The following is a 72089-nucleotide window of genomic DNA, read 5'->3' on the forward strand; positions in this document are numbered from 1 at the left end:
GCGGTGCGACAACTAGATTGGATGGTCTGGAGGGACGGGGCGGAGTCAGATCTTGTGTATGTCCTTATTAGGATAGGGCTGTGTGCTGATATGGGCATATGTAAGGTTTCATGTTACATTGTTAACTGGCAATTAGGTGACATTATGCATCTTAGGCGGTGTCGCGGGGTCACGCAAAAGTAATGTAACGAGTAGTGTAGTCTCTCCCCAGACTCAAATATGACGTTGAATCGCGCTGCGCTCCGCATACTACATAAGTGAGTCTGTGCCACTTCACAGCCACTGCTGGTTTTTGAAGGCGGGTTGAAATTGAACGAGCGACGGGTCGTAGCACCGCTGAGAGAGCGGTTCGAAAAATGGGCTGCGCCTCCCGCGTCGTCTGCTCGCAAAGTCGTTACTGATTGGGGGAGGACTGAATCCACCACTGGCCAATCACTGGCCAAGTGAACGGTTCCCTCCCATAACCAGCCGGCTGAGGGAAAGTGTCCCACTCTCATGGGTCTGGCGTTGAGACTACGAGTTCAGTAGTGTAACAAATTACTTTCTCCAGGGAGTCAAGTAAAATAAGGCATTACTTCTTTTTTTTAAGTAATGTGTAATGTATAATAATATTATAATGTAATTTATATATATATAATATAATGTGTGATTTTAATATACCGTAAATTCCGGACTATAAGACGCACCGGTGTATAAGCCGCGGGACCAAAATTGACTATTTTTTTCTTCTATAAGCCGCACCGGACTATAAGCCGCGGGTGTTTTGATGTTTAATTACCATATGAAAGGGTTCGTGCACAGAGAGGAATGTCGGGAAAGAGATCGCTGTTTGGGGAAGCTCCCATTTATTAACATTTCAACAAAACAAAACAAAAGTCAGGTCACTAATCCCCAGACAAAATCACACAACAATAGGCTACCGTATATGTGCAGCAAACCTGTAACCAGAGAAGTCAAGTCACTAATCCTCGTCTTCCTCTTCTTCCTGCGTACTGAAACCACCAAAGTCCTCATCTTCAGTGTCGGAAACGAACAGGTTCAGGGTGGCTTCGTCAACCACTCTCCTCTCTCCTTCAGGTGCCATGGCACGAGTCCGATACCTCACGAGTCCGACACCTCACGAGTCCGAAAAAAGAGGCTAACTTCCCCCAGACCCTAACCCAAAACCTAACCTCTCCCACCCCCACGCCTAAACCTAACATCCCCCAGACCCTAACCCAAAACCTAACCTCTCCCACCCCCACGCCTAAACCTAACCTCCCCCAGACCCTAACCCAAAACCATGAGGTGTCGGACTCGTGAGGTATCGGACTCGTGAGGTATCGGACTAGGGGGCAGTCCCCGTGGCGTCATCCTCTTCATCCCGCAGCAGTCCAGCGTTTTGGAACCCGTTGGTAATTGTGGATGTTTTCACACTCCTATAATATTCCGTGATCTTCCTTTGTGTGAATTCGCCGAAGTTTGTGATTTTCTCCTGATAGTCGGGAGGGAGTTGTTCAGTAGTTCTCCCCCGGACGGACAGTCCCTTTTGCCCAGGTTACGCGCGGCTGCTCTGTTTGATCGGCGGCTGCTCTCTTTTAATGCGAGATTGACTGCTTTCAACTTGAAAGCTGCCTCGTGTGAATTTCTGCGTACCTTCCCCATGGTAAGTGAGAGTGTTGCTTCTACTGCTCGTCTTGTTGTGAATATTCCTTGATCTTCCTTTGTGTGAATTCGCCGAAGTTTGTGATTTTCTCCTGGTAGTCGGGGGAGGGAGTTGTTGCCCGAGTGGCCGTTTGCTTACCGTAATTACCATATGTAAGTGGTCACGCACAGAGGGGATTGTCGGGAAGAGATGGCTGTTTGAGGAAGCTCCCATTTACCGTATTACAACATTTCAACAAAACAACATAACACAACACCACCGTTGTTTATTTTTACAGTGCACACAGTGTCCGCGGTGTGGTGAAAAGAGGGCAAGAGAGGAAATTAAAACAGAAGTGGATTTATAGTTAGAAAGAGTGCTAAAAAAGAGAGATTTTTTTTTTTTTTTTTTTTTTTTTCTGAAAAAATCCATAGATAAGACGCACCGTTATATAAGCCGCAGGGGCCAAAAAACGGGAAAAAAGCCGCGGCTTATAGTCCGGAATTTACGGTAATGTGTAATTATAATGTGTAATTTCTCCAGGGAGTAAAATAAAATAAGGTATTACTTCTTTTTTTTAAGTAATGTGTAATGTATAATAATATTACTTTTTTGAGTAACGACCCCAACACTGGTCATGACAAATAATAACCTTTAACCTTCTCAACAGGATGGAAAAATCAAAGTCACTGCAATACTATATATACCACACACACACACACACACACACACACACACACACACACACACACACACACACACGTAATATCCCAGTTAAATGATGCAGCTCTCTGTGCTTGGGGAGGTGATATATGGCACGGTATATGTCTGCATCCTACAGTACGTAACACCAACTGAACTAACTGCACACTTAAGGTGGAGACTGAGGGAACAGTCCTCACATTAAAAATGCAGCACGCTGTTTATCCAGGCATCTGGTGATGCAGGCAAGAACACAGACAGAGAGAGAGAGGCTATGTGAATAAGGTCAAGTGCACTCTGGGAAAAGCCTGTATGAATAGGGCTAACAGTCATTGTTGATGTGAATAGAGACATGGGGAGCGAGAGAGACAACTCACACTGTGCAGGATCCAATGTGAGAGAGAGACAGTTCACACTGTGAGGGATCCAATGTGAGAGAGAGACAGTTAACACTGTGCAAGATCCAATGTGAGAGAGACAGTTCACACTGTGCAGGATCCAATGTGAGAGACAGCTCACACTGTGCAGGATCCAATGTGAGAGAGAGACAGTTCACACTGTGCAGGATCCAATGTGAGAGAGACAGTTCACACTGTGCAGGATCCAATGTGAGAGAGAGAGAGACAGTTCACACTGTGCAGGATCCAATGTGAGAGAGAGACAGCTCACACTGTGCAGGATCCAATGTGAGAGAGAGAGAGACAGCTCACACTGTGCAGGATCCAATGTGAGAGAGACAGTTCACACTGTGCAGGATCCAATGTGAGAGAGAGACAGCTCACACTGTGCAGGATCCAATGTGAGAGAGAGAGAGACAGTTCACACTGTGCAGGATCCAATGTGAGAGAGAGACAGTTCACACTGTGCAGGATCCAATGTGAGAGAGAGACAGTTCACACTGTGCAGGATCCAATGTGAGAGAGAGACAGTTCACACTGTGCAGGATCCAATGTGAGAGAGAGACAGCTCACACTGTGCAGGATCCAATGTGAGAGAGAGACAGTTCACACTGTGCAGGATCCAATGTGAGAGAGAGAGACAGTTCACACTGTGCAGGATCCAATGTGAGAGAGAGAGACAGTTCACACTGTGCAGGATCCAATGTGAGAGAGAGACAGCTCACACTGTGCAGGATCCAATGTGAGAGAGAGAGAGACAGCTCACACTGTGCAGGATCCAATGTGAGAGAGAGAGAGACAGTTCACACTGTGCAGGATCCAATGTGAGAGAGAGACAGCTCACACTGTGCAGGATCCAATGTGAGAGAGAGAGAGACAGCTCACACTGTGCAGGATCCAATGTGAGAGAGACAGTTCACACTGTGCAGGATCCAATGTGAGAGAGAGACAGTTCACACTGTGCAGGATCCAATGTGAGAGAGAGACAGTTCACACTGTGCAGGATCCAATGTGAGAGAGAGACAGCTCACACTGTGCAGGATCCAATGTGAGAGAGAGAGACAGTTCACACTGTGCAGGATCCAATGTGAGAGAGAGAGAGACAGTTCACACTGTGCAGGATCCAATGTGAGAGAGAGACAGTTCACACTGTGCAGGATCCAATGTGAGAGAGAGAGACAGTTCACACTGTGCAGGATCCAATGTGAGAGAGAGACAGTTCACACTGTGCAGGATCCAATGTGAGAGAGAGAGACAGTTCACACTGTGCAGGATCCAATGTGAGAGAGAGACAGTTCACACTGTGCAGGATCCAATGTGAGAGAGAGACAGCTCACACTGTGCAGGATCCAATGTGAGAGAGAGACAGTTCACACTGTGCAGGATCCAATGTGAGAGAGAGACAGCTCACACTGTGCAGGATCCAATGTGAGAGAGAGACAGTTCACACTGTGCAGGATCCAATGTGAGAGAGAGAGACAGTTCACACTGTGCAGGATCCAATGTGAGAGAGAGAGACAGTTCACACTGTGCAGGATCCAATGTGAGAGAGAGACAGTTCACACTGTGCAGGATCCAATGTGAGAGAGAGAGAGACAGTTCACACTGTGCAGGATCCAATGTGAGAGAGAGACAGTTCACACTGTGCAGGATCCAATGTGAGAGAGAGACAGTTCACACTGTGCAGGATCCAATGTGAGAGAGAGACAGTTCACACTGTGCAGGATCCAATGTGAGAGAGAGACAGTTCACACTGTGCAGGATCCAATGTGAGAGAGAGAGAGACAGTTCACACTGTGCAGGATCCAATGTGAGAGAGACAGTTCACACTGTGCAGGATCCAATGTGAGAGAGAGACAGTTCACACTGTGCAGGATCCAATGTGAGAGAGAGACAGTTCACACTGTGCAGGATGCAATGTGAGAGAGAGACAGTTCACACTGTGCAGGATCCAATGTGAGAGAGAGACAGTTCACACTGTGCAGGATCCAATGTGAGAGAGAGACAGTTAACACTGTGCAGGATCCAATGTGAGAGAGAGACAGTTCACACTGTGCAGGATCCAATGTGAGAGAGAGACAGTTCACACTGTGCAGGATCCAATGTGAGAGAGAGACAGTTCACACTGTGCAGGATCCAATGTGAGAGAGAGACAGTTCACACTGTGCAGGATCCAATGTGAGAGAGAGAGACAGTTCACACTGTGCAGGATCCAATGTGAGAGAGAGACAGTTCACACTGTGCAGGATCCAATGTGAGAGAGAGAGACAGTTAACACTGTGCAGGATCCAATGTGAGAGAGAGACAGTTCACACTGCAGGATCCAATGTGAGAGAGAGACAGTTCACACTGTGCAGGATCCAATGTGAGAGAGAGACAGTTCACACTGCAGGATCCAATGTGAGAGAGAGAGACAGTTCACACTGTGCAGGATCCAATGTGAGAGAGAGAGACAGTTCACACTGTGCAGGATCCAATGTGAGAGAGAGAGAGACAGTTAACACTGTGCAGGATCCAATGTGAGAGAGAGACAGTTCACACTGCAGGATCCAATGTGAGAGAGAGACAGTTCACACTGTGCAGGATCCAATGTGAGAGAGAGACAGTTCACACTGTGCAGGATCCAATGTGAGAGAGAGAGACAGTTAACACTGTGCAGGATCCAATGTGAGAGAGAGACAGTTCACACTGTGCAGGATCCAATGTGAGAGAGAGACAGTTCACACTGTGCAGGATCCAATGTGAGAGAGAGACAGTTCACACTGTGCAGGATCCAATGTGAGAGAGAGACAGTTCACACTGTGCAGGATCCAACGTGAGAGAGAGACAGTTCACACTGTGCAGGATCCAACGTGAGAGAGAGACAGTTCACACTGTGCAGGATCCAATGTGAGAGAGAGACAGCTCACACTGTGCAGGATCCAATGTGAGAGAGAGAGACAGTTCACACTGTGCAGGATCCAATGTGAGAGAGAGAGAGACAGTTAACACTGTGCAGGATCCAATGTGAGAGAGAGACAGCTCACACTGTGCAGGATCCAATGTGAGAGAGAGACAGCTCACACTGTGCAGGATCCAATGTGAGAGAGAGAGACAGCTCACACTGTGCAGGATCCAATGTGAGAGAGAGACAGCTCACACTGTGCAGGATCCAATGTGAGAGAGAGACAGTTCACACTGTGCAGGATCCAATGTGAGAGAGAGAGACAGTTCACACTGTGCAGGATCCAATGTGAGAGAGAGACAGTTCACACTGTGCAGGATCCAATGTGAGAGAGAGAGACAGTTCACACTGTGCAGGATCCAATGTGAGAGAGAGACAGTTCACACTGTGCAGGATCCAATGTGAGAGAGAGACAGCTCACACTGTGCAGGATCCAATGTGAGAGAGAGACAGTTCACACTGTGCAGGATCCAATGTGAGAGAGAGACAGCTCACACTGTGCAGGATCCAATGTGAGAGAGAGACAGTTCACACTGTGCAGGATCCAATGTGAGAGAGAGAGACAGTTCACACTGTGCAGGATCCAATGTGAGAGAGAGAGACAGTTCACACTGTGCAGGATCCAATGTGAGAGAGAGACAGTTCACACTGTGCAGGATCCAATGTGAGAGAGAGAGAGACAGTTCACACTGTGCAGGATCCAATGTGAGAGAGAGACAGTTCACACTGTGCAGGATCCAATGTGAGAGAGAGACAGCTCACACTGTGCAGGATCCAATGTGAGAGAGAGACAGTTCACACTGTGCAGGATCCAATGTGAGAGAGAGACAGTTCACACTGTGCAGGATCCAATGTGAGAGAGAGAGAGACAGTTCACACTGTGCAGGATCCAATGTGAGAGAGACAGTTCACACTGTGCAGGATCCAATGTGAGAGAGAGACAGTTCACACTGTGCAGGATCCAATGTGAGAGAGAGACAGTTCACACTGTGCAGGATGCAATGTGAGAGAGAGACAGTTCACACTGTGCAGGATCCAATGTGAGAGAGAGACAGTTCACACTGTGCAGGATCCAATGTGAGAGAGAGACAGTTAACACTGTGCAGGATCCAATGTGAGAGAGAGACAGTTCACACTGTGCAGGATCCAATGTGAGAGAGAGACAGTTCACACTGTGCAGGATCCAATGTGAGAGAGAGACAGTTCACACTGTGCAGGATCCAATGTGAGAGAGAGACAGTTCACACTGTGCAGGATCCAATGTGAGAGAGAGAGACAGTTCACACTGTGCAGGATCCAATGTGAGAGAGAGACAGTTCACACTGTGCAGGATCCAATGTGAGAGAGAGAGACAGTTAACACTGTGCAGGATCCAATGTGAGAGAGAGACAGTTCACACTGTGCAGGATCCAATGTGAGAGAGAGAGACAGTTAACACTGTGCAGGATCCAATGTGAGAGAGAGAGACAGTTCACACTGCAGGATCCAATGTGAGAGAGAGAGACAGTTCACACTGTGCAGGATCCAATGTGAGAGAGAGACAGTTCACACTGTGCAGGATCCAATGTGAGAGAGAGAGACAGTTCACACTGTGCAGGATCCAACGTGAGAGAGAGACAGTTCACACTGTGCAGGATCCAACGTGAGAGAGAGACAGTTAACACTGTGCAGGATCCAATGTGAGAGAGAGACAGCTCACACTGTGCAGGATCCAATGTGAGAGAGAGACAGTTAACACTGTGCAGGATCCAATGTGAGAGAGAGACAGTTCACACTGTGCAGGATCCAATGTGAGAGAGAGACAGTTAACACTGTGCAGGATCCAATGTGAGAGAGAGACAGTTCACACTGTGCAGGATCCAATGTGAGAGAGAGAGACAGTTCACACTGTGCAGGATCCAATGTGAGAGAGAGAGACAGTTCACACTGTGCAGGATCCAATGTGAGAGAGAGAGAGTTCACACTGTGCAGGATCCAATGTGAGAGAGAGACAGCTCACACTGTGCAGGATCCAATGTGAGAGAGAGACAGCTCACACTGTCAGGCCAGCTGGGGACCGGTTGGTTCAGTGGATGTTGACGGCAGATGGGCCTGAAACATCCTCTCTGTGTGTGATGAAAGACAGAGCTGGGGTCGGGCCAGCCACAGCTCACTCCAGGGTCTGCTTTCTGGGACGCTGTGGTTTCTGTCGGCCGCCATGAAAGCCAAGTGGAGCAGAATGGCTTTCATCTGCATGAGTACAGTTCAAACTTGTCCTAGGGGCATTGGTGCAGTCAGAGCAGAGGCATAATGTATTAATTCTACATCATCAGTGATGATGTCATCAGTGATGTCACTTGGGCAATTGTAATATTATCATCATCAGTGTCTGTTACAAATCACTTACAACGAGCAATTGTGATGTCATCGGTGAAGATGTCATCAGTCAGGGTCATCAGTGATAATGTCATCGGAGTGACATCATCAGCTTATATGCTAAACTTTAAGCACTGATGATGTCAGACGGTAGACCTTATATGCTAAGCACTGATGATGCCATATACCTTATGCTAATGAGGTCGTAGACACTGATTACGTCACTTCACACACAGCCCTCCACATTATGCTAATGAGGCCATATACATTAGGACCGGTGACATCCAGCTACCGTTTGGGATGCCCTTCTTGGGAAGCCACTGCTCCCCAATGATGTCACTCAGTATCATGTCACTCCTGATCAGGTCATGGGTACATGATATCATTGCTCCCCAATGTTGTCCCTATGTGGTATGACATCAGTGCTCCTTGATGATTCATGATCATGTCATCAATGCAGAAACTCTGACCTCAGTATATATATGTATATATGTATATATGTGTGTGTGTGTGTGTATATATATAATATATATATATGTGTGTGTGTGTGTGTGTGTGTGTGTGTGTGTGTGTGTGTGTGTGTGTGTGTGTGTGTATATATCATCATCATCATCACTTTATTGTCAGACACAAGGTCCAATAAAAAACACACAATACATGTAAAACAAGGTAAACAACAAAATAAGAACACTAGCAAATCAACAATACTACAATAAGGCACTATATATATATATATATATATATATATATAGTGCCTTATTGTAGTCATCAATGCCTTACCTTATTGTATATAAGTATACAATAAGATATATACAATATACAATAAGTATATATAAGTATATATAATATATATATGTATATATATATATATATATATATATATATATATATATATATATATATATATATATATATATATAGATCAATGGGGGGGCGGGATTGAAGTCACACATAGCTGCATTTGTAACCAGCAGGGGGCACTGTTCTAACTTGACACCAATATTTACAGTCTATGCTTGACACAGCCAGATGGGTGCAACATTGGACAGGCGAAACAGAGTAGGGTACAGAAAAAATATAATAATAATAATAATAATATTAATAATAATAAAGAAAAAAATAATGGGGGGGGGGGGGGGGGGGGGGTTGTCCGCGCAGCCTGTTGCACACCGTTTCGAGAAAACATGACGTTCAACCACCGTTCAACACGGGAACCGTAGCCCACGGTGCACACCGTTTTGCAGATTGAAGGATTGAACACACCCCAGTCATGTGATACTATTATGTCACGTGATTTTATTTCCGTAAAGCCTGACCAAACTAAAGCAAGTATCGGCAGCGCTTTGGTTTAGATGCAACAAAGATTACCATTAGCTGTAGCAAACGCTCTCTGTAGTATAGCGAGTACGGCGCATACGTAACATTACAACACTGCCCTATGAGACCGTAGAAGAAGAAAGTCGGGGAGAAGTCGCCTGTGGAAGTCAGGTGACAGCGAGCTAAAAGCTAAAGCTAGCAAAGGATAGTGCAGAGCTGTGTGAAGACAGACAACAAGCTGTGTGTCTCCCAACATGGCTGCGTTCATCACAGCCAACTGGAACCCGCTGGGAGAGGCTTTCTACAGGAAGACAGAGCTGTACGAGATGGGCTGGAGCCTGCGCGACGGCCTGAGAGACAGCCTGGTGGCTGCCGCTCCCTACGGCGGGCCCATAGCTCTCCTCAGAGAGCCCCACAGACGCTCTCCCAGCTCCCGACCGCAGCTGGAGATCTACTCCGCGTCGGGAGTCAACGTGGCCGGCTTCCCGTGGAAGAGCGGCCCGGTGGTGCAGCTCGGCTGGACGGTGTGCGACGAGCTGCTGTGTGTCCAGGAGGACGGCTCGGTGCTCATCTACGACCTGTTCGGAGCCTTCAAGAGACACTTCAGCATGGGGCAGGAGGTGGTGCAGAGTCAGGTGCTGGAGGCCAAAGTCTTCCATTCGCCCTACGGCACTGGGGTTGCCATAGTGACGGGCTCCTCTCGCTTCACCCTGGCGACCAACATTGACGACCTGAAGCTGAGGAGGTTACCCGAGGTCCCGGGCCTGCAGGGGGCGCCCTCCTGCTGGACAATCCTGACGCGGGACAGGCAAACTAAAGTGCTGCTGGCCCACGGGGCTCAGCTCTACCTGCTGGACAACACCTCCTGCACCACCGTGTGTCCTCCAGGGCTCAGCCCTCAGAGCACTGTGCTGCACATGGCGGTGTCCTTCAGTTACAAATACCTGGCTCTGTTCACCCACACCGGACACCTGTGGACTGGCCCCGCCCACCTGCAGGTAGGCCTGCCCTGGACGATGTCCAAAATATATATCACAATATACTTCATATCGGTCAATAACCATATTTATTACGATATTATTAGTCAATTAGTGTGTTAACACTATACACCTTATAGTGTTGTTGACGCACATGGTGGTTCTCAAAGTGGAGTCCTTGAGTGGGTTCCAGGGGGTCCCATAGTCCCCAGCAAAAAGGGGAATAATTAGTTTGAGCTATAATTCCATTCACTATTTTGGTCATGGGTTTCATACACATGTAATAACACATCTAAAAGCAAAAATCTTATCAGATAGGGGCCACTGGGACAACATCTTATTAATGGGGTTCCGTGGTATAGTGTCAGTTTAGCGGCCCTTGATGTGAGAATCGCTGCTATAAAGGCCACTGGAAAACTGCCGAGAACACCCATGTATACATTCAGGCCGTGTCTCGTCAAAGACGCGTGGTCAATTGGTCAGCGTGGGTGAAAAAATAACAACGGCCCCCGCTTGGTTCCAGCCTTAAAACTCGTTATATAAAGATTTTTTCGAAATGTCTGTGGAGAAAATGAATGGTGAACTTATTTCCGGGGGGGGGGGGGGGGGGACATCACGTGACTGTTGAGCTGTATGCGGGGGTGTTGTCTACGTGCTATGCAGGTATACGCAGTATACACACTGCCAAATGACTCAGATTTGCGTATGCGCACTGGGAAATGCGCTATGATACGTATCGTTTTCAATTTCCATTCATAAAATTCACCCTGTGCGGCGCTCTGTGTGTTACCCTACGTTCACACACACAGCACCCAAGCCTTGCCTTTACCCACGCTTTTAAATAGGCGTCCTTTTTAGTCAATGAGGCTGTGTACACAGGGCGCCTCAACGTGAACCTTCCGTGTACCCACGCCTCCTCGCCTGCTGCGCCGATTTTTACGTGAGTTCTATTTTCAAGCCGACAAGGCGCGTGAAGGCAGAAACGCGAAAAGAAAAACGCGACAATATCCGTGGGAAATGGCAAAGTCAACTGAATTTCAAAATAAAATGGTGTTACAGCGTTGAGCAGAGAGAGAGAGAGAGAGAGAGAGAGATTGACGGGTGGCTATCACGTGGGGCTTTCTCCCCGTCGGCAAACAAATCTTCAGGAGACAGAATAGCGACCGAAGAAGCAAGATGAAGCTGATGGCTGAAGCTATTCTGTAAATTTGGGGAGGAACAACAACAAAAAATGGGTCGAATCTCCGCCCACTTCCGGCCGAAACCACGGCCCACGGGGGGGGGGGGGGGGGGGGTCAGAGTCAGAGTATACCCTCTGAAAAAAGGTAGACTACACCACTGGCTCTATGGATATCTGCACCTACAAAGATGTCTGAAAAATGAATGTGCCAAGTGGATTATAGGCCCAATTCCAATCCGCCCCCTTACTGACTCAAGCCCTTAGAGGCACGTTCACGTGAAGGGAGTGAGGGCTTAGGGATGTCCCACGCTGAAATCGCAAAGTGAATGAGGGCTCAGAGTGAGCCCTTTCTGCCCCCTTACCGTAAGGGTGCAGCTGTGGCCACTTACGGAAAGGGAATTGCCCACAATGCATAGCGTTGTGACGTATAAAACGGGAAGGCTGCAAATATCTGTCAAAAAAATAAAAGAACACACGTGCGAAACGAACGCGGTGTTTGCGAGTGCGCTGGAATGCCTTAATTGACAATGAAACATTACATTAATAGGGATTTCAGAGTAGACAAAAATATTATATCAGAGGAATGCAAGGAGTTATTTTACACAATCCGAGTATAATCATCGATCATTTCTTTTACAATTGCAATCCACAACTTTTTTGATGAATGAGAAATAGTTTTACCAAATCTGTATTGTACAGTATTGACATTGTGTATAATGTTGGGTGACATGTCATTATTAGGCTTATTTTAATTATAATTACACATGTTGCAGATTGCAGATGTTGCAGTATACGGTACATTTATTTTTAAATTACCTGTTGTCCACTATGTAGAGCCAGAGCCTGGATGAGAACAGACTCATCAGGGAGTCTATCCCTCAAACGCCTTAGGTGTCTTGACAATAAACAATATATAGCGAGCCCCAAACCTGCCAGAGTCAACATCATCTTGTCAAGTGCAAAGGGCTCTGCTGTCCCAATCCTCCTATTTATCCAATGTGGATCCCTTCCACACTTGATGACTCAACCACTTTCAGATGGCGGCCATTAGAGGGAGTGAGGGAACAGGGCTTGAGTGTTTAGGGGGCGGATTGGAATTGGGCCATATTCTGCTTGAATGCATTGTACTGACCTGGAATGAAAGGGCGCCACCTGCTGTAAATAAACAGCACCTGCTGTAAATAAACAGCACCTGCTGTAAATAAACAGCACCTGCTGTAAATAAACAGCAGCACCTGCTGTAAATAAACAGCACCTGCTGTAAATAAAGGATACTAGAAATATCGTGCGCTCATTTCTAGCTTTGTGCACTTGCGTACTTTGCATCCTCACCCCCCCCCCCCCCAGCCCAACACCCAACAATTGTAAATGTATAAAACAATTTTGTTGTTATTGTCCACCCCTACTACCTGCAGGACAAACTGTGTGAAGTCGACACCAACATCAGGACGCCTCCCAAACAGATGGTGTGGTGCCGCAGGCCAAAGAGTCAGCAGCCGTCCGTGGTGTTGATGTGGGACCGACTCCTCCTGGTGGCCGGGGTGTGCAACGACACCATCCAGTTTCCCCTGGAGGAGCAGTGCGTGTGCGTCGGGGAGCTGGACGGCGTGCGGGTCATCACCCCGTCCCGTCAGGAGCTGCTCCAGGAGGTCCCTCTGGTCTGTCAGGACATCTTCAAGATCGCCTCCATGGCTCCCGGAGCTCTGCTGCTGGAGGCCCACAGGGAGTACGAGAAGTCCAGCCAGAAGGCGGACGAGTACCTGAGGGAGATCAAGGAGCAGAGCATGCTGGGAGAAGCCGTCAGACAGTGTGTGGAGGCGGCGGGGCACGAGTACGACGCGCACACGCAGAAAGCTCTGATGAGGGCGGCGTCGTTCGGAAAGTGCTTCCTGACGGACTTCAGTCCGGACCCGTTTGTGTCGATGTGCAGGGAGCTGAGGGTGCTGAACGCCGTGCGGGAGGCGGGCGTGGGCCTGCCGCTCACGCACACACAGTTCAAACAGATGACGGTGCAGGTGCTGATCGACAGGCTGGTCTACAGGCAGCTGTATCCGCTGGCCATCGAGATCTGTCGCTACCTGAAGACTCCGGACTACCAGGGGGTCAGCCGCGTCCTCAAACACTGGGCCTCCTGCAAGGTGCAGCAGAAGGACCTCTCGGACGACGCCATCTCCAGAGCCGTGTGCCTGAAGGTCGGCGACTCGGCCGGGGTCTCGTACTCGCACATCGCGGCCCGAGCGTACGAGTGCGGACGCACCGAGCTGGCGATCAAGCTGCTGGACTACGAGGCTCGCTCCGGAGAGCAGGTTCCCCTGTTGCTGAAGATGAAGCGGAGCCAGCTGGCCCTGAGCAAGGCGGTGGAGAGCGGGGACACCGACCTGGTGTACACGGTGGTCAGCTATCTGAAGAGCGAGATGAACAGGGGAGATTTCTTCATGACACTGAGGAACCAGCCGGTCGCCCTGAGCCTCTACAGACAGTTCTGCAAGCTGCAGGAACAGGAGACTCTGAAGGACCTGTACAACCAAGACGATGACCACCAGGAGCTCGCCAACTACTACGTCGCTGCCAGTTACCGAGAGAAGAGGCTGGAGAGCCGCTTGTCCCTCCTGCAGAGTGCCGTCGACGAGTACAACAAGGCCAAGAACGAGTTCGCTGCCAAGGCCACAGAGGAGGAGATGCGCCTCCTCCGCTTCCAGCGGAAGTTAGACGATGAGAAAGGGGCGGGGCTCCTGGGACTGTCTCTCCAGGCGACCATGGAGGCTCTGCTGGCGCTCGGCCTCCACAAACAAGCGGAGCAGCTCTACAGAGACTTCCGGGTTCCCGACAAGAGGTACTGGTGGCTGAAGTTGAAGTCGCTGGCGGAGAAGGAGGAGTGGGAGGAGCTTGAGAAGTTCTCCAAGAGCAAGAAGTCTCCTATTGGCTACCTGCCCTTTGTGGAAGTGTGTGTGAAGCGCCATAATAAATACGAAGCCAAGAAGTATGTCGGCAAGGTAAGGCTGGACGATATGGCCACAATCTATATCACGATATACTTCTATATCACGATATACTTCTATATCACGAATTCGCGATATACTGCTATATCACGATATACTTCTATATCACGATAGACTGCTATATCACGAATTCACGGTATACTGCTATACCACAATATACTTCTATATCACGATATACTGCTATATCACGATATACTTCTATATCACAATATACTTCTATATCACGATATACTGCTATATCACGATTAGGGATGCATCGATTATTTTTTTTGATGTACGATTATAGTCTGAGAAAAAACCACGATTATCACGGTTTCACGATTATTTATGGACGTATAAAAATCACATGAGCATTCTTTGAACAGAGGTTTTATTGTATTGTCCATGCATTGTTTAAAGGTTGCTGTCTTTTGAAAGGTAAATAAAGGCAAATATTTGTCCAAAATGATAAATAAAATAAACAAAGTCTGACTGTAATATTTATGACAGTAGATCTCTTTGGAACAAAACATAGTCAGGCAGGTGTATTATTTTTCTACATTTCTTTTGGATCACCTGAGTAGAGAACTTGTAAAACCTGGTGGAAAAACAGATCTAACTTATCTTTTAGTGTAAATGTTGATTAACTTTTAGTGACCTCCTATGAGAAATATAACGAATGTGGGTAATACACTTGAGTGTTATCATCAACTGTGTCATCCTCATCCATGCCTATTAGTTTGATTATTATTCATTTTTAATCATCTAACGTTATGCAGGTGTTGTAGAAGGTTGGAGGTGTTGGAGCCCTTAGCTGCGACTGCGACTTCGGCAGGTTTTGCAGATTGGGGAGCCGTCATCTTTAACAACACCCTGGGTGTCCTTTTTGTAACCGAAATGCTGCCATACCGATTACTTTAGACATGTTTTGGGGGGGAAGAGATCATCTCTTTGAGTTGCTTGTGGTCTCTCAGGCTCTGCCATTACGTTAGCTGTAATGCTAGCGTAGGCAAGGGAGGCAAGGGAGTTATCTAACGCTAGTTAGATAACTAACTAGCGTTACGTCGTTACATCGATGGCCGTTCAGTAAACAAATTAAGAGGCCACGGAGACCACAGTTCGTGTCAGGCGACTGTCGCATCGCGCACGTCTCTGAAAAGTTTATGTTTGGCTGACGTCCATGGCTATGCTATTGGGAGCATAGCAGACTGGTGGGAGAGCTGTGTTTTGTGCACCCGCTAAAATAGTCCGTGCGGAAACGAAGCGAGAGGCCGGTTCCTCTCGTTCCAGCGCTGTCTGCGCCGCATGGGAGTTTAAACTGACGGACTTATTTTGACAACAAAACACCCGGTGTTACGGAGCCTCTGCGGTTATATAACCGTGACGTTTGAAATCGCGGTTAATAGTCAAACCGGTTAACCCCTGCATCCCTAATCACGATATACTTCTATATCACGGTGTCAGTGACTGATGCTGTAAATGATGTATATTGAAAATATCAGAAATGTATTAACAATCAATAATCAACCATATTGTGATTGATAATAATATTGATTTATTTGTCCACCACCATTCCAAGGTCACACCGGAGCAGAAGGTCAAGGCCCACCTGGCTGTCGGTGATCTAGAGGGAGCGGCCGATGCGGCGATAGAGAGGAGGAGTGAAGGAGAAATGGGGGCGGTGCTTTCCCGTTGCTCCGCCTCCGACCGCCTTCTGATTGACAAGCTGAACCGGGCCAGAGCCACCGCCGCCAAGAAGTGATCAGACACCCCCACCCACCAACACACACACACACACACACACACACACACACACACACACACACACACACACACACACACACACACACACACACACACGCTGAATCCAAATGTCCACCCTCCGGACTTGTGAACTGAGCCAGGGGGTTCCCCAGTTCCGCCAGTTGCCAGCTAAATAGTCTTAAAGTCGAGCTGAACCCAAAAATGACTTCTCTTTTCTTTTAGTTCAAATACCTGGGTATGCAGTGCACCTATTTAATAATGTATGCCAAGAAAATCACAAAAATCGAATTTCGTTAGTTTTTCACACTTTTTCACATCAAAAGTTCATTTTTCAAGATTTCATTCATAACAGTAATCTACAGTTCAACCAATCGTATCACGACATGGCAGCTGTCAATCAAATCTTCATTTCAGGATCATTTTCTCTTCCAAATGAAGGGGAAAATGGCGCCTAGTGCCTGTCATCTGGCAGAATGTCTAGCCCATAAACTAACTTGACCAATTATGCAAACTAAATCAAACTGTAATGTCTAAGAATGCAAAGAAATGTAAGTGGCTCGTTAAAACTTGCATTCCAGGAATATTATTGACTGCAAAAGCGACAGTGGCGCGCGCCTCAGAGAGCCTGGTTGTCAGGGGTCGCACCTCGGAGATTCCAGGCCGACGGGCTGCACTCTCCGCTCGGCAACACGAAGGCAGCTGGCTGCCTGCGGCTCGCTGAGCTCCACTCAGCCACTAACCTCGCGCGTCAGCTGCTGCTGGAACCTCATTTGACGCTCCAAAATTCGGAGTACGGGCGTCAAGGCAGTTAGAACGCGCGTCAGACCGCTCTGGGTGCATGTTGGGCCGTTTAAAACAATGGGTGGACTTCAAAACGCGAGCGTCTGGGGCTTTAGATTGAAACATTTTGGGGAGTTGGGGCCAGTTAGTATCAAGCTGTTTTAACTGAACACGAGGATGTGTGACAGTAGAAGTCAAACTCCTGCTTTAGGGCTTATATAAGTAGTATTGTCTTGGCTGAACATCTTTCCAATCAAAGTTATATTCCCCTTTTATTTTACTTTTGTTCATGCCTACAAAGCAAATATGACTTTGTACTCGAGTGCTCCCCTGGAAGTGATGTTGGTATAGACGGGCCATATAGTGACCTGTATGCAGAATATATATATGTAGGGAGACGTTTATTCCTTCATCATTGTAAAGCCACAGCACAGTAAAGAGGATGTGGTGTTTGTGGTGCCTCATCATAGCCTCTTAGTGTTGCTCTCAAAGTGCACCAGATTGATGCATTTGACTTGAACATGTACAGAATGTTCTTCCGGTGGGGCATGCTCCCAGACCCGCCTAGAAGGTCCATCGCTTAGCCCGGCTATTTATTTTTCCTATCTGGCTGGCTACTCAGAAGTTTGGGGAACCCCCCCCCCCCCCCCCTGACTGAGCTCTCGTGGACTTCACTCATACTCACTGTGACGTTATATAGACAGGTCTTTACTTCTATACAACGTATATTAGGCTATACACACATTTAAATACAGAAATGTTTTCAAATAAGGACCGGACTATAATGGCTAAATTGTGCATTTCTTACATCACCCACAAAGTCTGCAATTGCAGTGGAGTCTGGATATTTGGATTCAGCCACTCTCACACCACAGATCAAAAGTCCCCCTCAGTTTGTTATAAACGTCACAGGAAACACACTGATGCATGTGATCATAAATCCAGGGTTTCCACAGGTCCTTGCAAGTTTTTGAAAATAGACATCGGTCATTGAATGTGAGCTTCTGTAAAACCTGCCAGTTCTCATAGAAATTTGCACTGCTGTGTAACGGTAATTAACTTTGATCTATGTCTCAAAACTAGGCTGTGTTGGGTCCTTGAATTAGAGGACCTGGAATGTCCTAGAAAATCCCTGAATTTGATGTAATCAATGTATCCATATTTCCTTCTCGTATTAATCTGTGATTGTAAATATTGACGCGTTAATAAAAAGTCTCTAAACAAATTGTATTCCCTAAATCGCGAGGCAAACAGAGCAGCTGAAAATGAGAAATTGGAATGTTTTTTATTTTGTGCAATTAAAACCATTTTTCTTGTTTTCACTGATCCTATGATTCTGATTTTAACTGATCCTAACATATAAACGGGTTAAACACGCCAAGAAAGACAAAATGGTTTGATTTCTTTATTGAGGGGGTGACTGTAGAAAAGGAGCAAGCTCTGTAATAAGCACCTTAATACAAGTAATAAAATGAATCGATGCATCTGTGGGTTCTCACAGGACTGGCTGTGTAGAACATCGAGGGAGAAGGGCTCGGACAGGGAGAAGCATTCAATTCACAGAAACCAAGCAATAGACATTTCTCAATTTGGGAACCTCATTTAAATAATAAAAAAAAAAAAAATAGAACCTGGGATTTTGTCAGTGGACATACATTAGCAATGTATCATAAGCGGGGGGAAAAACGAGGAATTCTACAAATGCCGTTACCTGGAATGAGACAAAACTCTTTTTAAATACGGGGTGCAGCTGTCTAAGGCATCTTTAATTCAATAGAAAAGAGATCGTCTAGAAGTCTTGTACAACGCAGAAATGAAGCTATACAATGTCACATCTTTTATTCCTGTACAAAGTCCACTTCCTTCAGGTCCGGCCACGCCAGCCACAATACTAGGCAGTGTGACTTTTGTCTTTTCATCCTACATTGACTGTGTCCAGCAGACACACACACACACACACACACACTGTATATACATATTCAGACATAGAATACAAACATAAATATGAGCAGGCTCTGTCTGTGGCCTCTCATGTCTCCAGAGACGTTCTTGGAGGAAAACACACGTGTGACTATTGGGTACATGAGCGTGATGTCCTTTGTTTTGCCCTGTGAGGCACTCTTGAGAGGAACGCTGGAGAAAAGTGCTTGAAGAAACCCGACTTGACGAAGCTGTTGGATCAAGTCGCCATTGTGCAGGTGACACACTGGCTGCAGTTTAACCTGCTGCTTTGGGATTTAGTGCACTGTGGTGCTTTTGGTCATGTTTAGCCAGGCAGTGGTTCCCAAACCCCTAGGGGTACGTGGAGGTACTACAGGGGGTACTTGACAGAAAGGCGGAAATGGTAAAATGTAAGAATCATGTTAAATGGATGAAACGTTCATATAAATCTGCTCAGGAGGCACTAAGTGCAACTCTTTCACCCCATTTCTTATTTTGTAATGTTATCTAGAGCACCGCACGATGAGTCCAGGTTAATTAGCATGGAAGGCGTTAAGTCCCCGACTTCCTGGATCAAGTCAATGGGGGTTTTAGGATGGGGATTTCACTTCAATGCATCAAATAAGGTCTGTGGTTAGCAAAGGTTTATGATGAAGGTGCGGCCTTTGTGTCAGTACGATCATCTTCACAAACGGGAATCACTTTTATGCCTTTTGAAGCGTTTTGATAAAAAGCGCGTTTGAAAAAAGCGCATTTACGTTTCAAAAGTCATAAAAGTGGCCGTCGTTTGTGAAGATTATCGTGCTGACGCAAAGGTCGCAGTTTCATAAACTTTTGTTAACCACAGACCGTATTTTATGCATTTAAGTGAAATCCCCATCCAAAAACCCCATTGACTTTTACCCGTAGGATCCAGGAAGTCCAGGACCTCCGCCTTCCGACTACAAAAATACATCATCCCTGCGGTACTGTATTCTTCAAAAGGTGAGTTATCATTCATTGCATCATATGCTATGGTTTTCTAAGCTAAATGTTGTAGTCGGGTAAAGGGGGTACTTGAATTCAGAAATCAGGGAAAGGGGGGTACTTGGATTCAGAAATCAGGGAAAGGGGGGTACTGAAGCCAACAGTTTGAGAGCCACTGCAGTAAACCAAGCCATCAACACACACCAAAGTGAAAACTAAATCAACAGCAGACAAGAGGTGAAACTGCTACGTACCAATCGTCCTCTCTCCCTGTGCTCATTTTGACCAAAGAGCTTACTTGCCAATAAGTCTGTGTATTTTGTTAATGAAAGTAACAAGATCAGATTTCAAAATGTACATGAGCTGTTAAGAGGTCATTACAACTTAATTATATCCCAAAATATGAGCAAAAATACGTTTTCTGTAAAGCAAATGTGTGAATACTGTAAAGTGGGCCTAATGCTGGTCATCTGTATACCAATACAAATCAAACTTCTCAAGTGTTAATTCAAAATTAAAGCTATTACATAGCCGGAAGTATGTACAAAGTAACTGATCGTAGGCCTGAGAAAGCTCTTGATGTTTTTTTTTTCTTCTCTTTTGCATCTTGTGACATGATTGTCAAGTCAGGCCCGAATCATATACACAGCAATGCATAGGCTACAAATCACCAAAATAAAATCTATACCGTCAAGCAGAACCACATTGTTTTACTCTGGAAATTGTTTACATTTACCAACAACACAGGATGTGATGTAAGCGTACCCTTGTGCTGCTGTCGCAGTTGGGGCGAGCAGCTGTGTAAAAAAAAAAAAAAAAACCTGCCTTGGTTTCCAAATCAGAAAGTACGTACGCACTGTACGTGTAAATCCACATCAGGAAGCAGTCAAGGATGCGAGAGCAGCACACTCTGACGTCTGGACTCTTCGGGGGGGGGGGGGGGGGGACCTACTGAGGCTTGCCCAGAAAGAACTCCTCCGGTGAGGTTGGAGAATAGAGAGTACGGCAGGGATGACATATTTCTGTAGGCTTACCCGAAGAAAGTCCCTGCACTTCCTGGTTCCTGCGTGTAAAAGTCAATGGGGAATTTCACTTAAATGCATGAAATAAGGTCTGTGGTTAACAAAAGTTTATGAAACGGCAAACCTTGTGTTCAGCGAGATCGTCTTCACAAATGAGGAGCCCTTTTTTATGATAATCTTGCTGAACACGTTTGCGGTTTCATAAACTTTTGTTCACCCACAGACCTCATTTCAAGCATTGAACCGAAATCCCCATTGCCTTTTACACCTAGGAACCAGGAAGTGCTCAGCTCCAGGTCTTGTGGACTCATTCCCGCGGTGCTCTATTAGGTAATAACATTACAGATGGATGTCCCAATATTCCTCCACATAATATTTGACAGCTATCCAACAATGTTGAGCCTGTAGCCAAGAATGTGGGCGTGATATTTGATTCAAACCTCTGCATTCTTGATCAGGTAAAGAGGGTGGTTCAGACTTGCTTCCTTCAGTAAAAAAAAAAAAAAAAAGAAAAAAGGTCAATAAGTTAAAAGGAAGAAGAGAGAAGGCTTTTCATCCCATACTGATCTTTAAAAAGTTATCCCTACCTCCATCTCGTCACAATTAAAACCTATTGTCATTCCCTCTGTTCCCGTTTGAGTCCCAGTTGCAAAATGCAGCAGCGAGCGAGGCTGTTGACCATTGTAGCAGCTCTATACTGGTGAGCTGTTGCGTTTTAGAACTGATTTGAAGAGTTTGACTGGTAACTTAAGGCACAGCGGGGTCAGGCCTAGCCTGGGTAAACCCAGCCCCCACGTGACCTGCTCTCTCAGTTCCCAGTCACTAGTGACTGAGAACAGGTCTGAGAGCAGGTCACGTGGGGGATGGGTTTACCCAGGCTAGGTCTGGCCCCCAGCTACACATCGCACCTCTTCGACCCTCCACTCGGCTCCTAATTCAAGGCCTTTTCTTTCCGAAGCAACCAGATCAATATGCTCTTTGAAATCACTTCCCACCGCTGAGCTGACTTGTAAAGGAAAAGCCTTTTTACAATTCATTCTTCATCACGTTTTTTTTTTTTTTTTTTATCTACGTTGTAATTGAATCCTCTTTTTATTTGGTGTTGGAATTTTGTCTCTCTCTTTTTTTTCCATTACACATTTTATTGTAATTATTCTTATTTGTTTTTAATGCACTTTGTAACGGTTGTTTGGAAAAGTGCTAAATAAATAACATTTATTAGCGTTACTATTATTATTATTGTTATGGTGGTATGCATATACACACTTTAAAATATATATATAGCCAATGTAAACTTTGAGAGGTTTTCAGGAGTTTCATATGGGTTTGATGGAATGGTCCCCGGGGAGAGACTCGCGCTGAAACACAAACTGAGAGCAAACAAAATGACAAAAACGACCATTCTGCTGAGGTCCAAGAAAAAATCCGTAAATGAGGGTTTCAATTTTGACGACTTGCCTTGAACCACGGCGCTTTGAGCTCCTGACGTTCTGTGACAAGAAAACACCAAGGACCGACAAGGCCGCAGAGAGAATCCGTGAGTGGAGTCCCTGTGGGCGTGGCTGTTGAGTGGAGTCCCTGTGGGCGTGGCTGTTGAGTGGAGTCATGTGGGCGTGGCTGTTTCCTGTCTGAGTAACTCGGCGTACAGTACACTCCTCCCCCAGTGAAGTCCATGAGTAAGTAAGCAGGGCCGAGCGTCTGCGCCTCAAAAATCTCAAACGCCCGGCCGTCTCAGAGTCCTACACGTTCGGCCCACGCAGCGCAGCTGGCCAGCAGTTGGGGGGGGGGGGGGGGGGTTGGGGGACAAACAAAAAATATTATTATAATAAATTTGCTGCAACAGTCTGAAGTCTATCGGGAGGGGTTTGTTTGTACACGCAGTGTTCCGAGAGGAGTGAGTTGGGAATATGCGGTCTTTTTGTTTCGGAGTATTTCCCGTTTTTGGGACAAGAGACAGTCAGACACTCCCTTGGTATGGTTTCCCCCCCCCCTCCTCCTCCTCCTCCTCCTCTTCTCTTCTCTGTGCAGTCTGGTTGGCGAGGCCCGTGTCTGTGTATACAGTCCGCTCACAGGTTCTTGGTGTTTATGTGAGTCTTGTAATGCTTCGTCAGGTGGTCACTCCTCATGAAGCGTTTCTGACACTGGTTGCACTCGAAGCGCTTGTCGCCTGTGGGGAAGGAGGGGGGGGGGGGGGGGCCAAAACGATGAGATGATGAGGTAAATGTAGGACACCTAAAAGCATTTAGAGCTGAAAAAGATCCTTCTGATTATGCTGCTAGATGTTTCTGATAAAGATTATTCAGCAAAATTATTAGTCATATCTTCATTGAAGATATGAGAAATTATTTGTCTGCATTGCATCCGGTATCATCAACTATTTTCCAAAGTTACATTGAAATGTTTCAACATCGCGGATGTACCAATATTTGAATGATTTGCTGAAACCCAAATTACAATATACACAATTGTACAGTGGTAATTGCACGGGCCTAATGATATATAGGTATTGATATGTTGTCATATACTGTATACATACATACATACATGCGTATACATATTACATTACATACATACTGTATGTTGTGCTTGTGCCCCAAAAATGTTCAAGCGACAGACACACACGTGATGTTTGTATATTTGGCAGCTGTTAGAACAGTGAGTTAGAATATGAATATTTATATATATTTAAAACTGTTTCAAACCCACATGGTTGGGGGGGGGGGGATCATTCAATAGTTAATTATTCAATATCTCTAAAATAGAGGATCCAGTCTGTAAAAGTGTCATCACTTTATCAACCAAGTACTTAGTCGAGCTGAACCCAAAAATGACTTTTCTTTTCTTTTAGTTCAAATACCTGGGTATGCAGTGCACCTATTTAATAATGTATGCCCAAAAAAAAATCACAAAAATCTAATTTCTTTAGTTTTTCACACTTTTTCACATTAAAAGTTCATTTTTCAAGATTTCATTCATAACAGTAATGTACAGTTTGCTGACGTCACCTAGTACTATCAAATTTCTACCCCATTTCAACCAATCATATCACGACATGGCAGCTGTCAATCAAATCTTCATGTCAGGATCATTTTCTCCTCCAAATGAAGGAGAAAATGGCGCCTAGTGCCTGTCATCTGGCAGAATTCCTATCCCATAAACTAAATACTAACTTGCCAACAGGGCAAGATCTATGTATTTACTCTGAATGCATTGTTTTTGTTTGGTTGTTTGTCCAATAGTCTTGTTTGTTCTTGGATTATTGTGTATCTTATGCAGTTTTCTTGTTTTGTTTTGATGTTCTTTGTGGGGGATATGGGATATGAGATATGATAGTCCATGTATGTCGTGTAAATACCTCATGTTCTTTCTTAAAGATTAAAAAAAAAAAAAAAAAAAAAAAAAAAAAAACGACTAGTCGACTACCTTTAGGGACGACTAGTCGACTAGTAAAGTTCACTAGTCGTGAATGCCCTAGTGTGTGTGCAGCAGACAGACCTGTATGCGTGCGGGCGTGCCGCTGCAGCTCGTCGCTGCGTGTGAAGCGTTTCCCACAGAAGACCCAGTTGCAGACAAAGGGGCGCTCGCCGGTGTGCAGCCGCACGTGCGCGCGCAGCAGAGACGTCTTCCTGAACGTCCTCTCGCAGCCCGGGATGTGGCAGATGTGCTTCCTCTTCCCCAGGTCACCGGGCCTGCAGCGCACACGCACAACCAGTAATGCCTAACCATACACTGCAAGAGTTTCCCCTCCGATTTGACACAGGACTTCCAGGTGAGCTCAGTCTGTCTTTGTTGACTCTAGTCTGCAGTTGTTATGCCAATTAGCAGCAAAATCAGTTAGTGTATTACGGGTAGGGTTGTCAAAAGTATCGATAGTATCGATAAAAGTCAATACTAAAAATTTGAAACGGATACAATACTCATTTGCAACAGGCATCGATAGTATCGATAAGTATCAATACTAAAAACTAATTATTATACAATACTCATTTGCAACTGAAAAATCAAACATGCCACTGATTTCTCCCTCCGTGTCATTGGTGGGTATCTTTTGCTTCAACAAGTTCAAAGTATTCTGATAGGCTGATGACTAGAGCAAGGGTAATCTGCTGTGTTATGATAGGCTGATGACTAGATCAGGTGTAATCTGCTGTGTAAGGTCAAAGTTTTTTTAATGAGTATTATCAGGCCTAGATTATGGAGAAGCGTGCATCTGTCCGTCCATCTGTCTGTTTATTTTTTTATGTCTCTTGATGTGTTGTCATCCCGCCGCGTGGGATCGAAAATGGTATCGAGTATCGATATTTTCCTGGGTATCGGTATCGAAGTAGAAATTCTAGTATCGTGACATCCCTAATTACGGGTACAGATTTCTAATCGTCAGGTGTAACCTGCCTCCCGACGCCAGTCAGAGCCAGTCGGAGCCACAACGATTCTATCAAACGTGTTTGAATTTCTCGCGTTGAGTCGGGTCGTGTTATCTGGTCCAACGACCCGACTCAACTCAACTCACACGTGCACGTGGAATCCCGTCAATATCCAATGAACAACTAGGAGGCAATGAGCCAAAAGCAGTCAAATAACTAGTCTTCATACAACAGATATTTCTGATACCAAGGCACACGTGAATAATAGAGGGACGCATCAAAGACGCTAGTATGCCGGTTGTTCACGGTTAAGTCGGAAAGAATAAAACCGAAACTTCCCGTTGCAAATTTCTAAATAAAAGTATACCATCGCCAACCGTTTTGTGTGTGTGATCCGAAATGCCCCAAGTACCAAAGAGGAAATAAATAACACATTTGCATAGAAACCCTGTTTTAAATTAACGTAACGTGTTGTGGCTTCGAAAAGTCAATTGTAACCCGTAGTGAGTCATGCAGTAATACATTGGCGCTTTTATTTTGAAACTAAAATTGTCCAGCTTCTGTATGGTTAGTATGGTCACGTCAGTTTGCTGGTTATTTGTGTGGTGGGCTCAAGACGATACCGTCTTATAACTTGAAAGTTTGCTGGGCGCACAGTCGGGTAAGTGTGTTTTGATCTGTGATTCCAGTCGTGTCATGTATTTCAGTGTAGTATGAACTCCCCAGTCTTTTCATAATCAGGTAAGATTTCAAAGTTGTATCTAGGCTATAAGACACACCAGGGTTTTCAAGGACATTCCAGGCCCGATTCCCTCAAATTCAACGAACCAAGATGGCCTAGTTTGAGACACAAATCAGGGTTAATTACTGCTCCAACACTGGGAATGTTTTACGAGTGAATTTTTACTAGCCGGCTTTACAGAAGAGAGAGGCTTGAATGTGTGAATGCTCAACTGTGCTGTTGAACCTATTTACAGGGCTCAACGTTAACTTTTAAAAGTGGTTGCCGGAGTGGCAACCTGGCAAGAGCTTTTGGTTGCCCAAATAAAAATATGGTTGCCAGTTTTAGTCGCCTTATATTTTTGAGTGATTAAGTCATAAGCCGGCTCAATAATGACGATGTGACAGAAAGGTAAGTATAATAGTCTATAGTATATAGTATAATAGGCCGATTCAGTGTGCGCACCGGGTGTAGTAGTAGTAATAATAATAATACATTTGTGTAATTTCATTTTCTAAACAAATTTTTGTTTTTATAATGCATTTGCACTGAAAGGATTTGTTTAACTACCGTAAATTTCAGACTATAAGCCGCGGCTTTTCCCCCATTTTTCGGCCCTGCGGCTTATATAACGGTGCGGCTTATCTATGGATTTTTACAGCTAACGGCCACTAGGGGACCTCCTAAATCTATGGATTTTGGTACGAGAGACAGAACGAGAGCAAGACAGACAGACCCTGATTGGTGATGTTGCAAAAAATGTGCCTCGCAAAGTCGCAACCTGATTGGAGCACTGTGCCACTACGCTCTCTCAGTCACTACTGTAAAACACCCTCCCTCCTCTCACCCTCCCTCGCTCCGGGGGAAAAATGGCGGCGATTGAGCCAGAAAGACAGTCTGAATGAAATTGAATGTAACGTTCCCAATTCTATGTATTACATTCTAAAAAATGAACGGCAACATTTTGGAAGGCTAAGCCACACAACTAGCTCGTTGTAATCTAACATCATGCTTCAAAAGATGGCGAACTGGCTGTGTTACGACGATGAGGGTAAGGACTCAAAACGGTCTCCGCTGATAAGACATTAAAACACCTGCGGCTTATAGTCCGGTGCGGCTTATGTATGTAACAAACATGCAATTTAGCTGCTGCGGCTTATATTCAGGTGCGCCTTATAGTGCGGAAAGTACGGTAATATTTGTGAACTTTCATTTTCATATATTTTTTTTAACCTTTATTGTTCATATTGTTAATTAAAAGCGTTATTGATAATGAAGTAGACTCACGCCTCCTCATGTTCATTCAGGGATACTATGATGACAGTGGTTTGGGGCCCCCACTCTAAGATGTTGCATAGGGCCCCAAAAGGCCCAGAAGCGGCCTTGGCCCGCCGCTGCGCTCCCTCTCTCTCTCACCCCGTATGTGACAGGCAGACGAGGCAGGGATGTAAAGCATTCCTCATTTCTCAGCACATATACGCGGTGGTAAAACGTTTTTGAAGGATGTCCTGGTCGAGGTGTATGCTGTAGGCTTGTTGTAGGCTACATGCTTTGCAGTATAGCGTTAGTTTTCCGTTCCGTTCAAAGACGCAGGGGTATTTGAATGAATGAATGAATAAAGTTTATTTCGCGCCACGTCACAAAAAACAAACATGCAAAACAAAACAAACATACGATGCTGGCCGAAAAGGTTAGGGCTGAAGCTATAAGCTTGTAAATGCCCTAACCCAGTTCATCTTATAAATTACAAACTTTCCATATGGTCTAATTACAAACAAACAAACAAACAAATTAACAAAAACAGCAAGCATTTTTTTTTTTCAAGCATTTGATCTATACGTCATATATACATTTTTAGCATTTTTAGCATTTGAACTATACATCATCGAAAGACAGTTAACCATCAGTTCTATATTTCTCCAGTATAAAGTGTTTCAACTTTCTCTTAAAATGAACAATATTTTTACTTTCTTTTAACTCCTCGATGACTTGACAATTTCCTCGTGCGGGCGGACGCGGTTCTTGTTCATTGAATTATCATCTTGCAGCTCGATTTGTGATGTGGATGCTGACGCAAGGTTAGCGACAGCGTTATTAGTCGGGGCTTGGACCCACGCAGCCAGACTTCATCTGCTTTTGACATCTTCACGTGCGTCTTGCAGCCGCTGTGATTGTGTGCGAGCAGCCACCTGTCCGAGTCAGTACTCGTTAAACACACCGCACGTGCAGCATGCATCACGTAGGTTCCGACTGGTAATTAGTAACATCGTTCCGATTGTAACAGCAATAAAATGTCACATATATGTCACTCACAAGTATTAAAACATATTTATTTGGTGTATATTTTGCCGTTTGCTGCTGTACATATTTTTTTGCATGTTAAAACCAAAGGCCAAGAAACGGTTGCCCTTTTTTTTTTTTTGGTTGCCCGGGGCAACCGGGCATCCGTTAATGTCGAGCCCTGATTGACCAGCCTTAAAGACCCCGTGAAAATGACAAATTCTTCTTTTTTAAATCCAAATTAAGAAACAGCCTCTTTCTGCACTTAGTGGAAAATATTTCAGCTCATGAAATTCCGATAACTTTTGGAATTATCCGCCCCAAACCCCACTACTTTCCCCCCCAGCGTGCAGCTCAGTCCAGCGTGCAGCTCAGTCCAGCTGCAACATGGTCAAAGGAGTGTTTTTGTTTCTGGCTGCTTCACATAAAACTCTAGAACTCTTGTACCAGACCAGACGGGAACACTATTCCTCCACAAACGAGTGGAGACCGCTTCATTTTCAAATGCGTCAACACGTGGCATTAAGTCACGCTCGCCGTGCCACTTCACCAGCTCTAGCATCAATTCCTAGAGTTCTGAACAGGCACCCAGCGTGACAGGGACCTGTCACCCAGCGTGACGGGACCTCCCCTGGCACCCGGTGGCAAGAACACTTGCCTCTTGTCTGCGTCTTTGCAGTAGGGGCAGGTGCAGGCCATGCGGCGTTTCCTCTCCCCCTGCTGGCCGGCCAGCTCCAGGGTGACCGCCTGCTCCATCTGGATGGCCGCCTGGCACTGCGGAGCCGCCAGCTGCAGTCCTCCGCCCTGTATCGTCTGCACCGTGAGGTGCTGCTGGCCTGGCAAACAGAGAGAGACACGGACACACTGTAAGAGACACAGGCTCCTACACATCCTATTCCAGCCATTCCCAAACTTTTCCATACCAATACGCCCTAATGTAAAACGCATTCGGCCCTGCGCACCCTCTTTTGACGCAAATCTGAGAATATTTTTATTGTCAGATATGACAATGGAACCCAGGAACCCGGGAACCCCCCCCCCCCCCCCCCCCCCCCCCCCTGAGAACCCCGGAACTATTCTAATACTCCAGTCCTTGACTTGTTGATTGGATTTAAATGCTGTAACAGACAGGCTCAAATGACCACTCCTTGATCAACAGATTTGATTGGAGAAGACCATGAGGACTTTAATTAGCTATGTCCTTAATTCAATGTCACTATAGCCGTTTTCACACATGCGCTTTTTACCGTTAAATGACCGGAAAGCGGTCTAATGCCTTGGAGTGTGAAAGTTGTTTTCCGGTATAAGCGCGACCCCGTCATCGCAGACTTTTCACCAGTTTCTAGGTTGTCATGAGAGCGGTATGGCTGCTTCATGTGTGGGCGTGCTCCCCCCCCCACCCCTCCCCTCTCTGCTCGCTCTCTGGCCAGAGTCCTTCAGTCCAGCCCGACAGGGACACAGACAGCGAAAATGGCAAAGGCTTGTTCGAGTCTTGCAAGCCGCCCAACGCTTGTAAGCAGATGCACAAAGCGAAATGTGGAAGCATTTTGCTTACGTTGCCGACAGCGAAGGCAAGCCCCCTGGACACATCAAACGAAGCCAGTCTGTAAAAAGTGCTTCAACGCGACGCAGGTGAACGGATAAACATCGAACCAGCCAGGCTATTTCTCTCACACACGGATCCCAACTTCTTCAAAGATTTCAGTTCAAAGACTGGTTAGCGAATGTGAAGGATACAACTTACATGCCCTCTTAAGTCAAACGAGTGTGATTTATTGTGTGACAAGCGAACTTATTTCACCATCAGAGTTTTTGCCCCCCCCCCAACATACAGGCTATTTGACGACTATATTTACACATGCGAGCGCTCAGGTGTGAAGGGAAATTCCGGGAAATGGCCGATATTGATTTACAGGTAATTTTCCTGTAACGCATGTGTGAAAACGGCTTATGACTACACCTGTGTATCCTGGTACAGTGGTTTTGATGTCACTATGACTACACCTGTGTAGTCCTGACAACGGTCCTCACAAGGGAGGAGTGGAACAAGTCTCTAATGAAATTAACTGCAAATTCTCTGAATGGTTTTAAAAACCTTCTGAAGAAAATCGTATTGAGTAAGCTGGAGTCATGTGTGTGTGAGCCTTCTGCTGTCATGGTATGTTGGTTTATATCTCTTGTTCTTCTTATCCTTGATTGTTCTGTATTGTTTATCTGATGTTCTGTGTTGCTGTATGTCATGTTTTTATAAGACCTGGGACCATGACGGAAAATACGTGTTTACACTTTTTCATGTCATCCCTTGGATGTTGTCGTTGTTTATCCAAAATCAAATCAATCAATCATTATAATAGAACGGTTGTATAACAGCAATAATAACACAAGAGAGGGAGGGGTTAGGGCTTGTGTAGTACTCACCGCCTGCGTTGGTGATGGTGACAGGAACTCCCTGCACTTGGACCCCGTTGATGTTGATCGTCTGCACCGTCTGCGCCGGCGTGGAGAGTGGCGGCGCGCTCAGCGCCATCATCCCCCCGGCCGGCGCGATCTTGGCCAGAGTCCTCTCCCTGCGCGCCCCCGCCGCAGTCCTCTTGGCCCCCGGCGAGGTGGGGCTGATGGCTGAGGTGGTGGGGGTCGTTGGCGTGGCGATCGTCTCCTGGAGCTGAACGGCCTGCCACTCCCCCGACGGCGTTTTGATCAGGATCTGAGCAGCAGACACACCTCGCTGAGACAAACTCACTTTGGAAGTCAGAGCTTTGTTTCAGCAAATTCACCTTATGTTCAGACGCGGTGGGGGGGGGGGGGGGGGGGGGGGGGGGGGTTGGGCCAAATTCTTCCGGGTCGTGTTAACACTTCCGGCGGTCACTAGGGCTGTGAATCTTCACTGGCCTCACGATTCGATTACGATTCAGAGGGCTACGATTCGATTACGATTATCGATGCATCTCGATGCATCTTCAATCGATGCATCACTTTTTTCCCCAATACGTGATTTATTTTTTCTCACTCTCTTTTTTCTCACTGTGTGGCTACTTTTAAAATAAAAGTGCATTTGGAATTGCATTGTATTATGATCCAAATAAACAACTGCATGTACTTCCATATTTTATTCGATTATAAAAAATAAAAAATAATATGCTCTCTCTCCTGCTCCTGTGGGTGGAGAAACTGCTCTCTCTCTCTCCTGCTACTGTGGGTGGGCACTGACTGACAGCAGAATCTGACGTTCAACCAAAGATGTTTTACATCCCGAAAACATTTTCTCATATCAAACATTGTGTTGAAACATTGTTTTTGACATGAGTTTGATAGGGGGGGGAAGTGTGGCGCATGCAAGGCTCTGAATGGATACCTGTGTTTGCGTTGTGTCCGGGGTGATGTGCAGGTCTGAATGGATACCTGTGTTTGCGTTGTGTCCGGGGTGATGTGCAGGTCTGAATGGATACCTGTGTTTGCGTTGTGTCCGAGGTGATGTGCAGGTCTGAATGGATACCTGTGTTTGCGTTGTGTCCGGGGTGATGTGCAGGTTTGAATGGATACCTGTGTTTGCGTTGTGTCCGGGGTGATGTGCAGGTCTGAATGGATACCTGTGTTTGCGTTGTGTCCGGGGTGATGTGCAGGTTTGAGGGTGCGGAGTGCCTCTGTGGGACGGGGGGCAGCGTGGCGGAGGCGGCCTGCACCACCTTCAGGGCCTGCTGGGGGATCTGGACCACCTGAGAGTCCTGTTTTGACTGGACCAGCTGGACCTGCTGCACCACCGCCGGCTGCCCCGGACTCTGCACGATCAGCAGGTTGTTGCCCGCCTGCAAACACAAACCAGGGGGCGGGGGGGAATTCACATTTTAATTCATTATAGAGAGGCAAAAGTGGAACGTCACTTCCTGCTTCAGCACTGCACCAGAGATTTTCATCCGCCATTTATTTTCCCCGTTCGTAAAATGCGTATAAAAAGAGTTTTACTGGTTCCAACCAAACGGTTCAGCTAACGCTATAATCGGAGAGACCATAGAACATTTCACTCGGACCAAAACTTAAAAAAAAAACATCAAAAAAATATTTTCTTCAAACCCGCATTTTTTTTTTTACGTTTTGGTCCGAGTGAAATGTTATGCGATCTCTCCTGTTTCTAAATATATCTGTACCGTTTGGTTTGAACCAGTAAAACTATTTTTGACTAACCCAAAGGCAAGGTTTATTTAAACAAAAACAAAAAAAGTATATTTATAACAATAACATGCTCGCTCGCTCACTCACTCACTCACACATGCACACATTAACAGTGTTTCCCTGAGGATTTGGAGAGATCATGGTGGATAGACCCTGGACCCTCTTGAAAGAAAATGTTGTACATTTTAAAGTAAGATGCATCAATCTGGTGCACTCTGAGAGCAAAATGAAGAGGTTGAATTGAAATTAGTATATGTGGCAGTCAAACTCTATTGTGGCGTGAGAAACACTGATCAACTGTCACTGATCCAATGCTACAATTCCTCAGAACGAGACCTGTGGCGTCATAGTTTCCAATGTTGATGCACACACACACAGCCTCTGGCCGTGTGCTGGTGAGCGCGACATGCTGGCCTACACATGACGTTATTTGCTCAGTCAAGTAACGTTAAAGTTAGATAGCGCAAAGATAGCTGGTGCTAATTAGCGTTAGCCATGTTAGCCTATGAAAGGGTTTAGCTGACATTAATCCTGCTGCGGGTGGAAATGGTCTGTGTCCGATACGATGTATGATGACGCAAAACAACGTTTTGCATACTTATAGTATAGTTTTAACGTACCTTGAATTTGGCAAATAAGGATGGCGTTCCTGCATGTTTAATCCTCCCTGGCCATCTGTGCTTTTACCCAAAATATTCCCACAATATTATTTGTATTTTTCGACGGAGGAAAAGTTCTGGGGGTTCTCGGGTTCTTCTCGTTCAGCAGCCATTATCACGTTGAATTGCAACAATAGCCTATACGCACGGCTGTAAACAGTTGATGACTTCTTGGCAATCAGTCAGTGATGATCACTCACAGCTACACTGATTGCTCGTGTAGCCGGGGGGAGGGGCCGCGTAAATACACATATTGAATATTGAAATTCAATACTTTTCAAGGGTCTTGATTTTCCCTCAATTGAATTCCCAACTTTCAAGACTTTTCAAGACCCCGCGGATACCCTGTATTGAGATACCCGTAGGGCTGGGTATTGGCAAGGACCTCACGATACGATACGTATCACGATACATGAGTCGCGATACAATTGTATCACGATACATTGCGATACAATACATATTGCGATATATTGCAATACTCTAGACAATTTACTCAAAATGAAATAATAGAGCTAAAGAGATACAACACACTGTACCACCCAGGTAGTGTAATAATATGTACATCACTTTATACTGATAAGTTAGTGGACAAATTTAGTCAACACTACTGAGTGTTGAGTGTTACTGAACGCATCGATATGGGAAATATCGATACAGTATCGATTAGGTGATCCCGAATCACCAGATGCAGAGGCCTGGCATGGCATGGCCTGCAAAAACAATTTTTTTTTAATATCGCGATATATTGCCGTATCGATTATATCGCACAGCCCTAGATGCCCGATGCCGATGGATATCATTTCAAGGTCCAAATTGCTCTACCAAGAAGCGACGTAAAAACAAGCAATACAAATCATCTCTAATGTAATCACAATCTCCAACATCCTGTTTCAACAGGAAATGCATCACACGAAGGAAGCAAGATGCTCTCAAAATGCGGTTTCACCGACTTTAACGGAGAGGCGGCCAGACAGACAGACAGACAGACAGACAGACAGACACACAGACAGACAGACACACAGACAGACAGACAGACAGACACACAGACAGACAGACAGACAGACAGACAGACAGACAGACAGACAGACAGACAGACACACAGACAGACAGACAGACAGACATACCTGAATAATATTGTCAGAAGCTTCTATCAGTATGGTCTCCATGTGCTCTAGGGGCGGGGACGTGGGCGGCGGGGGCTGGGCGGACAAAGCCACCTTCTTCTTCCGCCCTCGGCGTCCCTTCGCCGCAGTGGGCGGGGCTGCTGCCGTCTCCGTGGCGACCTGCGGCCCGCCCACCTCTCCTGTGGCCACGTTGAGCGGCAGCGTGAGCCCGCCGGGGAGCTGCACCATGGCGTTGTTGGGCTTCCGCGACCTGGGGAGAGAGACGAAGCGCTATGGGAATTTATTTCACGTCACGATTACGAGGACCCCAAAATGATCACGGTTATCGGAATTGTCGCGTTATTGTCGTTATGTGCTGAAAATGTTCAAAAGGCACTGAAATCATCTCACCCGGTTTTATATTGTACCGATACACTCGCTGATGAGGGTCTAACGGACCGAAAGCTCAGGAAAATAAAGGTGAGCCTTTGCACAGATTTAAGTGTGCGGATGCTTTTCTTGTCATTACGTACTCTTTGCTTCCAGCACCTTAACTCATTGAGTGCCAGCCACTTTTGGAGAACGGACGCTCCCAGTGCCAGAGTTTCAGAGCGTTTTCAGTGATTTCTCGAGGCCCACAGAATATTGTGTGATATTACTATGTAAACACCGAACACGCACAAAGAATGACGAGACTATTGTATCAGCAGCAAAAAAAAGTTTATTGATATAATTTTCCGTTCTTTAGTTATCAGCCGGAGAAGATAGGTCAAAAACAGCAAAAACAGGCGTTTCCATCTAGAAAGCTGAGATATTGAGCCTTTTGTGAAATTAAGCATTTCAAGCAAATCACTGACTCTGAAACTAATATTTTCTGACCTGAAACATCTGAACTAGGGATCGACCGATATGGGTTTTTCAGGGCCGATATCGATATCGATTATCGGCAATGAAAGACACCGATAACCGATATTTTGGAACCGATATATGTTTGCAGTAAAAATTTAAATCTTGGTGTCAAAATTTAGAATAACACGACCCGTTGTTGAAATTCATTTTCTTCAGTTTATCCAACTACAATATTATTTGAAAATATTCACTCTATTAATATTGATATGAATCAAAGTGTATGTGTGTGTGTGTGTGTGTGTGTGTGTGTGTGTTTGTTCAATCTAGTGGAGACTTGGGCACATTATCAAGATAAAGCTGTGGACTTATACTTTTAACAAACTAACACCGACTCACTACAGTAACAAAATAATAGAGGGTTTCCCTCCGCTTACACCTGACACTAACCTCACCCCCAGGCTCTCAAAGGAGAATACTGAAACAAACACGTTCATCCGTGCATCCGCTGATGTAATGTCTCATCCTCGTTTATTCGGTTCCTTGTTTCATTCTAGAGTCCGCTGACGAAATGTCTCGTCCTAGTTTATTCGGTTCCTTGTTCCAAGCAGAGAGAGAGTCAGAGAGAGCAGAAAAAAAGTCCGCTGCAGCTTGCCCAGACATGCCTGCCTGCCGATGTATTTTTCGGACACGAAGCGCGACTGGATCAATAAAACAGCTTCGCTACTGACAACCATGGCCATTTGATTCAAAAAGAGCGACGCTACACCGTGGACACGCACGCTACTATGGAATTAAAAACTAGTGCCCCATACACTGCTTTGTGAGGTTACTAGGCTATTTTGCCCTCTTCAACAGCGGTGGACGGTGATAAGTTTGAGTTGCACTTGCACAGCAGGCACCAACGTTACTCAAAGATATATGCTATCAGTACACAAATAATCTCTGTTATCTTATCGTTATCACTGCAACAATCATCTCTCTCACTTATAGACAGACCTATCTCCACACACTTTGCACTGTGCGAGGCTGCGCTTCATACGAATCGCTCATAAGATCGTGGTGTTTTTGAAATGTCAGCGTAGGTAATTATTATGTATATTAACTTTAGTACAACTTCGGCATGGCAATATCTGCAGCTTTACCTTAACACTGTGACTGTCACACAGTCGCAACAGCCAACTAGTCAAGTCCGCTGTCCGCTCCACAGAGGCAGCACAGCTCAGACGGCCACGGCCTGCCCCTGTGCAGGCTGGAGCACTGAGGTGTCAGATTTCATCTCTGAGCAGCTCTCTGATAGGCTATTGCTCGATGTGTAACCAATCAGATAGCGCTGTGGGAGGGACATTGCTCCAGATCACACAGAGGGAACTACAGTACTGTAGGAGAGGCTCCTTCCAGCCGCAGCAGCTGCAAATTAGCGCATTTTTTTATTGAATTATTATATCGGCAAACAGCCAATGAAAATGCCGATACAGATAATCGGCAAAATGTTGAATATCGGCCATAATAATCGGCCAAACCGATAATCGGTCGACCCCTAATCTGAACAGTAATTTCCTTCAATATAACAGCACCCCCACCCCCCTCTACTGCAAACTCCTCCTCCGTGGGTGTGTCTCTGGTGGCTTTGCTCACTCTGCTGCTTGTCAGGCGAGTCTCTGCTGCTTGCGGATCCACGTTCGGATGGCCGCCGCTCGTCGGGGGAGTCTGGATCGGGCTCGCCTCGCTCGTTTCTGGGGTTTCGGTTGTGAGCTGGGATGAAGCTGCGTCCGATTTTGGGCTTTCTGGGCTTTCTGCTGCGCGTTTCAAAGTGTGCTGCACCCAGAGTCTATTTTCGGAGCCCCCCACCGTTGTGCGCCGGCTCCCAGCGCGACAGCGAAAAGCCAAACTATTCTCATGAGAATGGTTTCATCACGGCTTTTTCTGCTGTTTTTACTCAACTTTCTCTAATCTGGAGAGCACTGTCGCCACCTAATGGGTCGGTAAAATAGGTTATACACATTCAACATGCCCCAAAATTTTACAGGAGATGTATTAGGCATTGATCCACGTCCCACCGTCAAAAAACGCAATTGACGAACATACTCGTCCTTGGCACTCTACGTTACTAAACGAATTGACGAACATACTCGTCCTTGGCACTCAATGAGTTAACAAAGACGAAGCCGGGTGGAGCGGTAGCTTTTTCCTGCATTAGCCAAGTTTTACATTGAAAACTCTGACCCAAAAAGTACCGATACGCTGTGTGTGCCTGCATCTGGGAGACAGTTGCAAACTTTGGCTGACAATGGACAGTATTTACCGTGTTTTTCAAAGCGCTGTAATCTCAGTAACACGGTTTTAATGTTAATTAAAATTAGAAACGATGTTTCAAATATACATACTACAGCATGCGCTAGGACCCGTCATCAGTGATGTTATCTGGGGTCGTAAGGTGTTTCGGGTCTCTCAACATCATACACCCTCGCCCAGTAGACCCAGCCGAGGCCAATTAAGACCCCGACCGCGTCCCAGAAGCCGCTCACGGATCAGCCTTACTACTCTTGTCTGCACCGTTGCCCGCGGAAGGGCTAAGCGAGAACGCCCAATCCGCTGCAATAGAGCTAGTGCTACGCCGCAGTATTGGCACTTCGGTGCATGGAGGATCTAGGCTCTGTGGGTAACTCCCGGCCGTGCTCCTCCGTCTCACCAGACCCTCACGGGGCAAAGGCAATCCAGAGGCAGAGAGGATGCCTCAGGGACGCCTCAAGAGGGCCTGTGCGCTGCACGTCATTCGCCTGCGCCGGGCACCTCGCTCTAGCCTGAAGGACCCCAGGCCGCGCCGCGCCGATCTTTGCGCAGATTTTCAGGAGGCTAATCCATAGCGTTTGTGGATTTCTCCCTCACGAGAGAGCCAGGATGGGGTGCTAAACCCATCCCATACCGAATGCCGTCTCTCCGACCGTCAACTGTCTCTCCAGCTTGTCACCAAACTATACTTGGTTGTCACCTAGTCTTTCCTAAGTGTCACTGGCCAGGGCAAGCCAGGATTCTATGTTTTAAAATACATACTCCAGCATGCGCTAGGACGCGTCATCAGTGATGTTAATATTAACCGTCGGGAATTTTTGATCGCGGTCGATCATAAAACCCCGCTAATCGTTTCATCCCTACCTGGGGGAGGGCTTGATGGCCACCGTCTTCTGCGGGGTGACCGGCGCGGTGGCCGGCATGGTCATGGGAGTGGTGATGAAGGCCTGGTTGGTGCCCGGTATGAGCTGGATCTGGCCTCCCTGCGGCATCATCTGGATGGTCTGGGTGCCCTGGATCTGGGGCACCACCTGGTACTGGATGTTGGCAGGCGCCGAGGCGTTGGCGCGGCCCGGGCTCTGTATGGTGAGCACGACGGGGCTGCCGGGGTGCCCGCCGGCCTGGCCCAGGCCGGCGACGGGCAGCTGGATCACGTTGCCCTTGGAGGCCCAGGAGAAGCCCAGGTTCTTGGGCGGCGCCGGGGCGATGGGGGCCGGCTTGATGGGGAGGAGCCGGCGAGGCTGCGGCTGGGCCGGGGCGGCGCTGGCCGGAGCCTGAGCGGCAGGAGGGCCGATCTTACTGCAGGTGGCCGCCAGCAGCGCCAGAGGAGAGGGCTGGGAGTCCTGCAGGGAGATAAGGCCATATGAAATCCCTTGGATTTTGCCCCAAATGCCCCAACCCCCCAAATTCAGCTTTTTCCATTTTAATTGTAATTCTGGGGGGGTTTGGTTGTACTTGTATGTTTCATGACTTGGCTCATCTTAGACAGCCTCTTTCACATGTTTCTCAAAGCAAAAACCAAGTTGTGAGGTGAGGTGCCACTAGCCCGACCTCCCCCTCTCTCTCTCTCTCTCTCTCTCTCAAAACACCTCAATCGAAAACGGAATTATTTCTCTCTGCCTATTTTTTTTACAATTATGAAATCATTTAGGTCCCTACAGGGGTTTGATTTGTATAATTAGGCCTACTTTGATCCATTTCAGACAAATTATAGGAAAATTCTGCAATACCCCATGTTTTACAGTCCATTCCATTTTAATTACCAAATTCCATGATTCCGTCCGTTTTTTCTGCATTGCGGAAATCACATGGCCCTAGAGAAACAAGAGTCAGAGGCACAGCACACTATCTCTGATGCAGCAGGCAACTGTAGCTGCAGGAGCAGCAGCCATTAAAACCAGTAGAAGCAGAACCAGTTTGGCACTTATGGAGAGGGCAAAGATCAAGACCAACAAAAAGTTATGGATACAACAGAGACAGATGGAGTGTGTGCTTCTGGACATTTCTGTGATCCTCAAGACTTCACAAAAAGATCAACGCATTTGACAAAAACATTTTTTTCCCCCCCCCTCCTTCTACTACAGCCTTTGTACAGCTTTTGAAAAGTCAAATTCAAGCACTTTCAGAGCAATGAGAGCAGATGGGTCGCCCTGATGACGCGGAGTGGAGCGGAGCTGAACGGAAGAACGTCCCCTTTTCATTTCAAGGCACATGTCAGTCAATCCAGCTCCGGTCCACTCGGCGGTTCCGCTCTGTGTCTTGTGTGAGATGCCAGGAGACAATGAAGATCACGACAGCATCATCTCCTTTCAGGTATTAAAAGATTGTTGGTTTACATGAGTGAATGTAATGTGTGGATGAAACACCAGATTATGTTTAAAATCAAGACCTTTTCAAGGAGGACATTCAAATTCAAGCATATTCCAAACCTTGAAAACACGAGGGTTCAAATCAAGCATTTTCCAAACTTTCCAGGGCCAGGGTATATAGAGAGCCAAAGTGAACGTCACTTCCTGCTGCAGCACTGTACCAGAGATTTTCATCCACCATTTAGTTTCCCGTAGACCAGTGGTGCCCAATTTGGGGCCCGCGGGCCAAGATGGACAGATCATCATCACGGCAGTGGCACACTGACAAAAGAAAGTTTAGGACGGAGTGGCAAGACGAGTATTTTTTCCCCCGAAGTAAATTCAACAGCGGTTTGTCTCATTTGCAGACAGAGAGTGGCTGTTTTGAAAGAGTACAATATACGTCGCCACTACGAAACTGATTTTCAAAGTACCTTTTTTAGTAGATTTTTCAAGTTGTGAATTCAGTCAAATTTCTCTCTTGATTACAAAGGTGGAAAATACAACTGTTTTTAACTGGCTGTTTACTGATTAAATGTTTAAGCTCCCCACAAATGCAGATGTTTTTTTAAATATATATAACCAATTGCAAATTATTACAATTACCAAACAGATAAAAAGTAGATTATTATATTGAAATGTTATTTTAGATTTAGAATGTTAATTTTCTATAAAACACAATACATTTTAATGTAATTCCACAACGTTTAGTTTTGGCCCTCGGCCCTCCGCCCAGATTGAGTTTTGGCCCTTCATGGGAAATACCAAAACGTAAAACAATTGCGGATTTAAAGAAAATATTTTTCCGATGTTTTTTTACGTTTTGGTCAGAGTAAAATGTTGTATGGTCTCTCTCGATTCTAAATATAGCTGAACCATTTGGTTTGACCAAGTAAAACTATTTTTTATAAGCATTTTACGAAATGTCTATGGGAAAATAAATGGTGGATGAAAATCTCTGGTACAGTGCTGAAGCAGGAAGTGACGTTCACTTTTGGCTCATTTCCACCACATATAACAGCACAGTACAGCTCCACTCTATCTGGTATTACTCGGCTCTACTTGATATAGACTCTGTTTCCATAGCAAGTTTACTTGCCTCCGCCCACACCTGGTCGTCAATGGGACCGCATATCTGCCCTCCGCCCATTGCCGAAGTAGGCTATAAGTATAACGTTAAAATGAAATTAATACACGGAACTTTTAAACTGATTATGAAATACTGGTGCCTCTAAATGACCTACAGTGTACATGGGCAAATGTGACAATCGGCCAGGAGAATGGATATCACTTTGTTGTTACTCAAACTCACATGCATGCACTGCGCGGGGACGGGAGAGGCGCTACGAGGAGAACCCCAGCGGCAGCTCAACAGGCAAGACCGCGGCTTCGCCTGCGGCCTAGCGGAGGCAACTACAAAGGGCTTCCCGAGGAGCGCATGTTAAAGCTGAGCAAGGAGATCGATTTTATTTCACCAGCGCCGAAGGCAGCAACACAAAAGACTGATGGAAATAACATAATATAAGAGAAGGTAAGCCCCCACTAAACTGGTATGCAGCGCTGCATTGACAGTCAGTAGGATAGACAGTAAACACGATTCTGCCTGACCAATCAGTCGTCTACAATGTTTTCACGTCACCGTATGAACCCGGGTTCGCAGAATAGAACCCCGACGAGGCAGGGACCAAAAGTAGCACGACTCAGCCTCAAATCTAACCGGGCTGGGCCGGGTTTTACCGGTGGGATGAGACCATTTATCGAGTCGAGTGGAGCGGGACCGCGCTACTAGCTGCGGTGGAATTGGGCCATTTGGCTCTCTATTAGGGCTGGTCGATAAAACAATAGCAATATATATCGCGATAGACACGTGAACAATACAATAAAAAGCCATTCGATAGACTGCATGAAAAAAACAAGCGCGCTTCTCCTCCGTGGCTCATAAACAGCCTATCATGTCCTTTGTTAATACAGTGTGCTACGAGTGACACGGAAACAGCTAATCATTTAGGCCATGTTCAGACTAGGAGGCCAAATCTGATTTGTGAACTTTAGTGACCTATTAATGACTTTATCCAGATTGGTTTTATGAGTCTGGACGCTCCAAGTCTGATTTGTGTCACTTGTCCCAAACCACATATGGAGGTAGTTTCCAATCTGCTTTCGACTGATGTGACTTGAGTGCGGACGCGCAGATCCACCAAATCTGATTTGAACGTCACTCGCAACTCGCCATCAAATGCTTCTGCGCAGGAAAACCACGTCACCAACGTACGTATTTACTGACGCCCACGTCGTTACCATAGCAACCCATGTACAGTAGATAGGCCGTTTAGGTCTGGACACACAGATCCGACTTGAGAATCAGATTTGTGGCAGTGCGGACACACTCCCAAATCGGATTTGGGAAACCAATCAAGATAATGATGATTAATGACGTTATCAGCGAATCAGATTTGCCTGTAATGTGAACATGGCCTTACAGACAAACCTCGAGGGTGCACCCGCCCCAGCTCATAAACAGCCAATCATATCCCTCGACAACGGGCACTGCTAGTGACGCCAACAGCAGGTTTGGTCTCACCCGCCACCACAAAATTGTCAATAAAAGGGACGCAGAAAGCAGAACACGTCGGTAAACGTTACAAAGAATTCAATGCGAGTGAGTTTCAATGTTAATGTAAATTGACAGCGTGTTAAGCACGCAGTCTTTCTTGTGCGCCCGGTACATTAACATTACGTTACACCAATTTCACAAATGCGGACATCTCAAACGTTACTTTGTGGAATGCGAGGCAGCTCATTCACTGAATCACCTCACGTTAAACAACCCTGAAATACACGTTACCAAACGTTTTTTTGTTTGGGAAGACTGGCAACGGTAGGCTACGTCATCAAAATAAAACGTCACCATGTCTGTAAATTACTGCTTGCACTGGCCAGGGCAAGTGCAAGCATGTGCAAGTATGTGTGAGTGTTAGCATTACAATTATTACCTGTGTGTGCCTTGAAAATAAATTCAAAATAAAGTGGTTAAACGCAAACCTCCTTTTGTTCTGATGTTTTTTTTTATTAATAAAACGGGTCCTTAAAAATTATCAATAATTATCGATATCGACTGATATGAAATATTTTATATCGATAAACTTTTTAGCTATATCGCCCAGCCCTACTCTCTATACCCTGGCCTGCGCCATTACCCAGTTAGAAAGAAAAAAAAACACACACACACACACAGAAACACAACCCACACCCATCCACTAATTCTGACCAAACGGGTATGCACGGCGAGTCCGTTCACATCGGGCTCTCTGCTAGTCTGCAGCAACGTGCGTGCGTTACGGATTACGCCTGATCTCGACACGAGCCTAGAGGTGAGAGGTCAGAGGGTACAGGCACTCAGTGTCGGGCTGTGACTCACTTGTGTGGAAGTGGTGGAAGGCTGGAGGTATTCGCTGGGACTGACAGCAACAGTGGTGGCCATACTGTCCTGTTGTTCTGGAAAACACACGTACGCACAGCAGAGTCAGATACAGGCAGGCAGCAGCATCGACTTTCACAAATATGTTGATGTCAACAAACATGGGCGGTATTCATAAGAACCACGGATCAAGGTTAAGTACCGTGACCACACTGATCATGTTTATAATGAGTAGAGAGATGCACCCATCCACTTTTTTTCAGTTCCGATCTGATTCCGATATCTGAATTTGGATATCTGTCGATACTCGATACCGATACCGATACCGATACACCAGAGCTCTTGGCAACTCTGCCAAGGAGCTGCAGCCTCCACGTTTACATAGTAGCTGGCTCCTACTGTGACATCATTTAGTATTTTGGTTTGGTAATCAATTATCTCATAGCAATATTCAATTAAACAATTAATAAAGGTCATCAGATATTACAAAACAATTGATCCACTCAAAATTATTAAGATAACATTTCAACAAATAAAGCGACAACCCCTGCCACTTTACCACATTTTGGTAAAGTGGGAAACCCCCAAAATATGTATGAGACTAAAATATTTCCAAAACTAAGAAAGAGATGTTGAGTTAACTACCGTAATTTCCGCACTATAAGGCGCACCTGAGTATAAGCCGCAGCAGCAAAATTGCCTGTTTGTTACATATATAAGCCGCACCGGACTATAAGCCGCGGGTGTTTTGATGTTTAATTACCATATGTAAGGGTTCGTGCACAGAGGGGATTGTCGGGAAAGAGATGGCTGTTTGGGGAAGCTCCCATTTATTAACATTTCAACAAAACAAAACAAAAGTCAGGTCACTCACTAATCCCCAGACAAAATCACACATTGTGAGATGCTTAAAAATCACCATCGGCGGGAGCTTTACTCCAGATGCTGTGCAGCCAAGAACACAAGTGAAATTCGTTCTCTCGTGACCTGTGGTTCTCAACGTGATGGACGATTCACCTTTCTTGTTAACAGTCCTAGTGAGAGGCAGGTCGAACGTCAAAGGCACTTCATCCATATTTATGATCTGCTCCGGTCCGATGGAATATTCCTTGATCTTTCTTTGTGTGAATTCGCCGAAGTTTGTAATTTTCTCCTGGTAGTCGGGAGGGAGTTGCTGACACAGTCGTCCGCGCCCTGACGGACAGTCCCTTTCGTCTTGGGTTTGTGCATGATCCTTTGCTGCTGCTGCTGTTGTTGTTGTTCCTGTCTCGCTACTGTCTCAGACATGGCTTTCAGGCTCAATCGCCGCCATCGTCGTAACACAGCCAGTTCTCCATCTTTTGAAGCATGATGTTAGATTACAACGAGCTAGTTGTGTGGCTTAGCCTTCCAAAAAGTTGCCGTTAGTTTTTTAGAATGTAATACATAGAATTGGGAATGTTACATTCAATTTCATTCAGACTGTCTTTCAGGCTCAATCGCTGCCATTTTCCCCCCGGAGCGAGGGAGGAGGGAGGGTGTTTTACCGTAGTGGCTGAGAGAGCGTAGTGGCACAGTGCTCCAATCAGGTCGCGAGGCACATTTTTTGCAACATCATCCAATCAGGGTCTCGCTCTCGTAATGTCTGTCTTGCTCTCGTTCTACCTCATACCAACATCCATAGATTTTGGAGGTCCCCGAGCGGCCGTTAGCTGATAAAATCCATAGATAAGCCGCATCGTTATATAAGCCGCAGGGCCAAAAAACGGGGAAAAAGCCGCGGCTTATAGTCCGAAATTTACGGTAACCGCTAACGTTACTACATCACTTCTACTACTACTTACTAGCAGTGTTTCATTTACGGTGGTTTTATTATGGTCCAGTGCAGGCTATGAATGGAGTCTGGATCGGAATGTGGATCAGCGACGTCAGTCCGATATCCGATATGTGAATTACGTCATATCGATATCCCGATACCGATATCCCGATACCGATATCCCATCCCTAATAACCACACGCAGACAACGGAACGTATCCCCGCTTTACTCGTGTAAAATGAATCGAAAATAGCGTCAATTTCTATTCTTGCCTTTTGCCGTTTCTTTTCTCAAATTCACAAACTTTCAAGGATTTCAAGGACCCGTGGGTGGGAACCCCGAAGAACTCCATGTCTTACAGCAAAAGCAGTGGTACTCTCAACCCGGTTGGGACCCCCCCAGGTCGGGACCCCCCCCCCCCCCCCATGGGGTCAACCAGATCATTTTAGGGGGTTGCAAGACATTCTATGGAGTGGGAAGAAACATGGTTCTACTACTATACACAACTGTTATCATCATGCATTATAATTAGGGCTGTGAATCTTCACTGGCCTCACGATTCGATTCGATTACGATTCAGAGGGCTACGATTCGATTCGAGTACGATTATCGATGCATCTTAAATCGATGCATCACTTTTTTCCGCAATACATGATTTATTTTTTCTCACTTTCTTTTTTCTCACTGTGTGGCTACTTTTAAAATAAAAGTGCATTTGGAATTGCATTGTATTATGATCCATAATTAAAATAAACAACTGCATGTACTTCCATTATATTTGATTATAAAAAATAAAAAAAATAAAAAAATAATAATCGATTTTTGACATTTGTGAATCGATGCAGAATCGTGCACGTCCGCATCACGATGCATCTTATAATCGATTATTTTTGACACCCCTAATTATAATATTTACATTTTCTCTCTAAAATTTGATTTTCCCTCACAAAATAGTTCAGCCTCTCTCTAGGCCTTTGTAACTTGAGTTCCTTGACAAAAGGAACTTGTATAATATTACTGAAACCCTATAAGTAATAAGTTATATTACTGAGTCACTGCTAAAAAGTAATATATATTACGTGTACTATATTAGTTTTGTAATGAGTTACCGGCCGCCAACACTGATGGCCAAAAGAGGCTGAGATTGTGTTGTCAATCAGAAGCACTCCAGGGTAAGTGGTACAAGATTTAAAGTTTTAAAGTCGAGCTGAACCCAAGAATGGCTTTTCTTTTCTTTTAGTTCAAATACCTGGGTATATGCAGTGCACCTATTTAATAATGTATGCAAAACAAATCACAACAATCTAATTTCTTTAGTTTTTCACACTTTTTCACATCAAAAGTTCGTTTTTCAAGATTTCATTGATAACAGTAATGTACAGGTTTGCTGACGTCACCTTGTAGTACTATCATATTTCTACCCCATTTCAACCAATCGTATCACGAAATGCAGCTGTCAATCAAATCTTCATTTCTGGATAATTTTCTCTTCCAATTGAAGTCGAAAATGGCACCTATAGTGCCTGTCATCTGCCAGAATTCCTATCCCATAAACTAACTACTAACTTGGCCAATTGTTAGAAACATGAACAAAAAACTAAAACTATAATCTCTAAGAATGCAAAGAAATATAACTGGCTCGTTAAAACGCGCATTCCAGGGATATCGTATCGTTACAGCAGCGATAATGGCGCACGCATCCCGAGAGCTTGGTTGTCAGGGGTCGCACTTCGGAGATTCCAGGCCGACGTGCTGCACTCTCCGCTCGGCAACACGAAGGCAGCTGGCTGCCTGCGGCTCGCTGGGCTCCGCTCCTCCCGTCAAACGGCTCTTCCCGAGGGGAGCGCCGCAACATGACTGAATCCCACTCGATTTGGAGGCGGAACACGCCAGGATTGGCCAAAGCCCAATCCAGTCCCCAGAATTGTCAAATCAAATCATCGACATGATACTATGACCCGCCTCTCAACCTGTCATCTTAGACAAACTATGTTTTCAGTCTGAAACGGACTCATTATGCACGTGACGAACGGGTTCAGTTCGACTTTAAGAAAGAAAAATCCTGAAAGCTATTTGACTGCACCAGTAACAGTCTTCTAAATCTAGAATAGAAACTGGCAATCTGCATCTGCTGAAGCGTTTGCAACTGCCACATCCCTATGAGACGCATCGTTTCATCTGTGAGTTTATGTAGCAGCAGCGGAGCTTGGGGGTATTTTTAGGTTCGGTTTCCACATCTGTCTCTTTTTATAATATGATCATAGACACAAAAAAAAACACAGATATATAGAGAGCCAAAGTGAACGTCACTTCCTGCCTTTCTCCCTGTACCAGCGTCAGAAAAAAGACAACAGTGGTCAACGGAGAGACAGACGTTACTTTTTTGATCACGTTTGAATTGTGCCACGGGGTACTACACACGTTACATTTTGTCCATTTAAAAACTGAGGGAGGACCACCGCTCAACCCGGCAACGTCTTGGTTAAGGCGCTGGAAAAACAAATAGAGAATCCACAATGAAAGAAGGGCTTTCCGCAGGGCTGCACTAAAATTCACGTTTAAATGTGAATTTTGCACTAAATGTGAATTTTGCACTAAAATTCACATTTATATGTGAATTTTAGTGCAAATTCAAGTGTGCGGAAAGCCCTATTTACATTTTGTCCATTTAAAAGATAACTATGCATGATGTGAAGAAAGTTGCAGTTTGTCCTGAAACAGAAGGTTTACTATTGTGAATCAACTATATCTCGTGTCGCACCTTATACGTCACACCATCAACAACAATGGACTGGAGGGAGAGACACTGGTTGTGCGTAGTCTTTCTGATTTATAACTTAAATTGCCACAGTTCTACCACAAACTACGACTTTCTCGACTTGCAGAGTTATCTTTTACATTGACAAACATGACATGTGTACTCTGGTGGCACAATTCAAACGGGATCAAAAAGGTAGCGTATCGCTCCGTTCACCACCATTCATATTTTTTCACACGCTGGTACAGGGAGAAAAGCAGGAAGTGACGTTCACTCTATAGCCCTGTTCGGAATCGGTCCCTATGACCGAAACAGTGGACTATTTAGTGCGTCACCATTTTTTTATAGTGTCCGAATTCTCAACTGTTAATTTGATTCACTATTTAGTCCACTAAAAAATACCCACAATGCGCAGGGATTTCTAGTGAACAGCAAATGTATTCTACATTTTCGCCGGTATACCACAATGCAATGTGGTTGTCTTTACCGAACGAGAAGAAGAAAGTCGTTAGCTCGCGAGCTAACGCGCTTGTGAGCTACTTCACCAGCAAAGCTTGCTAATAGGAGACAGCACGACAGTTGACAAAACCACACATGCACGTAATTAGAACTTCAACGATTTATTTTTTAGGATTTAGCAGTCAAAACATGCCACATCAATACTACATGAGGACATCTCAATCTGCTCGTGAGCTCAGTTGTTTATGTGATAGTGGGCGCGGATTGCTTGCGTCACATGAATACCCGGCGCATCTGGTGATGCAACAATCTCCAGGGAAAAAAATCTGTGTAGTGTCTGAAACTCATTTAGATCATTCCCCATATAGTTCACTATATGATCAACACTATATTTTGAATGATTCCGAACGCGGCGTATTAGTATTCAGAGTATTTGTCTGTGTTTATATGATCATAGACAAAACACTGAGATATATTAGTATTCAGAGTATTTGTCTGTGTTTATATGATCATAGACAAAACACAGATATATTAGTATTCAGAGTATTTGTCTGTGTTTATATGATCATAGACAAAACACAGATATATTAGTATTCAGAGTATTTGTCTGTGTTTATATGATCATAGACAAAACACAGATAGATTAGTATTTGTCTCTGTTATATGATCATAGACAAAACACAGATATATTAGTATTCAGAGTATTTGTCTGTGTTTATATGATCATAGACAAAACACAGATAGATTAGTATTTGTCTCTGTTATATGATCATAGACAAAACACAGATATATTAGTATTCAGAGTATTTGTCTGTGTTTATATGATCATAGACAAAACACAGATATATTAGTATTCAGAGTATTTGTCTGTGTTTATATGATCATAGACAAAACACAGATATATTAGTATTCAGAGTATTTGTCTGTGTTTATATGATCATAGACAAAACACAGATAGATTAGTATTTGTCTCTGTTATATGATCATAGACAAAACACTGAGATATATTAGTATTCAGAGTATTTGTCTGTGTTTATATGATCATAGACAAAACACAGATATATTAGTATTCAGAGTATTTGTCTCTGTTTATATGATCATAGACAAAACACTGAGATATATTAGTATTCAGAGTATTTGTCTGTGTTTATATGATCATAGACAAAACACAGATATATTAGTATTCAGAGTATTTGTCTGTGTTTATATGATCATAGACAAAACACAGATATATTAGTATTCAGAGTATTTGTCTGTGTTTATATGATCATAGACAAAACACACAGATATATTAGTATTCAGAGTATTTGTCTGTGTTTATATGATCATAGACAAAACACTGAGATATATATTAGTATTCATAGTATTTGTCTGTGTTTATATGATCATAGACAAAACACACAGATATATTAGTATTCAGAGTATTTGGCAGCAGCAGCTTCGGGGCATGTCGGCTGATCAAACAGCAGGTGACACAATCAAATGAAAGCCACAGTCAATGACCTGTGTTTTGGGCAATAAGCCAGACTAGCAGGAAATGCACAAGCTGTCTGAGAGGATGCTACAACTTGACTACAACTGTTTCACTGATTTAGCTAAGAGATGCCATGGAACAACAAACGTTGCAAGTGTCATGTTATTTGATCCCTGCTAAAGCAGGGGTTTATGATAAACATGCTCCAACAAAAAAAGTTGTTTGTTTTGAAGTAATGTCTGAACAACAACAGCAATGCCTCTTAGTCTTTCTTTACACACAATGAATTGCTTATTTCTTCCGCCTCATCTGGCAACACTGAACTTTACCCTGAGAGAGAGAGAGAGAGCGAAAAAACAGGGAAGTTAAAACTATGTTGCGTCTCTGTGACGTGTTGAGCAGTAGCTTTAGACTGAACGGGAGCTGGTTCCTACAGTGAAAGGCTCTACTGTAAATAACGTCACACAGCTATGGACGATGGACGGGCTTGACTTGGAACTGTCAAATCAATGAATTTTTCAACAAGGTTCCTCCTCAGACTGCTGAGCTGCGCCAGTTTCTGGGAAATGAATATCAACGTGGATGTGTGCTTGCACTGCAGACAGAGTAGGTGCAAATAAATCGGCAACCGTGCACAAAAATGAAAACTGCATCTTCACATCTGCAAGAGGGGGTTCCGCTTCAACACCACGACCCGTTATTTGAGTGCGTCTTTAAGCGCTGCCAGTAATGCACGGATAGAAGGAGAAAAAAATCGGGTTGAACGCGGCCTGAAAACAGCGCCGCCATCAAACAAGAGTTGCTTTGCTACTAGTCTTTGCTAACCAGCTAACGCTAGCTAGCATTTCTTACTAACCAGCGGCTGAAGTAGCTAGCCAGCTAGCTTTAGCAGATTTGATCTCCGTGCAGCTTAGTTTCTACTGATACACTGGTGATGATGGGAACATTAATTCATCTGCAACTTTCAGATAACTGTATAACAATATTTCACTGTGGAGCGGATGAGAGGTTGAGATGCACGGATGGGGAGTGGAACTCAAAACAAGCCAGGGACCAGCTACATAGCTATAGCCTATTTGGCTTAGCTAACGCGCAGCTAGCAAGCCAGAAACTCTCTTTGATAACGTTACAGAAAAAGGCAGCCCTTTTCCGGAAGTGCATTGCTTCTTCGCTTTGCACAAAAGCCCCGTCAACCCGGAACATACTTATTCATAACACATCATGTTCGCCGCGTTTTTCTTCAATACAGAGAAAAATGTTTGGCTAAGTACAATGTAATATAAACACCAATGTTTTAATTCCTACCCACCGCTCATGACGACATTCGCTCTCCGTGAAGCCTCCGCGAGCGAGCGAGCCCGTGGAAAGATTCCGCCCGTTTGCTGCTGCTTGCACCAATCCACGGACAATAGGCCGCGGACGGACGGCCAGGCCGACCAATCGCTCTGGGCTGTCTCTGTGATTGACAGTCAACTGAACCAGTCACGAAGCGTCATTTGCTCATGGGCGTCGATGGATGTCCATTCCACCAATGGAATGTCGAGATTAGGCTGTGTAGGGGGCGGGTCCTAAGGATAAACCCTCGACGAACAGCTGGCCTATCACAGCACGGACGAGGCTTCACTGACGTCCGCTGGGTCCAATGTGGTCTATCGGGGGGCAGGTCAGGCAGAATAAGAATGACAACCATTTTGATCAATGAGCTTCAAGTATGTTTCTGACCTGTCAAACGCTGCCCCATATGTTACTACCAGGTTACTACAGGACATATTTTACTATGTGGGCTGCGCTGCACTCAGCAGGTGTAAACGGATTATTAGACTATTGTAAGTCCTGTGCACACCGGCTGTCATGTCTTGGCCTGTTGATGACTCACTCACTCACAGCTGATTCTGATGCCATCACAGGTCTTATCTGGCCTGTCTGCTTTCATGGTATTGACACCTGACGTCACCTGACCTCACCTGACCTATGCATGCTGATCCTGACCATGGACCTATTATAACTCAATGATCCTGACAGACAGCCTGAAGACCTCAGGAAAATCAGCTATAATGATTGCATAATACATTTTGGAGGGATACAAAACTATAAATCCTTATGGGGTTATAATGGTGATAGGGGTAAAAAAAAAAATCCCATAAATAGCCTACATAAAGGCACTATAAACTTTCTATACAAGAGGTTTTCAAAGTTCAAACAGTTTCAGGGGAGGCTCAGTGCATGGAAGTGAACACAAATATTACATAGTTATTACACTAGTTATCAAAACACATTCACAAAAGTGGGGTACTAGACTAGGCAGAATTTCTGAAAATGTGCTTATTTAAAGTGCCGAAGGCAAATCGTGTTCATTTATGGCATACATGTTTTTTAGGGGTTTTGAAGGGTGCCGAGTTCAAATCTGCTGTATGCCCAGCTCAAAAATGTACGATAATGCCTCAAATCCAAGATGGCCGCCACCACGGAGCTGAAATGTATTTATGTACATATCTTTTTGACTAAACAAGGTAGAAAGTTGAATAAAAATGTGCTTTTGTAGGTTTTCATATATGGGTCTCCAATGCCCTATTCTGATTTGAGATCAAATAGAGACAGTCCGCATGTCTGGGAACGCCCACAAAATGTCAAACGGCTGGCGCGCGAGTGGGGTAAAACCGCCCATATATCTCATGGGCTGACTCACCAAAAGACGGTGCTGCGGCTCTAAACTACAGGTTTGGGGATTCTAGAGCAGAACACAAGACGTCTGCTCAGATGTGCGTTAACTGCGGTGGTTAAATCCCAGATCGTGTCTGCCTGGGCTGGGCTATCAGCTAAATTCTAACTTTGCTGAATGGATAGAACAGGGGTTTTTACCCCACCCTGACCACGCCCCCAGCCAGGCTGAGCCAGCTAAACCAGCGTCTATGACGAGACGTGGCCTCAACCTGTATGAAGAAATTGCTTGAAACTCATATATATTGCGAAAATGGTAGTTTTAATGATGAATCATTTGTCAACCAAATAAGATCCAGAAGCAGGTTAATCCTAGCTGTATAATTTCCTTACTTTGTTTTTCAAATATGTATTTTATACAGCAGAGTTGAGTTCAGTACCCCTACACACCTTGTATGCCATCAATTGACACGATTTGCCTTCGGGGTCAATGGTAACCCTTTTGTAGGTTTTCATATATGGGGGATACAATGACACATTCAGATCTCCCTGCACGCTTTCAGCTTAGGTGGTGGAGAGAGTTAGCCGTGACACTAAACCACCATCCAGGTGCATCCAACCCGTTCACTGGAGGAATATCAGGATGTGGGCCGGGGTGGGGATCACCAGATGCCCACGATACGATACTAAAACGATACTTGAGTCACAATACGATAGTATTGCGATATCGCCGATATTGCGATATATTGAATATTGCGATATATTGAATATTGCGATATTTCGATATATTGCGATTTCTTACTTTTTCAACTGCAAATGATGTCCCCAAAGGAAAACCTTGTCAACATCTGGTTTATATATGAACAATTTTTCAGTCTGTACATCTGACTTCAACCATTTTATTACAGCAACATTGTCAAGTAGACAGAGCAACAACTTTCATAAAGTCATGTCATAGTTGCATGCACCTGACAAACTGAACTGTTTGTTACAGTCTACTTACAGTCCACCTTAACTGGATGTGTGTGTGGAGTACTGTACTTAGGTCGTTTTTGAACAATGCAACTTCACTTCACTTACACAAAACATTTTGTGCAGCCCATTCAGTAACTGGGGAATTTGTAAATGACTGTTATGACAAAACTGTTACTGTTAAAACAAAATGAAAATATGCTACCGTTTGTTTACTGCTGGCCTTGGAACTAAAGTTTATAGTAGCCCGGTGGCCTGGCATGGCCTGCAAAAAAAAAAAAAAAAAAATCGCAATATCGATACTTGGCGTCCAAATATCGATACAATATCGTCAGGCAAAATATCGCGATACTATGGTGTATCGATTCCCCCCCCCCGCCTCTAGATGTGGCTAGTGAGCTTATTGGTTCCAGACAATTTGCTTGATAGTGTGAACACATGATGTGAAACTTTGCATCTGAGGTTGGTGGCAGAGTCTCTCGTGACGTGCACAACCTCTACAGCAGTGATTCCCAACCAGGGGTACGTGTACCCTTAGGGGTACTTGAGCAGCTTGCAGGGGGTACTTGGAATGATTGGGGAATCCAATTTACTTCCAAAATGATAGATATATATATATTCCAAGTCATTTCATGAGCCCATTGTTAAAATGTGATGTGTGTGCCGCAACTAGTTCTGCTGGCAATTGTCAACTGCTACACTGTTCTGCTACTGATAATGGTAAAAAACAACAACTAAAAAGCCCAAACACTGGCAATTCAGTGAAACATATATTTTGTATAGATTTACTTGTATGTAATCATCAACACGCATGAGGGAGGGGTACTATTGTCATGGAAAAACAGCTTAAGGGGTACATAAGACAAAAAAGGTTGGGAACCACTGCTCTACAGGACAACTTGATGTTGCTGGAACACCTGCCAGGCCGTTTTCTTACTGTGGCCACTGAACTCAGAGACACTATCACAGCCAGTGATGGCATGTAGTAGTGTGTCCACTTGATCAGCAGATAGCAACAGGCAGACTTCATGTACTGGAAAATACTTTGGAGCCTTTGACATCCCAGCTTTCACGTAGAGATGTATACATCCTATTCTGTCAGTGTGACAGAAGTAGAAGAAGCACATCTTGTGTTTGATCCTTGTGCCTGCTTTGATAGATTCCTCTTGATACCTGTCGAAGACTACATCTATCCCCTGGTATTTAGACTACATCTATCCCCTGGTATTTTGACTACATCTATCCCCTGGTATTTAGACTACATCTATCCCCTGGTATTTAGACTACATCTATCCCCTGGTATTTAGACTACATCTATCCCCTGGTATTTTGCTGCCATCTTGAACATAGTTTTAGCAAACAAGTTGGCATAGTCACCACGAGTGCTTGGCCGTCAATGAATAAGTACAGTATAGGCAGCTGGGTTCTTCAAGTGTAACATTTGCAGGGGTTTGGACTTGTTGTGTTGGTGGAATGTATACTACCATTAGCTGTGGCTAAAGTTACTGGGAGGGGCATGAGTTCATGTAGGGAGATAGTTTTCAGATTCACCTTGCACCCTGCTCTGTAAGCTGTTATGAGTGTTTAGAATGTTCCTGTCCACGTTGGTAGGGTTTTGCTTGCCCTTGGAAAGTTGCACAACTTCATACAAAGGGGCAAATGACCTGGCCTTATTCTTTTGAATGTGTGATTTCAGATCCAGGTGCTGGTTACTATCTGGAGGTTCACGTTTGATTTTAAACATTCCATCACAGCATATTGGACTTATCTCAAAAAACAAACTGCAAAGTAAATAAATCATTCCTAGACATCTAGGATCAACCTGCTTCTGAATCTTATTTGGTTGAGGAATTATTAATCACTAAAGACGACCATTTTCGCAATATATATGGGTTTCAGCAGTTTCTTCACATTTGATCTCAAAAACAGGATATGACATTGGATTCCCCATATAATTATGAAAAACCTACAAAAGCACATTTTATTAAAGTTTCGACCTTGTTTAGTCAAAAAGATATGTCCTACATAAATACATTTCAGCCCGGTGGTGGCGGCCATCTTGGATTGGAGGCATTATTGTACATTTTTGAGCTGGGCATATACAGCAGATTTGAACTCGGCACCCTTCAAAACCCCTAAGAAACATGTATACCATAAATTAACACGATTTGCTTTCGGAGTTGAGATTTTTTGAGAATTGACACCACTGATCGACCCCTCGACCATTCAGAAAATGTGCTAACGTTAACGTTACATTGACAAGTGGGGTTTTCGGAGCCATTTTCAGAAAATCGTGCTTGACGTCCAATCGTCAACACTGTCGAAATCGCACAAATACCCAATTTTCAAACGTTATTGACACGGCATCACAGCATGAACTTTTCGAATGTGTTTTTCAACGTTGTATTGGTCTTCGGGCAGGGGTGTAGTGGAAGGTAAATGCAAATAAACATGGTTTACCCACCCCTTTTAAATGAGGCAGATATAGCTTACTCACCTACTGTATTTTCTAATCAACTGTCTAATCAATGAGGGCAAACAAGGTGGATAAACTACTCACCTTGGATAGTTTACCCACCTCTGTATTTACCACTACACTCCTGTCTTCAGGTATTATTTTTATTTATTTATTTATTTATTTATTTATTTATTTATTTATTTATTTATTTATTTATTTATTTATTTATTTATTTATTTATTTATTTATTTATTTATTTATTTATCTATTTATTTATCTATTTATTTTATTTTATTTGGGGGCGGGGGAGGTTAACTGATGCACTATACTATGTTAGTTAAAGCAGTCACAATGTTTCTGATAGAATTGGGTTTAATGGACAGTGAATTACAGCATTGGAACAATTGCTCACACATTGTTTTGTTTCACCTCATATGGGCTTAGCTATAACTTGATCTTTTGCTCCGGTCATTAGTATTGCGTCTTTTACTTAAGTAACTGAGGGTCCTCTCTGCATTATATTGACATTTGCGATTGTTCGTTCTGGACCATTTTTAATATACCCTACAATTAGACCACCCAACTAAATAGGTTGAGAAAAAAGCAGGAAAAAAGAAAGAAAAAAGAAATATAGACATATATATAGCTATAGAAAAAATATGAATGTATCATTGTTATCCAGTGAAATTATTGATATAGGAGGGGTCCCGGACAATTTTGCAGGGGGCACTGTGTGCATGTCACATTCTCATGAGGGGCTGAGCCTGGGCCCCACTAAAGGTGTGATTCTAGAATCGCTCCTGGGATCAGGGCATGCATTCAGACGTTACAGGACTGATGGCTGCCTACAAGAGACACTTTTTTTTTTTTTTAATGAAATGACGATATTCAGTTTAACTCAAAGATCATATATGATATATGATCTGCACCTAAATTTATACATATTTAGAGTTGATCAAACAGTTAACATATTCCTTCACTCTCCTTGCCCTAGCAGTAGGCTATAGTTACAGTTAGTTATAGTTATAGTTAATACACTATAGGCCTCCCCTCAGCCATCGGACAAAGCCTGGAAGCCGCAAACCTTTCAGTGTATTTGCGGAGTTTCCCTCGATTCCTGCATATGGGGTCATGATTATGTTATTTAATCCCATAGAGCAGACTCTATAATTTAGCCAAGATAGCCTGATGGTGCCGTTTGCCTTCAGACTACATCAAATACATAAAAAAAAAAAAACTCTCTGAAGACATTTATTTGTTTCTGACTCTGGGAGTCACACATTTTCGGCTATTCTATGTGATCTCCTATTGATAACTAATGTAATAACAAATGGAATATTTGTTCCACTTTCATTCACTGAGCCTCCCCTGAAACTGTTGTGGAGGCAGACATGCCAAATAACAGCGATAACATAAACATATATCAACATAATGATAACAAATGCACTGTCTCAGCACGAGAGTGCAGTCAAACAGAAATGTGCACATGGCACATGACCCGCACAACGGTATAGATAAGGGAGGTTGTGAGTTCGATCCCCGGCCGAGTCATACCAAAGACTATAAAAATGGGACCCATTGCCTCCCTGCTTGGCACTCAGCATCAAAGGGTTGGAATTGGGGGGTTAAATCACCATGTGATTCCCGAGCGCGGCGCACGCTGCTGCTCACCGCTCCCCCAGGGGATGGGTCAAATGCGGAGAACAAATTTCACACATTGTGTGACAATCAGTGGGACTTTACCTTTACTTACCTTTACCTAGATGGTTTTAACTTGACAACATAAAGATTCTAAATTCAACCCCAGCTGACTTCCTGTCGCAGTGTTTGCTAATACAATAGGACAGGACTGCTAGGACAGGACCATAGAGTGTAAATAAGGACTGTCAATTCCACGCTGACCTGACATGAAAGCAAGGCAAGTTGCAGTACATTTATTTGAGCAGCAGATGTCATACTGTTACGTACTCTGTTTGACAGGGTTCATACAGATATTACACTAAATTCTAATGACTTTCAAGCACTTTTTCAAGCACAATTTCTGTCCTTTTCAAGGACTTCACGCAAATCAAATAATTGATTTTCAAATATGAATTTGGCACAAAAGGGGCATTAAATTTGCATTATATTACATTTTGTCTTAAAGTTAATTCTACTGTCAATCTTGTGAATGGGACGCGATAATATTTGTCTAAACGTCAGTAAGCGCCTTTTGTCCTTTTAATACCAACTTTGGTCAAAATATAAGACGTGACCGTCACTGACAGACAGCGTTGTGTGGTTCATGTGAAATTCAAGGACTGCGCCTTGTTTAAAAAAGGGGCTATTTTCAAGGTATTGATTGATTTTTTGATTGATTTTTTTTCTCTCTCAAAATCCAAGCACTTCAAGCACCTTGGCAGAACCCTGTCTGAAGCTTCGAGTAGTGAAGCCATTTGTTGTTGTTGCTGTGGCACATATAGGACAAGACAATTCTGTCAAATGTGATTTATCACTGGACCCATTATCCCGATCATCAGTCTATAAATGGGAGCTGGGGCTCTGTTTGTTTGTTTCTCTGTCCCACAGTGATGTCATAACAGCAGCCGAGTTGCGGGCAAGGCCGCGCAGCGGCCTAGCTGCGAATATGAGCTGCAGGGCCAGCTTGGCGAGCTGCAGAGGCAGCTCAGCGAGCTGCAGGACGGGCGAGGCCACGAAGCGGGCGAGCCCACAGAGCGGGCGAGCCCACAGAGCGGGCGAGCCTAGGAATCGAGGAATCCCCAGTGATGAAAAAGTAAGTAGTGGAACAACAAAACACAACAGATATGCAGTGTTGGGTTGGTCAAGTTCATTTATTATCCCACAAGCGGGAAGTCTGTCTGCTGCTGCTGCTGCTGTCATCAAAACATTGACCAAGCACATCAACAAATGTTAAATTCAACCACAAATGCATCAATAAATAAAAATAAATATACAAATCTGCACAAGCAGTATCTCACAATTCCATTTCTGGCAAAGCCTTTAGTACCAAAGCCATTACATACTGTACACTGTGCAAAAGAGAAATCATGCTACATTTGTATAAAAGGTACAATACATTTGTTTTTAAAAAGGTAACATATTAAAAATAGACCACACAATGTTCAAAACATGGCATGCTACATTGTATGGATATAAAAGGCACAAATCAGAAGGAGTGGCAACACCCATGCTGCAGCCATCAAAACATTGACCGACCACAGGGTTCATAGACATTACAAGATGCAATTTTATGCAAAGCAAATAATTCATTTTCATTTCATTCATTTTCAAATGTAAATTTGAATTACGGAGTGTGCCTCAACCAAGTCAATTCTACTATCGATCCAGTGAGCTGGACGGGAAAAGTATGTGTCCGATGTCAATTTAGGTGGCCTGGTAACCAGCCTCAATGAATCCTTCATTAGGGTCTGGATGCAAGCCTATCACCACTGATTCGGTGATGTATTTTTCAGTCCAACTGATTGGTCGCTGTCTGTGTCAATCATCAAACTCTTTGACCAATCGCAGTAGCAAAGCAGGGCAACTTCGATGTTTCCAATTAACTTAACCTAAGCTGCAAGCCACAAGCAGCTCAATGGATTTCAAAGCTTCAATTGAATTTCAAGGACTTTTAAAATTAACAATTTTAAATGTATTCCAAAACAAAACAGACACACACTGTGATAAGTAAGCTGGCAGTTACTTTTTCTAGTGAACGTGGCCCCGTCCCCTGCGTCCCCGGCTTCTGCTGCAGCCGCAGTTCCCCTGGGCGTCTCGGCACGGCCAGACCGAGTCAAGGCTGGCTGATGGCTTCTGTGTCTGCTTTCTTTTGCAGCCACAGTTTCCTTGGGCATCTCTGCAGGCCCAGACTGACTTCTCGCTCAAGGTCGGAACCAAAGGAGCTTGGAGCTTGGGCTTGGAGATCTCCCTGAAGGAGCTTGGAGCTTGGGCTTGGAGATCTCCCTGAAGGAGCTTGGAGCTTGGAGATCTCCCTGAAGGAGCTTGGAGCTTGGGCTTGGAGATCTCCCTGAAGGAGATTGGAGCTTGGGCTTGGAGATCTCCCGGAAGGAGCTTGGAGCTTGGAGATCTCCCTGAAGGAGCTTGGAGCTTGGGCTTGGAGATCTCGCTGAAGAGCTGCCCCGCGGGGGTGGCTTCCTTGTTGTGGAGCAGGGGGGTGACGCGCTCAGTCAGGTACATCCAGGTGGAACGCCAGAGCAACTCGGCCAGGCGTGGCATGCCGTGACTGTCACTCAGGTGGACCTGCAAAAAGAAGCGTTTAAGAAACATTACTTTCAGGGCTGGATTTATTAACACAGTGTGATGCCCCAGGGTGACCCAGACTTGACGTGCCCCCCCCCCCCCCCCCCCCCCCCCCCCCCCCCACGGGGGGGTGGGGAGGTTAACGCATTTACGTTCCAAAAGTCATAAAAGTTATTCACGTCTGTGTGAAGATTATCATGCGGAACCCAAATTCGCGCTGCCATAAACTTTTGTTAACCACAGACCTTATTTTGTGCATTTAGGCGAAACCCCCATGTTAAATCAAATAGACTTTTCCACTGAAGAACCCGGATGAAGTATATTTCCGGACTCATTCCTGCAGCTCTCCATGTAGATGATGGGGACTGCCATCATCACACATTAATACAATTTGGCTAATTGAATTTATAAGAGTCTCAGCTTTCCAGTCACACTCAATTTCTGCAATTCCAATATTGTTTATGGGTCCAATATGCAGAACATTTCAGAATAGGCAAAAATAACACATTTATAATGCATGCAAAAAACGTCTGACACATGTGAGGCTTGTGGTTTCCCCCTAAAAGGGGGCGGGAACATGTGCCGCCTGCGAAACGACATATTGCCGATCTGATGTCTACGAGGGATCAGCCGAGCATGCATTTTGGTAAACAAACCGCGTCACTGGGTGGCAACGGCAACGGAACCCCATGGAGGCCAAGTGGCGCGAGGCTTGAATGTCTGACTCTATAGCCAGTTAACTCTTGTTTACATTTTAAAAACGGCAACGGTTCACACAACTTTAACACGACGTGCATATATTATACATCAAACTCTTGAGCTACTTCTGCTCTCACTCAGAATGTCAAAATAGAAGCGATGTGATGTATGGTTTTTTTGAGATATTAACGTTTGTTTGACGCAACTCATACTATTAACTTGCCGCGGGGGTTCCGCATTTCTGGGTGGCAAGTGACGTCACGCTGATCCCTCGTACATACGCCTAACTGAACTAACGAACTACAACTACATGATGTCACACATGATGTCACAACATTCTACTTACACCATCTCTGCTCCACAGCTGAAGGTGGTGTGATGGAAAGTGCTCAGCAGTGGAGAAGTACTTGACACCTTGAAAAAAAAGAGAGAAAGCACCATGAATTGCTGAAAGAAATTAGCGTATAGCCCAATATTTTAACTTTTTGTGGCTTCGCAAAACCATAATGAAGATCGTGGGAATTATAATATGTCTTCAATCACTTTGCCTAAGAAAATGGAACCCATTATACATGCGACTGTACTTAAACAAAGGTCTTTTTGACATACCCATATGTGCTGCCACGCGCCGAAACTCCCGCCGCAGATCATCCTGCTGAGCCGCCTCCACGTTCAGACGCGGGGGGAAGTCCATCACAAACACCTATACAAAACAGTAGGCGGTTGTTCCATTAGTTAGTACATAAGGGCATGTTTCTGAAAATACCATAGGCTACCCATTAGAAATTGGTATTGCGCAAAACAAAAGCTCATACAACACAATCAATTAGCCTATAATACCCCAAGATAACAACAATAAATCCAACCGCGTCTAAACTTGAGCCTACCTTAGGCCAGCGCCTGCAGACGGTGCCCAGGAGCATGGCAAAGTCGGCCCCTGCCCCGTGGATGGTCCGGCTGGCTGTTAGGTTGTTACTCGGGGCCAGGACGCAGACTGCCTCGGGGGTCCGACGCACAACAGCGTGACGCACCTCCACCTCCAATTCAGCTGCGCTGGCCCCCGGTGTCGACATGACCCCGAAGGCCAGGCTCCCCTCCGGCATCTTCACGAAGCCGTCTGCTATGGCTCTGAAGTGCGAGTCGCCAACAAGCAGGACAAACTGGAACGACAGAAAGCCATTTTGTTTTTGTTTTAACGTTCATTTATTATTCCTCACACAAGTAGGCTAACCTCCTTTGTTCATCAATTCAACCAATAACAATACCTTCTTATCAGTAGACTCCGCTGGAATCATGCACTTGTGACGGCGTCCTGTCCAGCGTGAGAATGGCCATTGCTGGACTGGATGGCGATATCCTGTACCGCCTATCAGTACACAGACAAAAAAAACACACACAAGTATAAGACAGTCTTCATTGTCACAAGAAGGGGGCGACATAGCCTGAGTCACTGCCACTCACTAAAGATGCAAAATCTCTCAACTGTCTCAACGGCCAGGGGCCAGCAGCAATTTTAACCTGTGGCACGGCAGTGAGCACACAGTAGCAATAAGTTCACAATTGATGTTTTTTTTTGTTTTTGTTTTTTTGTAGAAATGCCCTGCCAAATCATCTATCTCACAGCAATTTGCAGTGTGTATCTGGTCATTTCAATGTCCTGATTTTGGATGCATTAACATTTCAATTTTCAACAAGTAGGCTACACACCAATTCCATATTATTCTAGTCTGAGATTGCACTCTGTTCCAACCCCAATGTTTTCAACCAGAGACCTGGTCGTACTTATACACGTATATCGATCGGCCTAGTTCAGCTGGGGCGAATGTTACCCCGCTAGCCGAGCACATTAGCGCCCGGCGAACGTCACGCATTTCCCATTTTTACACTGTGCCATTTTCACGTCTAGGTCTAAAAAGCCGGCTCCTACCGGAGTCTTCACGTGAAGTGAAGACGCTATCCGATGCAAAACATCCTCTTCTTTTAATGACACCTAGTTGTTGCATCCAAATTGTTGCATAAAATCCACTTTTCTGTCTTTCAAAAACCGAAACGCATTTATCTGGAGCAACCCGGAAGTCGTTGTTCCGGGTTGCTTCAGATCAGAGAAGAAGAAGAAGCGGCGCTCCAGATAAATGCTTTTCGGTTTTTGAAAGACAGAAACGTGGATTTTATGCAACAATTTGGATGCAACAACTAGGTGTCATTAAAAGAAGAGGATGTTTTGCATCGGATAGCGTCTTCACTTCACGTGAAAACTCAGGTAGGAGCCGGCTTTGTAGACCTAGACGTGAAAATGGCACAGTGTAAAAATGGGAAATGCGTGACGTTCGCCGGGCGCTAATGTGCTGCTCAGTATGAGCGAGAAGCGCCCGGCTAGCGGGGTCAGGGCGAATGTAAAACATCGCTGAAAGGAGGGGGGGGGGGGGGGGGGGCGCTGCACAGCCACTCAGATCCGTTGGAAATTTTAAATTTGATGTGCGTCGATGATGCGATCTTGATGTGGCACACGCACATTTTGAAAATGGCACAAAAAACTTCAAAAATTCTGTCTCCAGAGAGATTCAAAACGGTTGCCGAAACCTCTGGTTTGGGAGATTTTTCACTTACCCAGACCATTTCTCTTGCGCTGTCTTTCGCCAACACGTCCAGGATTCTGGTCACTCATTGCGATCATCATATTTCTTTCTCTCGGTGATCCACGGTATTTTCAGGCGAGCAACTACTACACTGTGTAAACTAACGGACATGCCAGCCAGGCCAGTGCCAGCTTTTATATGTATGAGGCATTTGTGACGGTAACGTCACTAAGAACGTCACTAGTCTTATGACTCACGAGCCAATCATATGCGCTCTCTCTCCCTGGCTTGACAGTGAGCCAATCACAGGCTCCGACCATGGGGCTCTGATCCCCCCCCTCCCCTCTCTCTCTCTTTTTACCGATCTCTCTCTCTCTCTCTTGAAAAACGACTGTGCTGCGTCATCAAGAGTCGACGTACTGTAGATGGAAGCAGACGATGGAAGCCGCTGCTCTTCAAGGTTGCTTTGTCATAATAATTGCCCGATTAGTCAAGTTGATGAGTTTTATTGAACATAAATGCATATCGTCAGTGTTTTTGCCCCTCTGAACTGAGCAATAACCCGCTTGCCATTACCAGAGCAGCTAGCTAAAACTGGTTTGCTATAATGCATAATGCTACTTCGCTAGCAAGCTAGCCGTGCACTTTTGTTTACATCCAGCCAGCAGCTGCACTTCAGCTAGTGTAGTGACTGGTTTAGAGGCTAGAGTTCATTGCTGAAACATGCGTTAAATTAGCAAGGTTGAAGAAATGTAACACTAGCCAAATTCAAGTAACGACCTGGTAGCTGTCAAGTTTGTTAGACTAGATTAGACTGGCTTTTTATTAGGAATTTAGAAGCACAAAGACTCAAAAGAAGTATGACGACACAATAAAACCCCAGAGGATACCACTTGAAAGCACGACTTAAAACACTATTTCCAAAGTGGTCCTCGGGGGGGGGGGGGTAGGTATATATTAGGTATATATTGCACAATATACCTACTAGTCCCCTTGTACTACCCCACACCCAGAATCCAAACTCCCTCAAGAGTGAGCCATCATATCTCCCCATGAACCCACGTTTACTTTAGTTTTAAAAGTGGCCTTCCTTTGGCTGTTTAATATCCGGGTCGGTTCTTCCTTTATATATAGGTCAATGGTTCTTCCATAGGGAGATGCCAGTATAAAAGAAAGAGCTTCTTGTTAGCTTACCTTGGCTTTAACGCAAGGAACACTACATGACATAATGCTTGCTCTTTGTATTGCAATTATGTTGGCTTCTAACCACATCAATATGAAAGTTTAGATATCCCTTTGATGTATTATGACCAGTGAAAGTTACTTTCAAAATGTAATATACTACTTATTACTAGTTACTTTCATTTGAAAGTAATACGTTACTTTACAATATTACTTTCTGTGTAGAGTAACTTGTTACTTATTACACTACTTCTGCATTACTTTTACCAAAACAACAGCAGCAGCAGAATGACATCGCCGCCCCGGAACATCCCGAAAAATAATTTCAACCGCCTTGAAGTCAGTGTAAACCGTCCAAAATTCTAAATGTTATTCGTTTCCTTTGTTATTGTCATCTATAGTGGTTATTTGCATAAAAACACACAGTTTGATTAGGAAATAATTGTATCTTTTTTAAATATGTGCTTTGATTTAATCAAATGTAACTCAATTTGTAACTTGAGTTACTTGACAAAGTAACTGGTATAATATTCCTGAAATCCCTATAAGTAATAAGTTATATTACTGAGTTACTGCTAAAAGTAATATATTACATGTAATATGTTACTTTTGTAATGAGTTACCCCCAACACTGATTATGACACACACTACAGAGGAGTCCAACATCTAGTCAAGTCGTGCTCAGACAATCTGGTCCTCAATACCACAAAAACCAAGGAGATCGTTGTGGACTTCAGGAGATCCAGGAAGACCACACATCCCCCTCTCCACATCAAACGGAGAGGAGGTGGAGAGTGTCAACGATATCAAATTCCTGGTAACCTACATAACAAATGATCTCTCCTGGTCCATCAACACGTGACACACTAGTGAAGAAGGCTCAACAGTAGGCCTGTGATTCTCCACTGGCCTCACAATTCTATTCTATTCTATTCGATTACGATTCATCTGTCTTCGATTCGATTCCACGATGCATCTGGATACAGCTCCAACAGTATTGCAGCTCCAAGTATCAAATCCTCAATTTTCTGTACTATTACTGCACATGGCTACTTTTTCATCAATTAATACAAGCCGTCAGATAAATATCAAGTCCCTTTTTTACTTTAAAGTGCTTTAACATCTGAATGTCAGCAGAAATTTAAACATAAACGATTCAACGATTCATCTGTCACCCCTCCTCAACAGAGGCTCTTCTCCCTAAGAAAACTGAAAAAAGGCCAAACTCCCCACTCAGCTCCTAATACACTTTTATAGGAGCACAATAGAGAGCATACTCTGCTACTGTGCCACAGTGTGGTATGCCAGCTGCACTGCAGAGAACCCCGGAAGGCACAAAATGTCTGTAGTATTTACACACGTCTGACTTTGGCTGTCCGGTCTACCACACAGCAAAACATTACGTTCTTCTTTAGTTAGCTTTTAGCTTCACTGTTACTGATGTCTCATCTCTAATGAACTTGTTAAAACTTCATAGTCACGTTACCTTTCCCGTGTTTGCATTTGAAGTGTTTTCTAGTGTGGTGGCAGGCGAACAGGGAGAGACATGAGGGGCTCTGGCCCGGCAGAGTTGGTGGTGGGTCTCTGTCACACGGACGCACAGCAGCCCTTCCCCGTGTGGCACAATGGGACCTTCAGCCCCTGCTTCAACCAGCTCGTCCTGGGAGTCATCCCTCATGCTGCCATGGCTGTGTTCAGTGCCTGCTACCTTAGCATTCCAAGGTAGGTCACACCTGCTCACTGGCAAAATGAATACTTCACTCCGACATCATCCACACCCTGGTCTATATTACTGGATGTAACGATAACCTGTTTGAATGATAACCGTGATAAAATTCCTGACGATAACCGTACCATTTCAAATTTTCATTATCATTAAAACTGTGGTAACGTAGGGCTGGGACGATTCACTTATCTCCCGATTCGGTACTATCACGATACTTGGGTTCCCGATTCAATATTAATTGTCATTCTTAAGTATTGCGATTCGATATTACGATTTATTGCGAATTTTCGTTTGCCTTTTTAACGCTAGACTATGGGAAAAAGTTAAAGTTCAAAGCACGGCCTGCCTAGTCCTGTCTAGTAGGAGATAGTAAATAAAATTGTATTTGGAAATAGGGATCTAGTATTCCTGTAATACTAATTCTACAGTATCCCTATAATAGTCCTATAGTAATCCTATAATAGTCCTATATTAATCATATAATAGTCCTATAATAGTCCTATAGTAATCCTATAATAGTCCTATATTAATCCTATAATAGTCCTATAGTAATCCTATAATAGTCCTATATTAATCCTATAACAGTCCTATAATAGTCCCATAGGAATCCTATAATAGTCCTATAATAGTCCCATAGGAATCCTATAATAGTCCTATAGTAATCCTATAATAGTCCTATAATAGTCCTATAGTAATCCTATAGAATTCATACAGTAGTCCTATTCCTATAATATTTCTATAATATGCCTATACGAGGGATCAGCCGAGCAGCATTTTGGTAAACAAACCGCGTCACTGGGTGGCAACGGCAATGGAACCCTTTGGAGCCCAAGTGGCGCGAGGCGTGAGTGTCTGCTCTAGCCGTCTAACTCTGTTTACATTTTAAAAAGTGCAACAGTTCACACAACTTTAACACAGCATGCATATATTGTACATCAAACTCTTGAGCTACTTCTGCTCTCACTCAGAATGTCAAAATATAAGCAATGTGATGTATAGTTTTTGAGATATTAACGTTTGTTTGGCACAGCTCATACTATTAACGGCAGTCAGTCAGTCAGTCAGTCTTTCATTCTGACTACAGTATTTCAGCAGCAAGTCTGCCTGCGAGGTCACTGGCAGGCAAGTAGCCTAATGGCCCAGGTAATGCCCAGGTAATGGCCCAGGTAATGGCCCAGGTAATGGCCCCCCCATTACAATATCTGCCTGTCGGCCAATCACTCCCCCATTAACAACAACAAAAGCAGTTGATGGCTGAAACTGTGAAACAATAGCCAATCAAACCGCATGCTAAACGCCTCCCCCAAAACACACTTGAAAACAGACACAAACAAATCTATTTTGCTCGTAAAAAAAACTATTAGTGATCCTAAAGCGGCTGTGTGTTATATTGAGTGGGTTATTCAGCATCTAATCTCTCGAGACAAACTTTCGACTTGCGTCGAAAATCTGTCTGCAGGCTGCGTCAAAAGGGGTGCAACAGCGCACTCATGCTGCGCTTTACCCGATCAAAATGGAGTGAATGAACCAGTGTGTAGTAGTCAAAACCTACCATTTTCAGCGTATAGCAAGTTGCTACTAGCAACGAGCTAGAGTTGTTGTTGTTGTTGTTTCATAGCGACAGACGGACTTGAGAGCGACACGCAGGGAGCGTACCACACACACACACACACACACACACACACACACACACACACACACACACACACACACACACACACACACACACACACACACACACACACACACACGCGATTATCGATTCTGGGATTGAAAAAAAAATCTGCAAATAAAAAATCGTGATACTTAAAGGAACACTCTGCCCATTTTCAACCAGCTTTGTATCATTAGAACATCAGTAGTATATCAGAAAACTGTAAACTGTTTGAAGTCTGTCATTTAATTGAACAGTTATTGAGTGTTAAAGTGTGGACCAGTGACATCACTGGTCCACACTAACTCAAATTAATAACTCATTAACTCAAATCAACTCTCAATAACTCAAACTATTCATCATTCATCTAGTTTGACAGTTGCAACAGAGTTTTATCAGGTCTAGATTATGGGGAAGCGTGCATCTGTCCGTCCATCTGTCTTTGTTTACTTTTGTTGCCTCTTGATGTGTTCTCATCCCGCCGCGTGGTATCGAAAATGGTATCGAGTATCGATATTTTCCTGGGTATCGGTATCGAAGTAGAAACTATAGTATCGTGACATCCCTACTCCCAGGCCTGGCCACTCCCCAACCCCTTAGTCCCCCAAAGATAGCATAATATATACAGTGAGAATACATACTGTAAGTGTTATATATACAGTGAGAATACATACTGTAAGTGTACACATACCCAGATAAGGTGAATTTACATGCATGAGGTATCACGAGCAAGTTGTTTCAAAATGTTTCAAACATAATTAGAAGCAGGAGCAGGTTGTTTGACGATAAGTGAGGAGAGATGCCTTGAAGGAATGAAAAGATGTGATCGATCTAATCTAATCGGAGGACTGGGGTTCGATTCCCGGTCAAACCACACACATCTTTGTGAAACATTCGAGTTAGACATTAGGTTTAGGCAAGTACAACAATTTGGTTTGGGTTAGAGTTTGGTTATGGTCGTGGTTAGATAAGAAAACCCTATCTTCTTAACCACATCTTTTTTTTACTTGCCACACGTTTTCAGGAAGAAGCTATTTCGGCGACCAATCAAATGAGTTTGAGGCGTCGCTTCCAAAGGTCTTCTTCCAGAAAGGCTTGGGGGCTAACTTTGCCCATGTGCACAAAACATGAAAGCAGTCATCTCCCATGACAGATTCCAGTTCAAATACCCAGACCTACAGGGAAAATATTTCCTTTCAGCTAGGGCTGGGAAATATAATCGATACGGCAATATATCGTGATATTTTATTTCCCGATACTGTATCGGGATACTTGGACGCCAAGTATCGCGATTTAATGTTTTTTTTTTTTTTTTTTTTTTTTTTTGCAGGCCATGCCATGCCAGGCCTCTGCATCTGGTGATTCCCACCCCTAATCAATACTGTATCGATATTTCCCATATCGATGCGTTCAGTAACACTCAACAGTACACTCAGTAGTTTTGACTAAATTTGTCCACTAACTTATCAGTATAAAGTGATGTACATATTATTACACTACCTGGGTGGTACACAGTGTGTTGTATCTTTAGCTCTATTATTTAATTTTGAGTAAATTCTGTAGAATATCGCAATATATCGCAATATGTATCGCATCGCAATATATCGTGATCCAATCGTATCGTGGCCCAAGTATCGTGATACGTATCGTATCGCGAGAGCCTTGCCAATACCCAGCCCAAACTTTCAGCACTGTATCTGTAACACTGAGATTTTTATCCACCATTTATTTTCCCATAGACATTTCTTAAAATGCTTATAAAAATAGTTTTACTTCGTCAAACCAAACGGTTCAGCTCTACAGTATTTAGAATAGGGAGAGACCATAGAACAGTCAGGTTCCAAACCTCTCAGCGCTCCCTCCGCTCCTCCACCAGTGCAGGACGCCTCGCCCCTCCTCCGCTCCTCCACCAGTGCAGGACGCCTCGCCCTTCCTTCGCTACGGGGGCATAAAAGTCGCTCATCCCGATCGCGACTCTTCTCGTCCCTGGCACTGCAATGGTGGAATGAGCTCCCTCCTATGGTCAGGACGGCCAAATCACGGCCGATCTTTCGGCACAAACTTAAAACACACCTTTTCAGGCTCCATCTGGGCCCTTCTTGAACTAACATCTCTCCTAATTTTTTTTTTACTAAACTAACTAAACTAAACTTTACCACTATTCCTTCAGAAGTTGTAGCTGTCATAGACTGTGTTGCATAGTTGATTGCTGTATTGCTGACAAAAATGTGTTATTGTAAGTCGCTTTGGATAAAAGCGTCTGCCAAATGACGTAATGTAAATGTAATGTAAACATTTCACTCGGACCAAAACTTAAAAAAAACAAATTGAAAAAATAGTTGTACCCTCCTAGTCCATCTGATGGACTTTTCCTGCATTCGCGTATGGGCCGTTTCGACATTTTTTGAGTATATGGTCTTAAATTAAGGCTAGGTATTTTTTTTGGGGTATTTGACAAAAATCAATCATAGTTATCATTTTTATACGATCCTAAGACCTATTTTCAAAAATACTCCTCAATTTACTCCTGATCCATCTGATGGACCCATTGACTTCCATTGAAACCACTCTATTGGTACTCCCAGCAAATTTTTACAAAATTAATTTATTTCATTTATTTCAGCGGGCATCCTGGACCAAATACCTTGAACTTTGACCTTAATATCTAACCTTGGAGTTGGTAGAAATTTTGGGGGAGTTACATGGTCTCAAAGTCCATTGCATAGTTGTCCCATTGATTTCAATGTTAATTTTGCACAAAAATAACATTTTTTTTTTACTTCCAGCAAATTTGTCAAAAAATCATTATTTCCTTGATGTTACACATCTCACCTTGACTCAAGCGGTTAAAATTGTAGTTTCTAATGTGTTTGCCTATTTCCCCATATTCCCCCAGTTTTGGCATAGCAATCAATTCCATACAGTTTACATGAAATGTAAAAAAAACTGATTCCTATGCCAAAGATGGGAAAATATTAGAAAACTGAATTTGACAGTCCACACTACTGATTTGAAGCCTTTAGACCAGGATAGATGCTGGACTAAAGCTCGTTTGTGTTTTTTGGGGAAAATGGCTGGAAGTCCAAAACATGCGCTTTTTGGATTTTTGGCTCAAAATATGAAAAAATACTATTTTTACAAAAAATCACAAAAATACAAAAACCCACTGATGATGTCACAATGTCTGTGACATCATCAGTAATGTCATCAGTGACATATTATTGACAAAAAAATCATCTCATGAACATCACTGATGATGTCATAGGCTAGTAATGTCATAGCTATTGTGACATCATGCCTGCGAATCTTTGATACTAGGCATCTTGCAGTGGTGACTTTTGTAAAACACCCCAACCTGCCCATAATATCAGACCCAAAGCCAGTTTGTCTTTATGGAAATAAAAAAAAATCACTTTTTTTATGTACTTTTTTTTTTTTACTGTACTTACTGTACACTGGCATTTGAGGGGTTAAAATTCGAATAGGTATGAAATGTTGGTATGAGGTATTAGGGAAGAAGTTACCAATGAATTATAAACAGTCAAAAATTTAAAAATTTAAATTAATATTTATAAATTAGTACAGTATTCTCGTTAAGGTCCATCAGATGGACCAAGAGTAAATTGAGGATTCCGCGGCAGCAGGGTACAAGGTTAAATCAGCAATTTTTTTAAAACGTTTTTGTCCGAGTGACATGTTATGCGCTCTCTCCGGTTTCTAAATATATCTGAACCGTTTGGTTTGAACAAGTAAAACTATTTTTATAAGCATTTTACGAAATGTCTATGGGAAAGTAAATGGCGGATGAAAATACACAAAGATACACACGTATCTGTTTCATGTCTGCTCCTCAGATGCAGCCTCCTCCAGAGTTCTCCATGCGGCTGGAGGCTCAGGCTGGCCTCCGCCTTGCTGCAGGCGCTGCTCTTCACCGGAGACGTCGTGCTGGTGACCCTCCTCCACCCGGGCGACATGTACCTGGACATCCTGTCTGACGGCTGTGCCATCCTGGCCTGGCTGGTCCACTTCTGTGCCATGGTCGTCCTCCGCCGGAGCGTCTTCAGGAGGACCAGAGGGCCTCCAGCGCTGCTTCTGCTGGTTCTCCTCTCTGTCCCCAACCTGGTCGTCACCTTGGCGTCCTACTGCGCCAGCGAGGCGTATCTGAACCTGGCAGAGCCTCTCAGAGTGACGCGGTTGGCGCTCGCTTGCGCCCGGACGCTCCCTCTCGTGGTTTACCTGCTGGCGTTTGCGCTCCCCGGCGTCGGCGATGT

At 44.4% G+C, this 72089-nt stretch overlaps 4 protein-coding genes across 4 annotated transcripts in view; 2 read left to right on the forward strand and 2 right to left on the reverse strand.

The window, feature by feature from the left end:
• The first annotated feature begins 9381 nt into the window (after positions 1 to 9381).
• vps16 (VPS16 core subunit of CORVET and HOPS complexes) lies at positions 9382 to 18345 on the forward strand. The gene is made up of 3 exons (XM_083634956.1): positions 9382 to 10338; positions 12913 to 14490; positions 16055 to 18345. Exons 1-3 carry the CDS (start codon positions 9595 to 9597, stop codon positions 16235 to 16237), a joined length of 2505 nt encoding a protein of 834 aa, XP_083491082.1. The 5' UTR covers positions 9382 to 9594; the 3' UTR covers positions 16238 to 18345.
• A 3626-nt stretch (positions 18346 to 21971) lies between these two features.
• On the reverse strand, positions 21972 to 43221 carry sp2 (sp2 transcription factor). Its single transcript, XM_083634865.1, has 8 exons — positions 43147 to 43221; positions 38245 to 38723; positions 34264 to 34513; positions 31901 to 32116; positions 30732 to 31017; positions 28972 to 29149; positions 24444 to 24637; positions 21972 to 23115 (listed from the first exon to the last, which is right to left on the reverse strand). The coding sequence occupies exons 1-8, from the start codon at positions 43207 to 43209 to the stop codon at positions 23015 to 23017; spliced, it is 1767 nt and encodes a 588-aa protein (XP_083490991.1). The 5' UTR covers positions 43210 to 43221; the 3' UTR covers positions 21972 to 23014.
• Positions 43222 to 59429: 16208 nt separating this feature from the next.
• Positions 59430 to 63360, reverse strand: LOC310775864 (uncharacterized protein; the record flags this gene model as incomplete). Its single annotated transcript, XM_083635991.1, has 6 exons — positions 63288 to 63360; positions 61946 to 62046; positions 61568 to 61840; positions 61290 to 61383; positions 61027 to 61094; positions 59430 to 59981 (listed from the first exon to the last, which is right to left on the reverse strand). The coding sequence occupies exons 1-6, from the start codon at positions 63355 to 63357 to the stop codon at positions 59430 to 59432; spliced, it is 1158 nt and encodes a 385-aa protein (XP_083492117.1). The 5' UTR covers positions 63358 to 63360.
• A 2624-nt stretch (positions 63361 to 65984) lies between these two features.
• The window catches only part of abcc10 (ATP-binding cassette, sub-family C (CFTR/MRP), member 10), a gene marked incomplete at both ends in the record, with an annotated part of 78667 nt that continues 72562 nt past the window's right edge, over positions 65985 to 72089 (forward strand). The window contains 2 exon segments of the mRNA XM_083636223.1: positions 65985 to 66160; positions 71673 to 72089. The exon segment at positions 71673 to 72089 is cut by the window's right edge and continues 967 nt beyond it. Of these exon segments, the coding sequence (XP_083492349.1) occupies positions 65985 to 66160; positions 71673 to 72089 (593 nt within the window).

Source organism: Poromitra crassiceps (genome assembly GCF_964638095.1).
Source record: "Poromitra crassiceps genome assembly, chromosome: 4".
Classification (NCBI taxonomy): domain Eukaryota; kingdom Metazoa; phylum Chordata; class Actinopteri; order Beryciformes; family Melamphaidae; genus Poromitra; species Poromitra crassiceps.

Coding starts and splice junctions, on each gene's coding strand:
- sp2 (XM_083634865.1), bottom strand. CDS start 43,209: ATGGCCACCACTGTTGCTGTCAGTCCCAGCGAATACCTCCAGCCTTCC. Junction 38,724..43,146: donor CTTCCACCACTTCCACACAA/GTGAGTCACAGC, acceptor ATCTCCCTGCAG/GACTCCCAGCCCTCTCCTCT. Junction 29,150..30,731: donor CACCATCACCAACGCAGGCG/GTGAGTACTACA, acceptor TCTGTTTGCCAG/GCCAGCAGCACCTCACGGTG.
- vps16 (XM_083634956.1), top strand. CDS start 9,595: ATGGCTGCGTTCATCACAGCCAACTGGAACCCGCTGGGAGAGGCTTTC. Junction 10,339..12,912: donor CTGGCCCCGCCCACCTGCAG/GTAGGCCTGCCC, acceptor TACTACCTGCAG/GACAAACTGTGTGAAGTCGA. Junction 14,491..16,054: donor CCAAGAAGTATGTCGGCAAG/GTAAGGCTGGAC, acceptor CACCATTCCAAG/GTCACACCGGAGCAGAAGGT.